Genomic DNA, 72,089 nt, shown 5'->3' on the forward strand with positions numbered 1-72,089 from the left:
TTTCTTTTTTTTTTTTAATTTTTTAAATTTTTTATTTATTTCTAGGAGAGAGAGAGAGAGAGAGAGAGAGAGACAGCGTGAGCAGGGAAGGGTCAGAGAAAGAGGGAGTCACAGACTCTGAAACAGGTTCCAGGCTCTGAGCTGGCAGTCAGCACAGAGCCCAACGCGGGGCTTGAACCCATGAACCGCGAGATCATGACATAAGCAAAAGTTGGACGCTTAACCTACTAAGCCACCCAGGCGCCCCAATGTTCAACATTTCTGGAAACATACGAGGGCACAATCTAGCAATAATCATGTTGCAAATTATTTTACTGCATTCAACAATTTTATATTAAATACAGTGTCTATCTGTGAAACACTGCTAGGTCTGTGATACCAGAGTAAGCAAAAACAAACAGTATATTTGCTTTCTGGAGATTACAGTCTGCTGGATGAGGTGGATAATCAAATACTTAGATGAGTAAGTGTGTGATAAACATAAGTTTTAAGAAAAAAAGAGAATTTTGTTTCAGAATGACATTTGGTCGAGACTCTGGGATTAGGGCAAGGCTTTCCTAAGAGACCCACCCTTGAACTGAGAACTGAAAAATGAGAAATTGATGTGGCTACAAAGAGGAAAAGAAAAGACTCTGAGTCGAGGCCCTTTAATGGGAGAAAATATGGTGTGTTGGGGCACATAAAGAAGCGAAAGAACCTGAAGCTCCGAGAAAAAAAGGAAGATCAAAAGTGTACGAAATTGGCACAGAACAGTAAGAAAAACAAAAATCAACCTTTATATGTTCTTTAAAAATCAGTACTTACCCAGCTTTTTTTTTTCCAGCATTTTAGATTTTTATTTTTCAAATAGACCAGTGGATTTTTATTTATTTATTTATTTATTTATTTATTTATTTTTACAAATAGTTTATTGTCAAATTGGTTTCCATATAACACCCAGTGCTCATCCCCACAAGTGCCGTCCTCCATGCCCATCTCCCCTCTCCCCCCCTCAGTCCTCAGTTTGTTCTCAGTATTCAAGAGTCTCTCATGGTTTGCCTCTCTCCCTTTCCCCCACCATTTCCCCCCTTCTTCTCCCCCATGGTCCTCAGCTAAGTTCCTCCTAGTCCTCCTATACGTGCAAACATGTGATATCTGTCCTTCTCTGCCTGACTTATTTCACTCAGCATAACACCCTCAAGGTCCATCCATGTTGCTACACATGGCCAGATTTCACTGTTTCTCATTGCCATGTAGTATTCCATGGTATAGATAAACCACATCTTCTTGATCCATTCTTCCGTTGATGGACACTTAGGCTCTTTCCATGTTTTAGCTATTGTTGAGAGTGCTGCTATGAACATTGGGGTACATGTGCTCCTATGCATCAGCATTTCTGTATCCCTTGACTTACCCAGCTTTTAATATGCAACAGGCACGCTTTTTGGTGACTTACGTAAATTACATCATTTACTCTTCACTACAACTCCTAGGAGTCAGTCTCATTTTGGAAAATGAGAGAACTGAGGCAGAGAGAGATCAGATATCATCCAAGGTCTATAGGTAGAAATTATAAGTGCCAGGAACTGAACCCAGGTGGTCTGAATCTGAAAGTATACTCTTACTTACTGTACTATACAAGCTCTTCATAATTAAATGTTAAAATAATTATAGTTTAGCTTGATTAGGTGTTATTACCAGATATCGTCCAAGTTCTTAAATGTATTAATATATTCACTTAATAAAAATTATCTAGCGACCCATTGTTCTAGGCTCTGGACATACAGCAGTGAACAGAATTGTGAAAAATCTCCACCCTCATGCAGCTACATTTCAAGGTAGAGTAGCAGGCAATTAAAATAGAAATAAATAAGTAAACATAGAACATTGCCACATGATGTCTAATGTAATGCATCGAAGGACAACAGAGGTACCAGTATGGAAGACAGCATATCTATTTCACATAGAGTTTTCAGAGAAGTCCTCAATAGCATGATGACATTTAAGAAGGGATCTGAAGACAGAGAAGAAGCAAGACATGTGGCTGAAAGGAGAAGGAATACTCACAGCAGAATATGCTTGGCATGTTTTATAAAAAGCAGGGACACATGGTGACTGGATATGAGTGGGTGAGAGGACACTAGTAAGATATGAAGCCAGAAAGCATTACACTGAATCATATAGATCCTAGAGGCTACCACAGGTCTTCAGCGACTTCTCTGAGACAGGAAGCCGCTGAAAAGGTTTGAGCAGAAGAATCACATAATGCAATGTATATTAATGAGATCATTTTGGAAGATATGAAGACAATACACTGTAAGGGACTAAGAGAAAACCACTAAGGTCAACTAAGAGGCTATTTTAATAAACTAGGCTAGAGATGATCACATGTTGGATCAGCATAGCTACAGTAAATACAGCTGGAGGTGGTTGGGTTCCTGATGTCTTCTGAGACTGGAGACAACTGGATTTGATAATGGATAAGATGCAAAATGGGGAAAAGGAAGGCATCAAGGATGAAAAGATGGAGTTGTAATATTCTAATATAGGAAAGACTTTGGAAAGACCAGCTTTGAAGAGAAAGATCAGGAATCTAGCTTCATATTTGTGTTTGAGATTCTACTAGATTTTCAAATGAAGATGTTGAAAAGAGAGTTGTCTCTCTGAGTCTGAAATTCACAGACATTTAGGTTAGATTAATTAATTTGACAGCCATGCTGTCACAGATGATATTTAAAGCCATGAGATTAGATGATAATTACTTTGTTAGTGACCGTACATAGAGAAAAGTACTAAGAGTTGAGCACTAGGAATCCAGAATATTTAAACACTCAGAAAAGAAGGATCGAACAAGGGACTAAGAAGAAGGGGTGATAAGCACAGAGAAGATCCATAGTATATATACCATGAGCTAAACTCTTCAAAAGATAAAATTGTATCAAATGGTGCTAAAATGTCAGGTTAGTGGGAATTGGGAATTGGCCACTGGATGTAGCAAAGTGCAGCTCATGAGTAGCATGGACAAGAAGTGTTTTTGGACAACAACAACAAGTTTGTTGACTGAAGGATACAAAGTCTGATTGAAGCAATTTCAAGAGCAAATGGGGTGAGAGGAACTGCAGATAAACTGTATACTCATTTTTCAAAAAGCTGTGCTATAACAGAAATCAAGGATGGGATAGTAGCTGGGTGGAGGGGAGACTGTTGTTAAAGGAGAAGTCCTTTTTAAAAAGATGGACAAAAATGACACCATGTTTGCAGATATACTAATTCAGATGAAAGAGAACAATTGCCTGAGTGATGACATTGGAGGGAGGAGAAGGAATGGAATCTAATATGTTAATGGTGGGTAGACCTTACAGGCATGGGCAGTCCATCCACAGAAACAGGAGACTACTAGTCTATACTGCAAACATCTTGATAGCAAGGTAGATGTGATAATAGGAGAAGGTGAGAATTCTTTTTTCTGGTGATTTCTTTGCTTCTCAGTGATCAGCTAAGAGTAAGTACAGAGAGATTTGAAATTTGATGAGAAAAGAGAAGATAGGAAATAATCAACTAAGAGAATTGGAGAGTGAAAATGGACTGTGGAATGGAAGATTGCTTTCAACACAGATTAATTTAATACTCATACTATCCTTATGAGACATGTGTTTATTATGCCCAGTGCCCATTTTATAGATGAGAAAACAGAAGTAATGCTTTATACTTTGCCCATAGCAACAGCATTAAAAAATGGTAGACAATTTACTTTTTGAGGTTTTAAAGCCAGATAAATCTTGATCCCAACACCAAAGATAAATTATTGAAGCAATTTTCAATAGGTATGTGACATGATCAGATTTGCATTTTGAAAAGATCACACTTGCTAGAATGTAGCCAAAGAGAGTCTGTAGGAAATTGGCCTAAGATGGAGGCAGAAAAGCTGCACAAAAGAGGATGGGATATTTTTTAGAAGCAAAATAAACATACCTAGTGATCGATTGATTATGAGAGAAATCAGTGATGGGTACCAGATTTCAGACTTGCAATGTGGAATGGATATTGACATCATTAACAAAGACAGAGAACAAGATTTGCACCTTCTGAGTTTGCAGGGGCTTCAAGCCCTCCTAATGGAGATGTTGAGTAGAAAGTTGACTGTAAAGATCTACCACTCAGGTGGCTAACTGTATAAATGTGAGGCATAGCAGAGAGATTATAATTAAGCCATAACTGATGATGAAATGATTTTGGAAGAGGCAGATAGTTAGAGGAAAAGAAGGTATGGGATAATACCTTGAGGAACTCCAAAATTTAAAGGTTGGGTAAAAAAAATATGCACCCGCAAGTGGCCAGAGAGATAGGAAAATGTTAAAAAGACTGTGTTGGGGGAATTAAATAGAGTATTTCAATAGGGAAGATATGGTCAACAGTGCCAAATGTTGTTAAGAGGGCAAGTAACATAAGGAACCAAAATATCCATTGGACTTAGAAATTGTGAAATCACAAGCAAGATTAGTCAGCTATATCAGCAGAATAATAAAGGCAGAGTGCAATGTGTTAGGAAGAGCTGGAGGGGAGAAAATTTCCAGAAGTAGAGATAAACTTTATAAAAGTTTAGCTGAAAAGGGAATGAAAAATAAGGTGGTGGTAAGGGCCTGTGGAATATAGGATTGAGGGTAGAATTTTTTGAAAGGAAGAGGCTTAAACTCTAATTTTAAAAGAAGGCTTCTATCTAGTTATCATAGATTGGCTCAATTTATATTTATATCAATTTATATCAATAATATAAATATATTTATATTAAAGGGATCATCAATAATATGAGGTGGGGGAGGAGATAGAATCCCAAACACCAGAATATTTTATTGGCAAAGGTATATCTCCTAATATAAGAAGAGATCATAGGCATATATATAGGCTTATCAGGTTCTTTGCACATTTGTCTATTAATGTCTTATTTTGTGTATTGATTTGAAAGAGTTCCATTTTAAGGATATTTGCTCTTACCTTTTATTATATATATATATAAACATTATATATATATATAATGTTTCATACATTTCTGGAGCTTTTGTCTTTTAATTTCAATTTATATGTGACTTATGGCATAAACATGTTTTTATAAATGAGTTTGGATAAAGGTGGTCAGAAGGTGCAAACTTCCGGTTATAAGAGAAATGTGTCCTAGAGACACAATGTAAAACATGATAACATAGCGAACACTGTTATATGGTGTATTTGAAAATTGTTAGAGTAGATACTAAGAGTTCTAATCATAAAGGAAAAGTCATTTTTTTCCTTTTTGTCTTTATCTGTAAGAGATGATAGATGTTAACTACACTTAGTGTGCTGGAACTTACCATCAAGTCAACTCATTATACCATGCACCTTAGACTTGCACAGTGTTGTATATTAGTTGTATCTTGATAAAGTTGGGGGTGAGAAAAGATCAAGTTATTTCCCCTCATTTTCTTTTCTTGCCTCAGGACTCTGGATTCTTTCATCAGAGTAGGAGTGGAAGCTGGGGGTGGAATATGAATTAATATTTTGTGTTTGGTGCAGCAGTAGAAAGGCCATCTACCCATGCCCCCGCATTTAATAGCTGAGGGGTGGTAGAAAGGTCTCAGTATTTCTCACTAGTTTTATCAAATCTTCCTTTACAATTTCTACACATGGCATTCTTCAGATGCACCTTCTTCAACCAAAGTTTATAAAAACATTCTTTAATATTTTTTCTAAGACACACATGGTTTTTTTTCACTTTCGGATTTTTGGTACCTCTAGAAGTTTATTTCTATCAGGCATGAAGCAGAGATCTCTGCCCAGTCTGCCTCCACCACAGCATGCCAGTAGTCCTTTTAATTAGTACATGATGTCCACCCTCTGGGTTTTAGCCTCAAGCACCTCACAAATGATGCAACACAAGCAAGGAACACTTCCTTGACCTGGATCAAAACTGCCTATCTATCTGTTGGGCACTTTGACCCCACTGGGGAGGCAAAGGCAGGGAGCTGTGCTCAACTTTTCCCAAGCACTCGTGTCTCCATCCACCAGAATCCTTCAGAATGTTCCCCAGGACTTGGCTTTTCATCATCATACTCATTTTTCAGGTTAAAGGTATGTCTTAATTTTTTTTATTAGGGTGTTCTTTCTAGGCTATGAAGTAATGTGTCTTTAGTCACAATATTTAAACTGTAAATGATAAAAACATGAATTCCCATCCATGATTTTGCTGAGAACAGAGTATAGGACTTGGGCCAGTTATAACAAATACTGAGATTCTATGATTCTATGAGATACCTTCTCAGTCTTACGTAGTCTGATTTACAGTGGGAAGGAGGAAGGAATGGACATTTCTGAATATCTCCAACAGAGCACACGTCGTGCTAGCCATTGGCCACTTTGTACATTAGCATGTGTTAAATTTGAAGTTGTTGTTTCCACTTTATAGATAAAGAAATTGAGAATAATATATACAGATCAGAAAGAATGGAAATAGGATTTATGGTCACACTGTTAATAAAGTGGTAAAACTTACTTGATTCAGGTAATAGCAGATTCTAAAATCCTATGGTCTTTCTGAACCCTGATGGCTCTTCAGTGAGGTTACTAGGGGCTCACCTCAGGATGACACCGGTTGGGTTGCGTTGACTATTAAGTTCAGCACTGATTCAACAGTACCTAAAACCTTTTCAGCAAGAGAAAGCCCTGTATTTAGCTAAGAGAGTTAAGATTTCAAATGCAAATGTGCCTGGGAGACAAAAATCAGTAATTTACACGAATGGTAATTTACAATTTACAACCCATCCCAGTGTAGGCTGGGGGGTTGTGGGGCAGAACCCAGAGGCAGGCATGAGATTTAAGTGGCAACTGCAGAACAAGGTAGAAAGAAGGAAGAAGGCAAAGGACCTAATTGTTTTCTGTCTACTTTCCACTGTTGCTTTCATTTTCCTAATTTGGAAATGCCAGTCTCAATTTCCTCACCTGCCATAGTGACGCTGTACCTGGCTGCTAATTGGGAGCAAGAGACCCCTGTGAGAATAATTGTTCTCCAGTCACTGTGGGCGAATGTTAATGCCAGATGTATTTTCCCCCTTATGCTTCCTTTTAGAAAAGGTGATCCGTGGAGCGCACGGCCAAGAACTGGTTTATCCTAAAAGGCTTCCTCTGATGCAGAAGAGAGATGTTTGGCACATCCATGATTATGACATACAGGTACATGTCTGGGTTGAATACGTATAACGTACTGCGTTCACAGGATATGTAGAAAGCAGCCTTGCGCTCGCGTCTGCACTGAACAAGAGAGGAGTCTTGATGTTTCTGCTGACTCCCACTCGGTTTACAGCGTGTGCTTGGTGGGGGCGAAGCCAGGCTTTGATGGATTAGGAAATAAGATGGAGTAAAATTTGGATTTCAGGGGGTGCCATTTAAAATCTTCACTAGGGGCGCCTGGGTGGCTTAGTCGGTTAAGCGTCCGACTTTCGCTTAGGTCATGATCTCGCGGTTCGTGGGTTCGAGCCCCGTGTCGGGCTCTGTGCTGACTGCCAGCTCAGAGCCTAGAGCCTGTTTCAGAGTCCGTGTCTCCCTCTCTCTCTGACCCTCCCCTGTTCGCGCTGTCTATCTCTCTCTCTCCTAGAAATAAATAAAAATTTAAAAAAAATTTTTTTTAAAGTAAAATAAAATCTTCCACTAACAGGATTCCCACTAACAGCCTTCTGGGCTGATTTAAGGCAACCTCATTTGTTCTGAGCTGGCACCTATGTAATGTAATCTCTGAACGTTTTCTCAGAGTTGTAATATGCAGGTTTGTATTTTTACAGCAGCTTTCTGTAGCAAAGTCAGACAACTTTCACAGGAACACATTTGGCCTGTTGCTGAGAATAGTGCGTATTCAGGTGTTAAAACAAACATTTAAAATTTTCTTTAAAAAAAACCCCAAATGTTTATGCAACCAATGTGTAATACATATAATAGGAAACACACTTCAAAATGAGGTAATTTTTCAATTCCCACTACTATGAAAGACATTCTGTGACTGTCCTTAGATATTTGTTACCAGACACTTGCTTACATTGTGAACCTTACATTTCTTACTTTGTCCATGGAGAATACGGACTGTCATTTTGCCCCAACAATTGTTGAGTGGGCTAACTTTTCCCAGTGAAATTGTTTCTCTTTTTTTTCTTAAAATTTTTTATGTTTATTTATTATTGAGACAGAGAAACAGAGCATGAGTGCGGGAGGGACAGAGAGAGAAGGAGACACAGAATCTGAAGCAGGCTCCATGCTCTGAGCTGTCAGCACAGAGCCTGATGCAGGGTTCAAAACCACAAACTGTAAGATCATGACCTGAGCTGAAGTCAGGCACTTAACTGACTGAGCGACCCAGATGCCCTGGCTTTTCTTCCCTTGAAGTGTAGAGAACCAGCCTTCCATGCCCTCATTTGTTAGGTTTGTCAGCCATAAGCAAGACACCTTTCAGCTTTCCAAACGATCCCACCTAAATGGCTCGAGAGCATGAAAATACAATTCTTTACCTGCTGCTGTCAGGAGATAATGTCTAACCATTTTTTCTCTAATAATCTCCTTGTAGATAGTGTTTTCTTTTGATCTCCAATTCCATTGTCACCTTCTTAAATGTTATATTACTATAACACTGCAGGTCAACAATCAAACAAAACAAAACTTTTATTAGTTGAAGTTTGGTACTCACCCAAGTGGGCAAAACCAGTCTTCTGCCACCATTCTGCAAATCAGGACTGATATTAAAAGTCCCATTATGGGGGCACCTGAGTGGTTCAGTCAGTTAGGCGTCCAAATCTTGATGTCTGTTCAGGTTATGGTCTCACGGTTCAGAAGACTGAGCCCCCCTTTTGTGCTGTTAGCGCAGAATCTGTTTAGATTCTCTCTCACCCTCTTTTTCTGGCCCTCCCCAACTTGTGCACAGGCTCTCTCCCCCTCTCTCTCAAAATAAACAAATAAACATTTTTTTAAAAAAGCTTGGAAAATCCCACTATGAATATATAAGATGAGCCTGGCCTGTGGCAGGAATTATAAAAGATGGGTTTGGAGCTTCTTATACTACCAGAAAGTAAAGAAGTTCTCAAACAAACAAATAATCCAAACTTGCATCAGTGGGAGTATGTCAAAAGAACACAGGAGCTAGATGAAAGAGCTCCCAGTAAGCAAAAGAAGGGACAATTTGAACAACAAAATTAAAAACATAGTTTTGGACCATAAAGAAGTATAAATGAATGTCCATGAACCCATATTTGTATAAATGAATAATTTAATAAAAACATAAATGGGGAGACTAGACAAATCTATTCATAAGAGTTAAAAGATTGATGTAGACATGACCCTTTCCAAGAGATGGACATAACTCACCATCTTTAAGCATGACCTGTGCATAGTGACCTCTGGAAGGGAAACACTGTTAGCTCACAGATGAAGAAAGGCTGACAAATGCTACCTCAGCCAGTTAATCAAGGTTAACATCATCTGTCATGACTCACACTGATAGTATGTACTTTTAATATGATGAGATGAAAGTGGTACTTTATTTTGTTGTTTTTCTCACAAATCTCCACAGTCTCGGTCCAGTAATGAGCTAGATTTCAGAAAAACCTAAATTGAGGGATAACCTATAAAATAGTTGATCGTTACTCTTCAGAACTGTCAACGTTGTCAAAAAAATAAGAAACGTCTGAGAAACTGTCATAGTCTAGAGGAGCTAAGGAGCCATGACTAAATGTAATATGGTGTCCTGGATGGGATCCTAAGACAGTAAAAGGATGTTAAACAAAACTAAGGAAACCTGTATAAATGTATACTTTAAATGATAATGTCAGTCTTGGTTCATAAGCCATGATGGGTACATAATAGTAATGTAAGATGTTAACAGTGTGGAAATCTGAGTTGTGGGGTACATGGGAATTCTCTGATTATCTTTCCAACTCTTCTCTAAGTCTAAAATGATTCTAAAATAAAAAGAAATTTAAAAATTAAATAAAATTCTAAATTAAATGTAAAATTACAAAATTCTATTTACGTAGAAACAATATGCAGGACAAGATTAACAGCAATGTCACATTTAACAATATTAACAATAGTGTCTGAATACTAGCTAATATACAATCCATACAGTTTATCATGTTGTAAATGGGATTCCACCCTTCCTATTTGAGAAAGCAGCTAGGTTCTTGCTGGCCCACTGTGAATTCTGTGTTTATAATAAAATCCTAATTTTATGTTACACTTGCAGTAAAAAATGCCCTAATGCACACCTCACGTTTAAGAAACACAAAACTCCCCTCTCCTTTCCTCAAAGCTGCCGTTCTTCAGAAGACCCTCATTTCAATAGCATAGTTTAAACAAACTAGAAACCTGAGGGAATTCTTCACTCCTCACTTTCGCCTCCCTCATCAAAGAATCACTGAGCTTAGGTAGATTCTAGCATGTAAATAAACATATCCTTTGAAATTATCTACTCTCCCTTATCATTGCTGCCACTCCCTTGCCCAAGTACCTATAATCCATCTACAGTCTTTAAATGTTTTTCCTGCCTACAGCTGTGATTTTTGCTGGTCCATTATCCATAAGAAGTAGACTGTCTATAATACCATACCTACTTCTGCATTTTTTTCTTCCCTTTGCTCTTAGGATTCCCAAATCTTCTTAAGTGACTAGTTGGTACATGATTCGGCACTTTCCTACGTTTGTATTTTTCACACTTATTCAATTTACATTTGATTTTCCAGGCATGTTGAACTTTTCTGGATTTCTCAAACATGTCAAGCTCTTTCTTACCTCAGAGCTTTTGCATGTGCTGTTCTCTGCCCCTGACTCTTCCTTTCAACATCCCTCACATAGTCACTTCATCTCTCCATTTATGACACTTATAATATTCAATTACATTTGATTGATTTTCTTCTTTGCCAAGCTGTAGCTTCCATAAGGGCAGTGACCTCTCTCCATCTTGTGCACCATTGTATTTTCCACATTATCAGTGTGCCTGAAATAACAGCTATTGAATACATGGGAGAACAATAAACTAAGGAAGGTGCTAGGTATATGACCTCTAACTGCAAATCCTGAAATTATAAATAATTCTTATGAATCATAAATAAATAAAACAACACAAAAGAAAATAGTTAAAGGATATAAATTAGAAATTCATATATAAATATACAAGTAACAACATATACGAAATGAACAGAAGAAAAATATCACTCCAATGGTCATCAAAGAAAACAATTTGTCACGGTAAGTTATCATCTCATTAATGTTAATATCTAAGGCAAGAAAACAAGAGCCATTGTAAATTTCCAGTGAAATTCTAATTTTGTGCTTCCTTTTTTCAGGTTATTTTGCAATATTTATCAAAAAACTGCATTTTTTCCACTTTGCCGATAAAGAAATTATGTCTAACTACAGTGAATACCTCAAATCAAACTTCTGATGTGAATATAGATTAAATAAGTTCACATTGTGCTTTTCAGCCATAAAATACATACTATAAATTTATTGGAAAAGGAAAATGGTCACGGTCATGATTTATTTTTATGTGAGACGGTAGACTATAAAGAGTATACCCAAAATTGTTAAAAATATAGAAACAAAAGATCTATGAGGAGAGAGTAAACATATTTTCATTTCATTTTATAACTAGAAAAAAATGCCCATCAAAAAATTTAACAAAAATATAACTTACAAGCAAAATCCTCCATATATATTGGCTTTCGTTATTTCAGCCTCATCCATATTGATCATTTTGCCTGGCCCTGACTGGTAGGTTGTCAGGTAGATTGATAAAGTCTAATTTCCCCCAGGACCCACCCTACTTCCCACCCCAACACACACTAAATGAGTACACATTTAAGCCACACAATGGATACTGTTTTGCAGGAAACTTATGAAGAAGAATTGTTGTATGAACTAAGGTTAACTAGAAAAACCTTAATACTTCACCTTTTGAGATCAAGGTAAGTTCTATTATAATTCAACACCTTATAGATGTATTAGTCTGTAGTATCTCAGTTTTTGTAAAAACTACCAGTGAAGTGAATTCCTCAAGTCACTGTTATCCGTATATATTCTGAATTCCTAGTCTTCTAATATAAACTCATCCTATTTCAACATCTTAACAATTACAGACACAGTGCTTTAGTTCCTGGGTTTCTGTTTGTTTGGAACTTGGGAGTCTTTTGTGAATCAGTGGAACAGAGGAAATTTGAAAAATGTGGTCTCTTAGAGTGGACTGCTGAAGTTATTTAAAATAGATATCAAACCAAGTTCTGTTGGAGAATAAAGTAAGAACTGAGAAGAATTTATTTCATCAAGTTATTTTGTGTTAGCTAGACAATTCAAAAGCCCTTGATTTCTTCCTTAGCTTTCTTTACAACTTCTGTGTTGTTATTGTTCAATTTCCATTGTTTTCCTTTGGGCCATTCTTATACACAATAGTTCTGTCTCTCAGCCCTAACATTAAAATCATGAAGAATTATCATATGCTAAGTGGAAGGATAACTCTATTGAAGGATTGGAGGATGCCTGGGTGGCTCAGGTGGTTGGTTGAGTGTCAGACTCTTGATTTTGGCTCAGGTCATGATTTGGTTCAGGTCATAATTGTCTGGTTCTTTGCTGAGTGTGGAGCCTGCTTGAGATTCTGTCTTTTTCTTCCTCTGCTACTTTCCCAATCACCTGTGCACACGCATGTTCTATCTCTTTCAAAAAAAAAAAAAAAAAAGAATTGAGACTCTAGCCTATTAGCTAAAAACAACAGCAACAAAAATATAAAATAAGGAGAAAAATCTTTCTTCCACTCTGGAGTTGTCCATTGGACAAATGTATAGAAATAGAATTAACCTAAGAACATAATTCTTTGATAATTTATTCAGACTCTGCATATATTCTCAGGTGGAAGAAGGCTAACATTTTACTTCAGTTTTACTGAAGAAGAATCATAGGTTCACTCAAGCAAAACTTCTCAGAGCTACAGTGCAGATGATGGTGCTGATTCTCTAACTTAGTTCTACCTGCTTTCAAAATTACCCCATGCTGCCTGTGCCTCAAGTAGCCAAATCTTATTATATTAGCTATTGTTTCATTCTGTTAATGAGCCTGGAGTGGTATGCTATAGATTTGTAGACATACAAAGTAGTTTAAGCTAATATTGATACCTCTGATGGGCAACATTACCTTTGTTCACTCCAAGAAGTAAGTGAATTTAGTGCATACTATGACCTTTCAAATCTGTGAATATTGCTTATTAGATATTTTCGTATCTTATGGTAACAAACAGAAACTCAATCTTATTAATTTAGATTTTTGTCATGTTTTCTGTAGCCACTTTTTCACGTATTTCTCCTATGAGTTTCATTTGACTTGGTTTTAAGCATACTGAATACTTATTTTATAAGCTGATATTGGGAAATAGAGGTTAATCTTCAGAGGCCAACCATGTCAGATCAGATTTTTATTCGTCCAGTGGAAACACTGATTGGGTCAACTGAACACCAAATGGGTAAACAATCATTTATGATTAAAAATTTCAGAAAATTAGGAATATAAGAGGATGTCTTTGACTTGATAAAGAGTATTTACAAAAGCCTAGAGCAAACCTCGTATTATTGGTGAAAAACTGAATGTTTTCCTCCTAAAATCTGGAACCTGGCAAATATGTGCACTGTTGCCACTGCTATTCAACATATTCCCAGAAGGTCTAGTCAGTGCTACTTGAAAAGGAAAGGAAAGGAAAGAAAAGGCATATAGATCAGAAAAGTAGAAGGAAAAAAGTCCTTACTTGCAGATGACATAATAGTGGTTTGCATAGAAAGTTCTACAAAACTTAACAAACAGGCTAACCAAACAGCAAACAAAAAACTTCTCCTAGAAGTAATAGGTGGGTCCAACAAATTCATAGAATATTTCATCATAAAAATATCAATTGTATTTTATATACTCACAATGAACATCAAGAAACTGAAGTTTACAATATAACACCGCTTGCAATTGTTCAAAAAGAAATAAAACAGTTACAAATCTGAGAAATGAATACAAAGCTGGTTCACTGAAAATTACAAAATTTGGAAGAAAATCATCAAAAAGATGTAAATAGATGGGGTCTTATTTGGTATTACTCTACTGGAAGACAGCATGATAAAGATGTCAATTCTCCAGTGGATATATATAGGGTTATCGCAATTCCCATTGAAATTACTATAAGACTTTTTATAAAATATAGACAAGATAATTCCAAAATTTATAGGGAAAGACAAAGGAACTAGAGTAGCTAAAATAAATCTGAAAAAATAATAAAACAGGAATAATCACTTCAAGAAATATTATATAGATACAGAGTCATACTGTTAGAATAGACACATAGATCAAGGAATCAAATAGAAAACTCAGAAATAGTTCCACACAAGTAGAGCCAATTCTTTTTTGACAAAGTTGGTAAAGCAAATCAATGGAGAGAGTATAATCTCTTCACCAAATCTCTCCACCAAAGTGCTGGAACTATTGTATATCCATAGCAAAACAAACAAACAAACAAACAAAAAAAAAACAAAAAAAAAATGAACTGCAACTTAAATCTCAAAGCTTATACCAAGTTTATGCCAAAATTAACTCAAAATAGATCATGGGTTTCAGTGTAGAATGCAAAACTATAATACATTCAGATAAAACAAGACAATATCTTAGGATCTAGGACTAAGGCAAAGAATTCTTAGACTTGATACCAGATCATTTGACATGACTAATAAAAGAGTTGACAAATTGGACTTCATTGAAATTGAAAGTGCTTAACTCCACAAAAGTCATTATCAGGTTGAAAAGACAAGCTGCATGACACATTTGGAAATGGACAGAGGACTAGCGTCTGGAAAAATAAAGAGTTCTCAGAACTCAACAATAATAAAGCAAGCAATTCAATTGGAAAATAGGCAAAAGATAGGAAGAGACATCTCACCAAAGAGAATATACAGATGACAAATAAGCACTTGAAAAAATGCATGGCATCATTAATCATTCAAGAAATGCAAATTAAACTACAATAGCATTTCATTCAATTAGAATGGCTCAAACTAAAACAATAATTATATCACCAGAAGCTGGCAAAGGATATAAAGAATCCTAGATCATTAATACATTGCTGATGGGAATATTAAATAATATTACTTTCTGGAAAACAATTTGGTAATTTTAAAAAAGAACAAACATGCAACCTCCCTGAGGCGAAGCAATTGTACTCCTGGGTATTTATCTCAGAAAAATAAAAACTTATGTTTACACAGAGAACTATACACAAATGTTTACAGTTTCATTCATAATACCCTTAAACTAGAAACAACTCAGATCTCCTTCAACAAGTCAATAGTTAAACAGAATCAATATCATGAAATATTACTTAGCAATAAAATGGAACAGCTTGGGCAGATCTCAGGATTCATGGGTTTGGGCCCCACACTGGGCACTGTGCTGACAGTGGGGAGCCCGTGTGGGATTCTTTTTCTCCCTCTCTCTCTGCCCCTCTCCACTTTCTCTCAAAACAAGCAAATAAACCTAAAACAAGAAGAATTACATGAAGATAATAGCAGTGGTTGTCTCCCCGTGGTGAAAGTTTCATTTATACTTGTCTGTGTTTTCTAAACTTATATTATGATTAATACATACTGCTTTTATCTAAATATGTAGCTGATGGGTTAAGATATATGCATTTTATGTATATATGATATATACATCAAATATATTTTGTATCCAATATATATATGACTTTACTTAGATAGCATTTTCTCTAACTTTTTTCTCAACTTGCTTTTAGAATCTGTTTCAATCTCTTTTAGTGATATACCAAACCATGAAATCTAGGTACTAAGCCTTTTCGTGTGAGTGTGGTTGATTTTGCTTATGTGTTTTTAGCATGAGAGGAATGTGCTGAGATTTGGAAGCAGCCTCACGGCTTCTCTTCCCCATAATTGGTTTTATCTGTTAACGTTGTAGAATGAGTAACTCTCACTACCTCTCTGCCTTCTTTTCCAGGGAGTTCCTATCCTCAAATTACAGTGAAACCCACTACTCCACAAAAGGAGAGGCCATCACCAGCTATCCCTCCACCACGGTACCTTATGGAACCTTCCTCTGTCTCTCTTCTGAAACTTTCTCATGGGATTTTGAAATGCAATCTAGCTTTACAGGCAGCCTCTGAAAATGTTATGTTAGAAATGAATCTTATGTTGAATACTGTCACTGAATCATTCTAGAATAGAAAACATGACCCTTCCAACTCTAAAGGGGGCTGACTACTGTCTAACAAGCAAATGGATGACTGTTAATGTATTTTTCTTTGCTAAACTGACTTCTATGTATGCCAAATGTGTTAAGTCTGGAGAAAGGGTAAAGCAGGATCCAAAGAAGTAGAAGACACCCTGATGAGATTGTCATCAAACTAAAGGGATAAAACCTAAAAACATGAAACTATTTTAAAACCTCCAACTAAGTGACCCTTATATGAGTCTTATTCCCTGGCCTGGGCCTTCTGATGCACCAGTGTTTTGGTCTCTTCTTCATTCTCCAAATAAATTTTTGTTCGTTTATCATTAATATTATTCCAGTGGATACAGGTTCTACTTTTACAGCCTTCCTTCCCTTTCCAGAACATGGCTTCTGTAACCTTCTAACCAAAGATGACATCATCCCCTTTCACCAAAAGTATACTTTCTAAAATGTATTTCCTCTGTCTAAGGCATGTGTCAATTGTGAAATATAAGTCATCATGCAATCTTTGTAAAATAGAAATGGAAGAAAACTGGGTAACATTTTTTTATGCAGAGGGTGGTTGTTGGCCTGTGAGAGTCTGGGATCACACGGGGAGTATCACACACGGACAGGAGTTGAATAGATGGACAAAATGGAGAAGGTGATTACCCAATGGAACCGTTATAGACAGAGCACCACATAGGGAGTGACAGGGATACCAACCTGAGGGAAGTGTAGCAGCAGGAGAAAAGGGCTTGAGGGGACCTGGCTGGAGAGTGAGACCGAATTTTAGCAATTTTAGCAAAATTTTAGCAAAAACACTGACATGGGGCACATGGGTGGCTCAGTCCGTTAAGTGTCCAACTCTTGATTTTGACTCAGGTCATGATCTCATTATTTGGTGAGTTCAAGCCCTGCATGGGTTCTGTGCTGACGGTGCAGAGCCTGCTTGAGATTCTCCCTCTTTCTCTACTCCTCCTCCACTCGCACTGTCTCTGTCTCTCTCAAAATAAATAAATAAGCTTAAAAATTTTTTTTAAATTGGCTTGATTTCACAGGCAACTAGGGAAAAATTATAATTTTTTTATGTTTATTCACTTTTGAGAGAGAGAAAGAGAGAGAGAGAGAGCACGAGCAGGGGAGGGGCAGAGAGAGAAGGAGACAAAAAATCCGAGGCAGGCTCCAGGCTCTGAGCTGTCAGCCCGATGCGGGCTCAAACCCACAAACTGCGAGATCATGACCTGAGCTGAAGTTGAAAGTTTAATTGAATGAGCCACCCAGGCACCCCAGGAGAAATTATAATAACACAAGAAGGGAAGTATGGTAGAAATTTTAGGGTGGATCAAAAGAGAAATATTTAGGGGCGACTGGGTGGCTCAGTTGGTTAAGCATCCGACTTCAGCTTAGATCATGATCTCACGGTTTGTGGGTTCGAGCCCCATGTCGGGCTCTGTGCTGACAGCTAGCTCAGAGCCTGGAGCCTGTTTCAGATTTCGTGTATCCGTCTCTCTCTGACCTTCTCCTGCTCATGCTGTCTCTCTTTCAGAAATAAATAAAACATTAAAAAAAATTTTTAAAAAAGCAGAAATATTTATAAGACAAAGTGTCCCATTTCTGAGGCTGGGTTCATCAACTAATATACTGCTAAATTTATGAGGAAAGAATCCAGATCCTGCTTTACACAAAGTGATGATGCAATTAAAATAAAAGGATTCTAAAGGAGTTCAAATTTTTCCAAATGACAGGGTGCAATGAGCAAAAAAATGAATGAGTGTGGGTGTAATTTGTGACAATGAAATGCTGATATATTGTGAACATAAAATACATATATATTAATATTTATATAATATGAATATATGTATTTATATCAATAATCTCTTCATCTATTGTAGGATCACTGTTTTTACCAAGGATCCATCATCCATGAATTTGATTCCGCTGCCAGTATCAGCACGTGTAATGGTCTGAGGTATCATACAGTATCTATTTTGTTCCTAAGTTTGCTTAAGGCATTTTCAGAGGCATTTGCTTTTCATCTTTCGAACAATTCTAGAAATAGAAAAATTAATGGGAAAAAGCTACTGTATATTTTCATCCCTTCTAGCCCTTCTAGCCCATCGCTGATGTCTATTTCTGACAAAAGGATGTCTCATGCACAGCCCTAAGCAAGACAAGATTTTCAGTACATGATCAAGGGATTCAGAGACTTCTGGAAATCATCTAGTCTGTCCTTTCTTGTTAGAGACACTGAAATTAGAGAATGTCAGAGACTCGGAGCATTCAATTTGCTGGTGGTAGAACTGTATGCAAAAACCTGGTCTCCTGACTTCTAGTCCTGTGAATTCACACCACCCCCAATACTTCACAGCTTTTTACTCTTCAGGAGTTTAGAGTCTTTAGAAATTAAAAAGTCAAAAATAAAGCCTGTATCAGTTTCTTATAGATCTTGGGCCTAAGGATAAAGGAGGAAATGTGGGGTAGCAGGGTAAGAGAACAAGAAATTTCTGCCTTCACTTACGAGTACTTTACTTAAGTAGATCCCAATATATTCAAAAATAAAGACCCCTTTAATGACAAAATTGCCATGTTATAGTATTTGTGCTTTCATATAGTTACTCTACAATTAGAGCATGATGGACACAAAACTTCACAAAATGTTTGCAAGAGCTCTGAGGTTTCAAAGTAGAGATTTGGCTGTGAAGCTTCTGAAAATCTAGAGGAGTTGATTCTTACACAAGTTATTAATTAAAAGGCCACACATCACCTTGCCTTTTTATCATTCAGAATGTGTGGCCACATGCTCATGAGGTCTTGGTCTTATAGCTTCCTTTCTTAACTAGGCAAAATCAATAAAATGGATCAGAGAAATATTGTGAGAAATAAATTAGTAAAATGGTATCAATCTTAAACATACATCATTTTTCCCATTTTCTGTAGGGGATTCTTCAGGGTATATGACCAAAGGTACCTCATTGAACCAGTGAAATATTCAGATGAGGGACAACATTTGGTGTTCAGATATAATCCAAAGGTTCAGTATGCTGCCAATTACTCTTGTACAGAACTCAATTTTACCAGGACAAATGGTCCGAAGGATGCTATTAAAATCACGGAAGACCGTAAAACAGAAGTAAGTGTCTTTTTGAAAAAAATCCTCTTAATTCCAGGACGAACGCCTCTTATTTCCTTTCTGATCTCAAAAGAGAAAGATGAGTACAACTAATGAAATATATATGCCACCTGAGTCTGACTCATTGTTTGAAATCTAAAATGTCAAACTTTTTTTTTTTTAATGTTTTATTTATTTCTAGGAGAGAGAGAGAGAGACAGCGCGAGCAGGGGAGGGTCAGAGAGAGAGGGAGTCACAGACTGAAACAGGCTCCAGGCTCTGAGCTGGCAGTCAGCACAGAGCCCGACGCGGGACTCGAACCCACGAACCGCGAGATCATGACCTAAGCGAAAGTCGGACGCTTAACCGACTAAGCCACCCAGGCGCCCCTAAAATGTCAAACTTTTTATCAACATAGAAAAATGTTCATTACCTACAGTAAATCTCAGTTTGTCCCATCAATTTTAAGGAAAGGGAATTTTTACAACCCTACATATGGATTTATAGCAGAAGGGCTATCCGTGGTTGGGAAGAATGAAATTTGCAATGTCTTGAAACCTCCACTAGATATTGTCTTCCCTTGTCTTCACTACCATTTTTTTGCTAGGGGGAGGGAGAGTTGCTAATGATAAGTCAGGGTGTCCCCCTTTCATCAGGCCAAATATTCTAATTATTAATTATTAAGAACATTTAAGAGTAATAGCAAGTTGAATTTCCGGTGAGACGATTGCACTATGAGAGTCCTATGTGTTTTAGGCTTTCTTGCATGACTAGTTCATATCAGCTCAAATCCTCAATAGGTGTTAGCCTTTAAGATCCATGAGTGCCCATCGTCTTCACATATCCGTGGTCCAGATTGTGTCCGAAAGGTATTAGATGCCTAACAGATGTTTTTGATTGGCTCAATGAATTAATAAATGATCCCTAAAAAAAAAGTGCACAAAAAATGACTTAGCTACATCTTTGAACATTAAGCTTCTACTTTATACTCGGAGAATATGCATGTACCTCAATGTACGACATTGAAAGCTGAAGACAGAATTTTCTGGTATTGTTGATTTCTAAAACAAAGGATCGATTATTAGCCACTTTTATACATTTCTTTAGAATTGAGAGTACCACAAAGTAGGAGATTGGGAGACAGGAGAGGAGTTGAAGGAATACAGTCCATCCTATTAGCCAGTCCTATGTTTGCTCTCCACTCTTGAGTTGAGTCCTTTTTATATGAGCTGTTTAGTAAGCATTTACTTTGTAAATGAAAAAATTAAATGTTAAAAACTGTATTGATTGTTCTTTGAAACTCTTCAATTTATTTCTTTAACTTGAGGATAGCTGGCAGACAATGTTACATTAGTCTCAGGTGTACAACCTAGTGACTCAACATCTCCATGCATCATGCAACGCTCACCACAGGTGTTGCTCCCATCTATCATCATGCGATACCACAATACCATTGACTCTATTCCCTATGCTGTGCCTTTTATTCCATGACTTATTCATTCCATAACTGGAATCCTGTGTCTCCCACGCTCCTTCACCTACTTTGCCCCCTAGACCCTCCCTTCCCTATGACAACCATCAGTTTGTTCTCTGTATTTATAGTCTGATTCTGGTTTGTTTGTTTATTCATTTGTTTTGAATTTTAGATCCCACACCTAAGTGAAATCATATATTATTTGTCTTCCTCAGGGTGACTTATTTCACTTAGCATCATACCCTGTAGATTGACTCACACTGTTGTAAATGCCAAACTTGTATCCTTTTTTATGGCTACATAATATCCATGTGTGTGTGTGTGTGTGTGTGTGTGTGTGTGTGTGTGTATGTGTGTGTGCATACCACATCTTCTTTATCCTTTCATCCACCAATAGACACTTAGGTTGCTTCCATATCTTGGCTACTGTAAATAATGCTGCAATAAATACAACTTATTTTACCTGAAAGATGAAACAAAGAAAGGATGGATATTCAAAAGTAAAATATGATTTCCAGTTTATTAAAATCTGATGTACAGGTCCACATGTTTTAATAATACATTGGGCTTTATCTAGATAAGTTCCTGGAATTATTAGTTGTACTCTTGTACCTTACCTTCCTGTATCAATAATATTAACATTTCTTACCATGAAAATTTTAACTTAAAATGAGAAACATTAACATTCATTAATTTTTTCATAAATTTCCAGAACAGCCAAAAAGAAAAGTATGTGGAACTATTCATTGTTGCTGATGATAATGTGGTAAGTTTTCAGATGAACATGTGCTCCTCATTCATGCTTATAAACCATAGTGATCCTAAAAAAGAGAGAGAGAGAGAGAAAATATATTTTAATCAGAATTCCATTTTGGGCTCAATGTTGTTTTTAGCTTCCCCAAACAGATTTATATAAGAGATGATAAAGTCCTTTGGGAGTACAGGAGACTAAGCTAAAATGGAATGCTCCTCCCTTTTATGAGCATATGGAAGCGATGAACAACATATAGAAAGATTGAAAAAATGTGCACAATCTATGATTGAGCTCAGAAGAAAACACAGGAAATTTCCAAGTCCTAAAAATGAGAAGAGAATCTCTTGTCAGAGTAGTAAGTAAAATTCAGAGGCTTGGTGACATATCATATATAGAATATATTGCATAATGCCCAGAGCCATGAAGAGCTGCCCCCTTTCTGAAAACAGAACTGGAAAATGTCTCCCCACTGAAGCTGCAAAAAGAAAAGGAATGTTCTGCTCATCTGTAGCCAACAGGAAGGGAATATTTTATGCATGGGAAAGCAAAAATGCTAAACTGTGTCATGTAATGATCTGGAGCATGATATATTTTTCTTTAGATACAGAAATGCCAAGCAAAGCTTTCAACATAAAACCTGTTTAGAAACTTGATAAACTACTAACGCTCAAGTTAAAAATGTCCTATGAAGACATTTTCATAATCTAACATAAAGCTAATCACATGAGGAAGAGTCAACCAACACAGTGGGAAGGAGAATAAGCTCTCCAGGAATTGTAAATTAGCCACTGATATTACAGATTATATACCTAACAATAGTTGAAAAAGATATGCAACCAAAAATAACAGAGTTATGGGTGGAGTGGGCTTTTTTTTAGGTCCCCTCTATCAGGAAATGTTAGGTCAAGTAGGAAAAGATAGAGAAGATCTGAGTCACATACAGTTCTGATCTAATCAACTGATAAAATCTCCAGCACCCATAAAAACGACAATCTATATTCTTCTCAAATGCAAATAAAATACTTCCAAAAGTTAAACTTGTATTTGGCCACAAAGGAAGTAAAAAGAAATAGAAAAGAATATATGTAAAATAAAGAACACCTTTTTGTTGTTAAACCACAACCAAATTGGGAGTTGTAACAAAAACTGTTACACTAAGCCACTAAATGATCATTGGTTTGGGAACTTAAGTAAAGTGCATTTCCAAATATTAACTGACTAAAGAAATCGAATTGGAAATTATGAGAAATTTATAACAGCAAAAAGAAAAGATGGGTATAGATAAAACTTTTTAGATGCAGGAGGCATAGCAGTGTTGAGAAGGATATTTGTAGACTTAAATCTTTCTAATAAAGAGAAAGAAAAATTTAAGGAGCTAAGAGTCTAACTAGAAATGTTATAAAATGAAACAGAATAAATCCAAAAAAAGAAAGAAGAAAAAAATTTAATAATGCATGAAATTAATAAAAGACCTGAGTCGAAAAGAAACAATTGGTAGATCAACAAAGCCAAATGCTCATTTCTTGAAGAGATTAGTGAGATAGAGAGATCTCTGAAAATAATTATTATGAAAAAATACAAGTACAAATAAAATTAGAAATAAAAATGAAGCATAACTATATAGTACAGGCCACACATTATTAAAAAATATATATACAACCTGCGCATATACAGTTATAAGCAGAAGCATGCAATAAAGTGTTACCAAGCTGACTTGGGAAGAAATAGTAAACCCCAAAAAGATTATAATGAATTTTAAAAATTAAATCAGTAGTCCATAATCTTTCAACAAATGAAGATACTAGGCTCACATGCATTTAAACACAAATTTTACCAAAATTTGCTGTAACAGATAATATCTTTAACAAATTGATTTGAAGAATAGTAAAGGGGGAAAATTCTTAAAAACATGTTATAAACTTATTATAACCTTCATATTCATAATCTACTGCTATGTAACAAACTAACCCAAACTAAATGTGAGTCTTTTATATAGCTGTAGTAATCTAATTTCATTGGGCTGGCTGACTGGTATAAAAATGGCTTCAGACACTTGTAGTATTCAAACTATGTAGTTTTGGGTTTCAGTTGGCCACATATGCAGTAGGCTAGCCTGTGCTTCTCACATCATAGCTAGAAATCAAAATACCAGGCTTCAATATATAAGAGCTTTCTAAGCTTTTGCTTGTACTACATTTATAAATGCCCCCTTAGCCAAACTACGCCATATAGCCAAGCCTAGAATCGAGGGTGTAGATGTCTGGAAGAGTGATTCCTTAAAGATCATTGCTGTAACAATCTATGATGACCTTGATAACAAATCCAGAAAAGAAAGCAAAATTATAAGTCAATTTCACTTACAAACACAACTGCAAAATCCTAAAAATATTTGCAAACCCAGTCCTGTACAAATCCAAAAAATGTTTACATGGCAATGGCTTATCCTAGTAATGCAATCATCTCAAATATTCCCGATAAAACTCTTAGCAAGTAAAAGATGGAAGAAAATAAAGAATATTTACCAAAATCATTCTATCCTGTATAAATATTAAACTTAATACTGAAATGTTGGAGGTTTTTCTTCCAAAAGTGAGAATAAAATAATTTGTTTTCACTGTCAATAATTTTCTTTTAACATATTTACTGAAATTTTTAGTCATCATAATAAAACAAAATAAATGGGATCTATGTTAATTTAAAAGAAAGACCAACATTGTTGCATACTTTTAAAAATGAGGAGAAACTACAATTATCAATTTTGTAAAAAGAGAAGTTGGTAAGTTTTGGGCACTAGATAGGCTTAGACTAACATGTTTATGAGAACATATTAACTCACTTTTAATAGAGTGTTAAAATAATTACTTTGCTCTTAATAATAAGTTCTTAGTAAAAAGTAAGAACAATTTATTAAATTTAATATTTTACCCCAGGTACCAGGTAAATATTTGCTTGATATAATTTAGGGGCATTAAACTGGGCTTAACTCTCACATATGCTGCCTTAATATTGTCTTTAAATATTTAATGGGTTTTTTTTAGAGAAGTTCCTATAGTAAATCATTCATTTTCATTGAACAAATAGTTAATGAACATCTAATATACTAGGTGCTGAGTATTAAATGTATATATTTATAATTATCTGAGTAATATATTCATACAAACATACATGTATATGTTAGCTGAGTATAAATGGCAATAGCAAGAACAATGTAGAGTTAGTGTATTCTGGTAAGATAAAATAGAAAAACAAGGCAACTTTTGGAAAACAGGTTGAGGAGTTTACATATCTTAAATACAGAGTGATGAATTTTAAGCAGCTGAGTAAAGATACAGATGTATACAACCAGACCTAGCAAGTTGAAAGAATAAGCAGAATACACGTGTCTAGATACTGGGGAAGACTAGCCATTTAATAAAGGCTTGGCAATAAGAATACAAAGATTCCTTACCCATATGTCTATCTTCCCCTCATTGGTGGAAATCACTGATTGATAAAGTTCCCTATCCCTATGATCTCGAAGATAGTCTCAGAATCTTCCTTTCTTGGGGCTCCTGGGTGACTTAGTTGGTTAAGTGTCTGACTCTTGGTTTGGGCTCAGGTTGTGATCTCATGGTTTGTGAGTTCAAGCTTCACATCCGGCTCTGTGCTGATAGTGTGGAGCATCCTTGGGATTCTGCCTCCCTCTCTCTCTGCTCCTCCTCCATTTGCTCTCTTTGCCACTCTCTCAAAATAAATAAATAAACATTAAAAAAGAGAAAGATTAAAAAAAATTTTTTAGTTTATTTATTGATTTTGAGAGCGAGCATGAGAGCATGAGCAGAGGATGGACAGATGGGTAGGGGGGGAGAGAGAGAGAGAGAGAGAGAGAGAGAGAATCCCAAGCAGACTTCACACTGTCAGTGCAGAGCCCGACTCAGGGCTCAATCTCATGAACCCTGAGATCATGACCTGAGCCAAAATCAAGAGTCTGAAACTTAGCCAGCTGAGCCACTCAGGCACCCCAGTCTCAGAATCTCTCAACTGTATTTTAGGCAAGCTCTACCAATTGTTCACCAAGAAGTCTGATGTGAAACAATATTTGCCATCCAGAACTTAAGGGGATGGTGGAAAAAAGGAACCTCTGCACAATTAAACACTAAGAGTGATAGAGTCTTTGAAACCAAGGTGATAAGAAATTTTGTGAAAGATAAAATGGTCCATATTAAAGGTAGACAAGATGGCTAGGAAGATGAGGAAAAGGTGTTCAATAGATTGGATAAACAGGAAGACATTTATGTGCCTGTCAAGAATAGTTTCAATGGAATAGTTGCAGTTAAACCAGTGAGTAGTGGGCTAAGGAAAGAATGGGAGATGAGAAGTGAAGACAGTCTAATGTTATATCTTGGAGGTATTTAGGTATGTGAGACAACAGGAGAGCAATGGAATAGTAAGTAGAGGACACTTGTAGGATTCAGAGAAGCCATATTTCTTTTTATTTGTATTATGAAACAAGCTTGATCATTTGCATTTGTCCCTACAGGATACTTTTCTGATTATAAAGTATATTTTATCAGGTCTAAATTGATAATACTAACAACAAGGTCCACAAATGGGGAATCCATTTGTTAGAAAGCAACAAAGGACAGAACAGGTTGGAGGAGGAAGGTCCACTTTGTTTACTCAGCCTTCCCCTGGAAAGAAGGGAAGCCACAACTTCTTGTTCCTCTTCATCACATCTCTGGCTCCAGGGTGGTCTTTGATTATATTCTGTAGTTTGTTGTTTGTGATGATCATGGACACAGAAGGGCTGGTAAATTTTCTGTGTTTTGTTTTTGTTTTTGTTTTTTTGTAATATAGGGTTTCTGTGACACTTTAGTAAGTTTTGCTTCATCAGCATGATAAATATAGACTCTAACAAACACTGATCAGTTGGTTTAATAAATCAGTGTAATGTAATATGTTGTGATACGAAAAGAGAACAAGGTTATGAAGAAAACCTTAAAAGTAGTGCTAAGCTGAAGCGTGTCTTTAGAAACTGCTGTATGTAGTGATTTCATATCAAAAATGTAATTCTGCATAAATTGTTCAGATTTTTAGCTGATCAGAAAGAATGCCAATAAGTTTTTGTGGGGTTTTTTCCTGGAAACATCTCATAGTAGGTGAAGTATTTCAGTGAGTTTATATTCATCTCTGATTATTAATGAATGCTGATCTGACGTTTTATTTCCAGTATCGCAGGAATAACCATCCTCACAGTAAAATGAGGAATCGAATTTGGGGAATGGTCAATTTTGTCAACATGGTAAGATCTGCTACAGTTTGAATCAATCTAAAAATATAAATGGAAAGTACCTTTTAGGATAGATATCTTCTGGATTTTGTGGTAATCTCAGTATTGGGACAGCCCCAAACACAAAAAAACTCACCGCATAGACTAATTAGCCAAAATCCATTGAAAAATTCACAGCAATCAAGGAAACACAGCTCTGACTTTTTGGTTTTCTAAGTAAATGACACTTAATATTTAAATATGTTTCAAAAGTTGGCTAGTAACCACAAAATTTATAAAACAATGGGTAAAGATTTGAATACCCGTCACACACAAATCAAACCCATTAATACCTTTAACATCACTGTTCTGTAACTTAGTATTGTTGGAGACCTTGTTCCTGCGTCACCCTCAGCTTCAGGCCTTTGTTCAGAGTCAGAGCTTATAGGTCTGCACTCACATTCTTATCTCTTCTTCAATAGTAATCTGTTCTTGCTTAGTAAGTCAGTGATTGCTAGCCTAGTTAGGGGACCCACAGTGTTTTCTTATCCTGATCTGTTCTGTCTTAGAAAACCTCTGCCTGTGGGTCTTTGGGTAGATTATTCTCACCATTTGTGTTCTTCCTTCATTGGTAGAATACCTTGAATGCCCTGACCTTAGGACAGCTTCTTGCCTCTCCTCCAGGGGCAGAAGTGTTTTGTTGTTGTCGTTTTGCTTTGTTTTCTTTTCTTTTCCCTTCTTTCAGTAACAATAGGTTTTCACTTGAGTTCTGGGAGAATAAAAAAAAATGCCTACCCTCAGCAATTGATATGTCATCCAGACAGATCACCAATAAACAGTGGATTTAAACAACACTACAGACTGAATGAAACCAACAGGCATATACAGAATATTCCACCCAGTAGCAACAGAATACACCATTTCTTTTCAAGAGCAGATGGGACATTACATGGTATATATTATATAGCAGGCCACAAAGCAAATCTCAACAAATTCAAGAAGATAGAAATTATATCAAGTATCTTTTCCTGCCACAGTGGTATGAAGCTAAAAGAGTACTGACAGCAAGATTAATGGAAAATTTTATAAATATGTAGAAATTAAAGTACATGTTCCTGATCAACAAATGGATCAAAAAATAAATGAAAGGTATAATAAAAAAACCTTGACACAAAAATGAAAACAAAACATATCAAAACTTATGAGATGAAGCAAAAGCAGCTCTAGGAGGAAAATTTATAGCTACAAATGCATACCTACATCAATGAAAAACAAAAATGTCAATAAACAACTAATATTCTACCTTAAAGAACTACCAAAAGAACAAACTAAGCCCGCAGTTAGCATGAGGAAAGAAGTAATAATGAGATAAGAATGGGAAAAAATTTTTCTGAAAGTCATACAGCAGCTTAACGCTTTTGTTTTTCTGGAGAACAAGAGCCTGGTAGGTTTAAAATGTTCCCAAATCAGCAGTTTCTCCCATCCTTTAAGCCTATATATACCACGAAAGGAGAGTGGCTCCAGTCTCCCATTCTGCCCTCTATGGTTTCATGGTCATGAAGAGGATGTCCATGGAGAAGATTCTGAGCATAGGTGTGAGATTCCTTGTGTCTGTGTCTCTCAGAGGATCCTATACTGTCATTCTATCACATACTTGCCCTTTAGCAATTCCTTAAAAATGTCTGATGAGTTCTACTTATGTCTTGCATGGCACTCAGCATCTTTTTTTCTCATGCTCTGCCACTGGGAGATATTCTAGCACCATTTCTGCAGTCTTTCCAGAGATTTCAGGCATCATCTGACTCGCCCTGTTACCTCAGCTAACTTATACGGTCTGATGCGATATGACTTTATAGATTCTCTGGCTTTTTCTTTTTGCCAGGGTAGAAGCAATATTATTTCCAATTTTGTGTGTCTCAGCCAGAAGTAGATATTCTCTGAGCTTTAAATCTATTTCTATGGAAATTAATAATTCTCCCCCTACCCCTATTTTCTAAAAAGGTGGGAACATTGTGGTGTGAAATAGTTATATCTCATAGTCACCTATTTTTTTCCTGTTTCTTTTTATTGATTGATTTTCTCCCTTTTCTCCACAGCCATACCAGTATTTGTTGTCTCTTGTCTTTTTGGTGATGGCCATTCTAACAAGCAGATCATACCTCATTGTGATTTTAATTTGCATTATCTTAATGACTAGTGATGTTGAACATCTTTTCATGTACTTGTTGGCCTTTCTTGCATCTTTTTTGAAAAAATGTCTATTTAGGTACTTAGTCCATTAAAAATTTTTTAAATGTTTATTTATTCTTGGGAGAGACACAGAGAGTGAGCAGGGGACGGTCAGAGAGTGAGAGAGACACAGAATCCCTATCAAGCTCCAGGCTCTGAGCTTTCAGCACAGAGCCCAACAGGGGTTTGGACACACGAACTGTGAGATCATGACCTGAGCTGAAGTCAGATGCTCAACTGACTGAGCCACCCAGGCACCCCTCTGCCCATTTTTGAATTAGGTTATTTGTTTTTTTTTTTGCTATTGAGTTGATGGATTGTTTATATATGTAGAAGCTTTTAGATGCAGTCCCATTTATTTATTTCTTATTTTATTGCTTGTGCTTTTAGGTGTCATATCCAAAAAATCATTACCAAGACCCATGTCAAGGAGCTTTATTTTTATGTGTTCTTCTAGGCTCTTCATAGTAAGATTCAACGTTTAAGTCTTTAATCCACTTTGAGTTCTTTTTGTGAGTGGCATAAGTTACGGGTCCACTTTCATTCGTTTACATGTGAATACCCAATTATTCCAACGCCATGTATTGAAGAGACTATATTTTGTCCACTGAGTGTTCCTGGCTTCCTCGTCAAATATTAGTTGACCATATATGCTTGGATATATTTCTGGGCTCTTGATTCTGTTCCACTGGACTATTTGTCTGTTTATATGCTAGTACCATACTGCTTTGATGACTTTAGATTTACAATAAAATTAAAAATCCGGAACTGTGATGTTCCTGCTTTGTCTCTCTCAGGATTTCTTTGGCTATTTGGAGTGTTTTGTGGCTCTATATAAACTTTAGGAGTGTTTTTTCTACTTCCATAAAAATGTCATTGGAATCTTAGTAGGGATTGCACTGAATATACAGATGGCTTTCATAAGTATTGGCATTTGAATAATATTAATTCTCCTACTCTATGAGCGGAGGATAATTTTGCATTTATTTGTGTCTTCTTTCAGTTATTTTATCAACTTAATAGTTTTCAGCATACATAACTTTCACCTCCTTTGTTAAATTTATTCCCAAGTATTTTATTATTTTTGACCTTCATGTATGTAGGATAAATCTTTTCATTTCTTTTTCAGAAAATTCCTTGTTATTGTCTAGAAAGGCTACCAAATGTCTGCATGCTAGTTTTGTTTTGTTTTTTGTTTTGTTTTTTTTTACAAATAGTTTATTGTCAAATTGTTTTCCATATAACACCCAGTGCTCATCTCCACAAGTGCCCTCCTCCTGCATGCTAGTTTTGTATCCTGAAGCTGTACTGAATTCATTGAGTAGATCTTAATAATTTTGGGTTGTCTTTGTATGTCTTCATACGTCTTTATATGTTGTTATGTATAAAATCATGGCTGCAAAGAAAGACGATTTTACTTTCCTTATCAATTCTGATATCTTTTGTTTCTTTTAATTGATTGCTCTAGCCAGGACTTTGAGTACTATGTTGAATAGGGTTGCTAAGAGTGGGTGCTGGTTTTGTTCCTGCTCTTAGAGGAAAAGCTTTTTCACCGTTGAGTGTGATGTTAGCTGTGAGTTTGTCATATATGGCTTTGATTATGTTGAGATGTGTTCCATCTATGCCTAATTTGTTAAGAGGTTTTTTATAATGAATGAAATGTTGAATTTTGTCAAGTTGAGATATGATTCTTATGATTCTTTTCTTTCATTTTATTAATGTAAAAATGTCACTTTCATTGATTTGTTTGTTTGAATGATCCTTGCATCCCAGGGATAAATTCCACTTGATCATGTGAATGATCCTTCTAATGTGCTGCTGAATTCAATTTGCTAGTATTTTATTGAGATTTTTTGCATTTATATTCATCAGGGATATTAGCCTGAAGTTTTCTTTTCTAGTAGTATCCTTTTCTGGTTTGGGCATCCGGGTAATGCTGGCCTTATAAAATGAGTTTGAGAGTATTTCCTCACCTCTGATTTTTTTTTTTTTTTTTTTTTGAAGAGATGGGACTTACTGGTATTAATTCTTTAAATGTTTGGTATCATTTACCAGTACACTATCTGGTCCTTGGCTTTTCTTCATTAGGATACTTTTGACCATTGTTTCAATCTCCTTACTGGTCATTGGCCTACTAGGAGTTTCTATTTCTATTGACTTGGTTTTGATAAGCTGTATGTTTCAATAAATTTTACTTTTCTTCTAGGTGTCATGTTTCTTGTCATATAGTTGTTCATAGCAACCCCTTGTGCTTTAAATTTCTGTGATATCAGTTGTAACTTTCCTTTATTCACTCATAATTTTGCTGGTTTAAGTCCTTTATGTTTCTTTTAGTCTAGCTAGCGAGGGTTTATCTATTTTCTTCATCTTTTTAAAGAACCAACTTGTAGTTTGGTTAATCTTTTCCAATGTTTTTCTGTTCTCTATTTCATTTATTTCTCCTACAATATTTATTATTTCCTTTCTTCAGCTAAGTTTAGGCTCAGTTTTTATTGTTGTTGTTGTTGTTGTTGTTTTTTAATATCTATAGTTCCTCAACGTGTAGTGTTAGGTTGTTTATCTGAGATCTTTCTTACTTCTTAATGTAGGCATTTATGGCTATGAACTTTCTTTTCTCTTAGAGCTGTTTTTGATGCATCCTATAAATTCTTCATATTGTGTTTCCATTTTCATTTGTTTCAAGAAATTCCTATTTCCCTTAAATTTCTTCTTTGACCCATTGATTGTTCAGGAGAGTGTGGCTTAATTTCCATGTTTTTGTGAATTTTCTAGTTTTCCTCTTGTTATTGGTTTCTAGTTCCATAACTTTATGTTCAAAAAAAGATACTTGGTATGATTTCTGCCTTCTTGAATTTGCTAAGACTTGTTTTAAAACCTAATATATAGTCTATCCCAAAAAATATTCTATGCGCATAAAAGAAGAATGTGTATTCTGCTGTTGTTGGATAGAATGTTCTATGTATGTCTGTTAGATCCATTAGGACTAAAGTATTGTTCTAATGCACTGTTGATTTATTGATTCTGTCTGAGGTATCCATTGTTCAGTGTGGGGTATTAAAGACCCCAACTATAATTGTTTTACTGTTTATTTCTCCTTTTATTTCTATTAGTTTTTCTTTGTATATTTAAGCTATCTTTTTTTACAGTTTTTTAAATGTTTATTTATATATTTTGAGAGAGAGGGAGAGAGAGGAGAGAGAGAGAGAGAGAGAGAGAGAGAGAATATGTACACACAAGCTGGTGCGGAGCAGAGAGACAGAGGGAGAGACAGAATCCCAAGCAGGCTCCACACCATCAGCACAAAGCCCAACATAGCGCTCAATCTCATAAACCATGAGATCATGACCTGAGCCAAAATCAGGAGTCAGGTACTTAACCAAGTGACCCACCAAGACATCCCATCTATTTTTCCAGTATTGGGCACATACTGGAAAACATCCCTCCCTCCCTTCCTTTCTTCCTTCCTTCCTTCCCTCCTTCCTTCCTTCCCAGTGATCACTTGCTTGAAATGTCTTTTTCATCCCTTCTGTCTCAGTCTGTGTGTCCTTTAGGGGCCAATGTGTCCTTTGTATGTTGTATATTATTGGATTTTGCTTTTTATCCATTCATCCACCCTATGTTTTTTGAGTTGGAGAATTTAATTTGTTTATATTTAAAGTAATAATTGATAGGTAGGAACTTAGTACTGCCATTCTGTTCATTGTTTTCTGGTTGTTTTGTAGATCGATTGTTCCCTATTTCTTATCCTTCTCTCCTTTTTTGTGTTTTGCTATCTTTGGCATCAATATGCTTTGACTCCTTTATTGTATTCCTTTGTATAATTACCAGAAAAATTTCCCTTAAGGTTATCATGAGATTTACATAAGATATCAAACTTATCACATCCTAATTTAAACTGATAACAGCTTAGAACTCATATGCTTTGCACTTCTTTTTATCCTTACATTTTACATTACTGCTGTTACAATTTACATGGTTTTTAAATATTTTGTAACAAATAACATTGTACATATGGTATTTATGGTTATTTTTGCTATGTTCATTTTTTTTAACTTTTAGAGTTAAAATTGCAGAATCTAACAATGACTATGTATTTACTGTTACAAATGGTAACCATTACAAATGTTGAGATTTATCAACAGAAACAATTTAGGCCAAGAGAGAATGTAATATCAAAATAACTGTCTACTGAGAATACTATGGCTGGTAAAATCTCTCCTTCAGAAATGGAGAGATAAAGACTTTCTTAAAGAAACAAAACCTGAAGAAGGGAGTTCATTATTATCAGAACTGCCTTACAAGAAATGCTAAAGGGATTTTTTTTTGAGTGAAGGAAAAGGAATGCTAATTAAGATCATAAAAACACATAAATGATAACATAAATCTCTTATGTAGTTAAGAGTCTCTTACAGTTTACCTCTCTCTCTCCTTTTTCCTTTCCTCAATGTTCATCTGTTTTGTTTCTTAAATTCCATATATGAGTAAAATCGTATGGTATTTGTCTTTCTCTGGCTGACTTACTTAACATAGCAAAATATACTCTAGCTCCATTCACGTCATTGCAAATGGAAGATTTCATTCTTTTTGATGGCTGAGTAATACTCCATTGTATACCATATCTTCTTTTATCCATGAATATCACCCTTATTAATAACTGATTGCATCCTCTACTAATACTGTGAGCTCTCCATTCCTGCTCTTAACTCAGTGTTCACAGTTTCTTATTCATTCTTTCTTTCAATCTACTTTGTACAGGCTATTATGAAATATAGAGCTGATATAACATATATTTTTTGTCTCAAAATTCTCATAATATTTACTTAAACTCTATCTCCTTTTGTGCTGACATCAAACTATCTGCCAGCTTAGAGCTGTATTCCCACACAAGCAAATGGGAATAGAAGAGAGAAAGTTTATGGGTTACAGCTATTTGTCCCTATTTTGAGTAATCTCCAGTAAGATTTCTCAGATTGCAAAGTAGTTCCAAAAATCAAACAAAATATGGCAGCTAAGCTATAGGTTTTTGAAAATCAATATCAACCTTCTAATCTGCCATAGAACCAACTAATGACTTAAATAGAGAGATAAATAAAGTACATTTATTCCTCTGTGTGTCACTGTTAGTAAATTCACATTTTAGGGTCAGTTATAATCTCAGAGCCTTAATAAATTATTTATTCTAGGCACATCTTGTGCCCAGTGTCAGTAAATTTATGATAGCTCAAAGGGAATCTGATTTTTAAAATTTTATTTTAATATTTATTTTTTGAGCGGAGGTGGGCAGAAAGACAGAGAGGGAGACACAGAATCTGAAGCAGGCTCCAGGCTCTGAGCTGTCAGCACAGAGGTCAACACGAGGCTCAAATCTATCACCTGTGAGGTAATGACCTGAGCTTATTGGATGTTTAACCAATTGAGCCACCCAGGGGAACCAAGGGAATCTGATTTTTTAGTCAAGTTTCTTTGTTGGTCATGATAATTAACCCAGAATTCTGGCCAATTTACATTCTATTTCAATATCACCATTTGTAAAAATAAGGCCTGTGCTTTTTACAACTGAGCCACTCAGGAACCTCTGTACCTCATAGGTTAAAATTACTTATTTTAATATAAAGGAATATAGCAATGATGAAGGATCCTTCTGTAACTTGATTCTGTGAAAACTTACTTTCCCTTTGAACAGATTTATAAAACCATGGACATTCATGTGACATTGGTTGGCCTTGAAATGTGGACAAATGGAGATAAAATAGACATAGATTCAAATATAGAAAATACCTTATTGCGTTTTTCAAGTTGGCAAGAAATATTCCTTAAAAAAAGGAGTAATTTTGATCACGTTCTGTTACTCAGGTATGTAAGTGCTCTATTTTCCTGCATATCTCAGGTGATTTATAAAAAAAAGAAAAGAAAATGAAAAAAATGAACAGCAACCAAATACTTTTTAAAACAATTGACTTTTGTATAGTACACAGTGACAAAATATTATGACTAGCTATACATAATATTTCTAAATGAACTTTCCAATAATCTTTCTAATATTGACTAATACTAGAAAATAAACATATGATATACGTACATTTCTGGGAAAGGTCGAAAATGTCATTAGGTAAGCAATGTACTTTTAGAATTGATATACTTGTTAGCATCCACCACTAACTCCCTTTAGCCTTCTGTGCTATGCCATTCCAACACTCCACCAAAACTTATCTTTATGGGAAAGTCCTTCATTCCCTGGACATTTCCCTCAACAAAGTGTCCCTATCCAATGACTAGCACTTCAAGAGCATCTCTTCTACTATTAAAGATGACAGATAACTAGTCTGCAACAGTGTCAATATTCCTAAGTAAAGGTTTGGATTTTTCTACAATATTACATCATTCTTTAAAAGGGGGGGGGGCATTCTTATCATGTTTTTGTAATTCAAAATACCTACCACACTACTCAGCCTGAAAGAAAATGATAAATAATTGTGGAGCTGAACTGACCTTAACCTTAGTCCTGTTGTCCTAATGAAATTATGAAAACAAAATTTTGGAGGAATGGAGTCATTTGGTAATTCTTCAACTGCCCTTAAGGCGACTATGTACATAACAATGGTACCCACTTGACCTACTTCATTTTCCTTTAATAGCAGTGTTTCTTGTAAGGTCTGCAGACACACCCTACAAGTGTGTTTCCTAGCATTATGTAAATGTTAACTTTCAGTTTGAACTCAGAACAGTGAACTTTCCAAAGCCTATAGTTGGAGTCCAGCTCTTTGACAGATTGATGAGAGTGAACTGCACCTCCAAAGTACTATCATTTCTGATTTGTATATCTGGAATGGCCCACAGCTCACATCTCCGGGGGGGGGTAGTTGGAACTGACTTGGACTCAGATATTCATGCACTAGTATGCCCTAAAATTATAGATGTTAATGTAAAATATCACTATGACCTTCGTTGTGGCCAAGATTAACCTCTTTGCTTATTTCTTGGATGTGTGTCTTAAAATAATAAGTTAGTCTAGAAATATTTACATGGCTGTAAGTGGAAAACTTTACTTTCATCAATGTCTCTTATTCTGAGCAGTAGCTTCTTACACCAATAGTACATCTGCAAATATGGAGATGAGAAAAGTGCTACTAAATGTCTAATTGGACATTATATTTGAGATTTCTTATATGTTGAGTTTCTTCTATGTCTTTTGCCTATATTCACATAGAGCTAGAAGGGATGAGACAATATCATGGCATTATCATGGTGTGAATTTTGTTTTTAAGTGACCTTGAGCAGAATCACATTGTGCTCACCCTGATGCTTCATCTCCATGGGTGGTGTTTTTCCAAGGTCTCCAGAGTCTAGGAAGACCAGAATTCTAAGTTCTTCCAAGATGTGTAGCCAAGCACTGAGACTAAAGTATACAACATTTCAATAGTAAAGAAAGAAATAGAGCATTTTTAAAAAATCTTCTTGATCAAGGAAGTTAAAGATTAATGGTGGTCATCTAGCCTGACCATCTTCCTTGTATTTGAATCTTCTTAATTAAATTCCAAGTGTCATCTTCCAGCTCATGATTGCTCTCTTTAAAATGGTCCAACTCTACATGTTCTTGAAAGCATATCAAATCTGGATTCCCTTAACGTACACAACTATACCTATCTTTTTAGGTAATCCAAGAATAGTTCACATGACAACTTTTTTAAATGTTTGATTATAGTCATCAAATCCTCTATGAATTTCGATGGTTGATTGAAATTTTCTAAAAATGTTCAACTACAGCTAATGAATTAAGCATGGTGTTGAGTCTACTCACTAGGTTGTATATTTCCCTCTGAACACTTTTTAACTAAATTATTTGGTCTTTTAAGTGGTTTTATCCAAAGCTGAGTGTAGAATAAGCCACGTAAAATTCGACTCTCACCTTATTATTTTTTTTAGAAAGTACTTTTTTTTAAAGATTTCAACCTTAGATTGTACTGACTTTTTCAATGCTTCTAATATACCATGGGTTTTAAATTAGCTTAATAACAACTAAGATCATCCTCACTTCTAGAACTCTAGAACAAAAGGCACTTTTATGAGCAAAGATACTAGCATTGCGAGGGTTCATAGCAAATCAGTATTTGTGTTAATTAAACTACTACCTCAGTCTGAAAAGTGTATTTACACCTTGTTTACAGTGGGAAGTGGCTCTACACAAATGCACAAGGAATTTCTTATCCAGGGGGTATATGCCTGCCCTATTACTCTTCCAGTGTCGTTAAGGTATGTTGTGTTTTATTGACGTTATGCTACTTAATCAAAAAGTTTGAATTAAATTTTTGTAAATTTTTTGTGCCCTACTGAAAAGGAAAACATATGCATTCTGTTCCGCCAATATATGTCATGACGAAGCTGTTGTGTTTCCTTTATTAAATCGGAAAATAATATTTTATAAAAACTACAGATGAACAATGAAGATAAACAAGCATGGTTCAGAGCTTAAAAGAACATCATATACACATTAACATACAACAACTAGAAAAGCTTTTTTGCATATTAAATATAATGTGTCCTTATTTATAAGGATGTGTGAAGTACACAAAACTTGATGGCTGAGTTAACAAGTGAGGATAATTGTTCTTGTGCTGAAAAAGGAGTTCATAAACTATTTAAAACACCATATCAAGACAACCATGCAATTCATTTTCAGGAAGAATAAGACCTTCAAACTGCTGACTCATCTATTTTATGTGGTATTTTTCCTACGTCACTAAGCTTCTAGTAAATACTGTCCAAGTAATTTTATCTCAGTCTTATTAAAGACCTTGAGATTAAAAACTAGTGCATGATCTATTTCTTAAATGGATCTGTTTATGACTATGCCTTTGATTATGGTATTTTAATAACACAGATTTTGCATAGTGGAGTCCGTCTAATCTAATACAAGCTGTCGCCACTCCTATTATGACATTACAACTTGTCCAGAACACATTTTAAGTTTCAAATGAGTACAATGTGGTAGCCAAATTAGAGGAATTTTACCTTTACAACAGCCTAATATCCCACCCCTTTCTGGAAATTAATTTTTAGTCATTAATACAGAGATCAAAACATGAAATAGAGCTACAAACACAGGTAACAATCAACCCTGCCTTGGGTTTCAAATCACTGGATTTCTGGTTTTCTTCCTAGCATAACTTTCTCCTCATGATCACATAGCATTTTTGTGCAGTGTAAAAGTATACTTTGAAGACATGAACCTCGCATATTTATTCTTACCCTCTTTGAATATCTAGTATATAAAAGGAAAATCAATAATGTTTGTTGTATTGTGTAGGAAATTAGATAATAAGTTTTAGTTATTGGTAAGAATGAGTTTATAGAAATTCAGCAATGACAATAACTGTGCCACAAAAAAAGAATTTCAAAATGTTAGAGTTAGAGACACTCAGAAGGTCATTTGTCCAACCTCATTATATAATTAAAGGAACTGAGGGCAGGACAGGGATGTAACTAAGTCCATGGCCTGTCAGATAAGTACTACTTCCAGAAGCTAAAAACTAGGTCTCAACCAATAGTTTAAAACACTGTGTACTAGAGTGCATTATCTTATAGAAATTTCTGATGCGTATCTTTTCTTGGCCTTAGGATCTTTTACCTGACCTAAATGTAGTTGCAAGCAGAATTGCACATCAGCTGGGCCATAACCTTGGGATGAAGCATAATAATTACCCGTGTACTTGTACTTTAGAGAGATGCGTGATGGATCATGGTGGAAGGTGAGGCTTAAACAATGCAGAGAAGACATTTAAATATTTTGAGACTGGCTCTTGATTACAACTCCATATTGTAGGGATATACTGTTATTATGTGAAAATTTTCCCAATATATTTCATAAGTGCTCTTCCAAAACCAGCCATGATAGGGGCGCCTGGGTGGCTTAGTCGGTTAAGTGTCCGACTTTAGCTTAAGTCACGATCTCGCGGTTCGTGGGTTCGAGCCCCACATCGGGCTCTGTGCTCTCAGCTAGCTCAGAGCCTGGAGCCTGTTTCAGATTCTGTGTCTCCCTCTCTCTCTGACCCTTCCCTGCTCACGCTATCTCTCTCTCCTAGAAATAAATAAAAAACATTGAAAAAAAATTAAAAAAAAAAAAAAAACCCAGCCATGATAGTCTTCCCTTTGGGGTCTAAAGCTTATCAATTAGTAGTCTGTCTTAGTGATATGCTGAGAGAAATTTTAAAACTCCGTCTGAGCATACTGCAAAAGTATACAATGATTAATTAGTAAATTACACTAAAATGCATAGGGGAGAAATACACTCTATGTGCTTTGTTTTATCATCTTTGTTATAAACACTAATTTCCTCCTTCAAATCTTTACTCACATGTTATTCTCAGCCAAGCCTTCCCCAGCCACTCGATCCCATTGTTCAATCCTGTCTCCTCATAATACCCTGGCATTGTCCACCCCCTCTTACTTTGCTTTTTCCCCCCATTCTTAGTATTAATCACTATTTAATATAGTCAATGTTTTATCATTTTATTTTTATATTTACATTATATCAATGTTTTATTATTTTATTTTTCTAGTAAAATATAAGCTTCATGAAGTCAGAGGGTTTTGCCTGCTTCATTCACTGTTTCATCACACTACCTAGAAAAGTCCCAGATATACTCTATACATAGTTACAGAATGAATGAATGCCCTATATCCCTCCATCGTGCTGTGAATTATGTGCAGCCAGATCCTAAATCTTCCAAGTCTTGGAACTCCTTCACAGAGGGGACACAGTGCATTGCATATAAGAAAGGTGTTTGCTGCTGCTGATCAGTGCTTCTATATATTGATTAAATGAACTAAAATAATGAAGCCCCAAATTACAGTGACTGGCACAGAATAAGAACTAAGTGACTGATAACAATTTTATATCATTAGCTACATAGTTGGTAGTATTTTCCAGGGTCCCACCATCCCGAAGTAACATATTTAAGACTCAAAAAGTACATCGGTGTCCAATTGTTGTGTCAATAATGGCAAAGGGATCAAAACAAAAGGAAGACTCAAGGGAAGTGAATATCAGTATTTTGAACCTTCAAACTTTTCAGAAGTTTACTGCATTCCTAGGATGTTTTGCGATGTTACTTAATGAACACTTTGTTTCAGCAAATATTTATAGAGAAGTACTCTGTATCAGGCAATGTGTTAAACTAGTCCTTATTTGAATAGAGGAAGAAGAAGAAGAAGAAGAAGAAGAAGAAGAAGAAGAAGAAGAAGAAGAAGAAGAAGAAGGAGAAGAAGGAGAAGAAGGAGAAGAAGGAGAAGAAGGAGAAGAGGAGGAGGAGGGGGGGGAGGAGGAGGAGGAGGAAGAAGAAGAAGAAGAGGAAGAAGAAGAGGAAGAGGGAGAAGAGGAAGAGGGAGAGGAAGAGGGAGAAGAAGAAGAAGAAGAAGAAGAAGAAGAAGAAGAAGAAGAAGAAGAAGAAAAGAAGAAAAGAAGGAAGAAGAAGAAAAGAAGGAAGAGGAGGAGGACAAGGACGAGGAGGAAGAGGAGGGGAAGAAGGAGGAGGAGGAAGAGATCTAGTCCCTGCTTTGAGAAGCTTGGAATCTTGCATGAATAATAAACAAATACATACAAATTATGTCAAGAGGAACAAATGAAAAGTGACATAGGAACAGCAAGGCCATTCAGTCTAAACTGTGGGCTTCAGAGAGGACTTTATGGAGGAAATATAGTCAGAGTATTTTCACTAGGATGGCACGTGTTGGCTGTTTCAATAAGACATTTTCTATAATAAAAGCCCAGTTGCTACTCTCCTATAACACTAAGGCAAGAGTAGGAGAAGTAAATGGATTTTTAGAGTTGATCATTTATATTTATTCTTTCTAAATCCTTCATAAAACTTTCATAGCTATTCCACCACTATGCATCAATAAAATTAATCTTTATTTTTAACTCATCTAAACTCTAGCATTCCTGCACTAAAATTCAGCAAATGCAACAGAATTCGCTACCTGCAACACATGAAGGATTACAATCCAACATGTCTGTTCAACATCCCATTTTCTGATAACCTAAGCGATTACCCGTTTTGTGGAAACAAGAAGTTGGATGAAGGAGAAGAGTGTGACTGTGGCCCTGTTGAGGTATTTGCAAATGATGTTGGATTTAAATTACAAAGTTTATGCTCAGCTAGGATGTAGGCAGGAAGGTAGCCTTTAATCAACCAATGTGTTTTTTGTTTCATTTTGAAATAAGTCATTGGCGTAGCCTCATTGCAAGGCATCTTACCAAGTCATAAATTAGGAATAATGATCTTACTGGAGACCCATAGTATCACATTTGCCTGGTTTATATATTAACTGGCTCTTCTTGTGAGCAAACCCCCTAGATGTTATTAAGTTTGATCTCATGAATGGTAGGAATCTGTTCTCCCCAGTCAGTCAATTGAGTTTTATTCAGGGCCTTAGGAGGCTAGTCTATATCCCAGTTGGACAGTTCAGGTTATTAGAAAACTCTGTATTAATGGAGCAGAAACCTTCTAACCTTCCACATATTTATGGCCTTGGTCTCTGGAACATTTGGAATAAGCTTTAAGACAAATTTTAGAGTGATTCTTTTTTATTTTCTTTTTTTTATGACAAATCAGAGACTCCATGGTCAGTGTAGGTAGTGACATGTCCAGAGATTGCAACACCTAGTTTCCAAATGTCTCACATTAAATGTGAAGAGGTTCTTAACTTTGGAAACTGATACTTTTGCCCATGAACATTCTTTAGAATAGTTCTACAGTTTCCTTCTAACATAGGAAGTGCCTTAAATGATAGGATGCAGACAATTTATTTTGCAATTTTAATTTTGTTTGAGGAGATAGGGCCTAAGTGTCCATTACTTTTTAATGAGGCATTAAAAACAACAAAATCCAGCCTGAAATTCTTAGCATATTGAGGAAAATGTAAAATTATGTCTTCAGAGGTTCTATTATTTCATATTAAACCTTCAGTATAAAGAAGTAGCAGGACAATTCCTTTCAAAGGATGGAAAGGAAAATGGAAGGTCAGAAACTTTGGACCTCATACACTTCCAGTGAAAATCCACTAAGCGTGGAGTGCTGAATGGCCAAATAGGAAAGAAACAAAGTAAAAGTCTCAAAGAACAATTACAAGCAGCAGTCCTCACATTACGTGTCATAGCCAAGGATCATTCATTTGCATTTAATTCGGAAAGACAAGTAATGATAAATTACACAGAACAGTTTATGAAACAAGAGCCTAACTACAAACCTATTTCTATCTTTAATTTTTCATTATTGCCAGGAGTGCACCAATCCTTGCTGTGATGCAAACAAATGTGTGTTGAAGCCGGGATATACTTGTGCAGAAGGAGAATGCTGTGAATCTTGTCAGGTAAGGACCTTTGCTAAGACTGAGTTCTGTGTTTTCAGTTTAGTAAGTATACATAGGACCACAGAATTGTCTGTCCGTTACTAGTTACATTACTAATCCCAGATTAGGGTTATGCTTGCTTGGCCCCAGTAAAGCTTCTTCTGGGATGTTCTGGCTTCTAAGCCCTGGCAGTGCTATGGTCTGGCGAGTAGAAAAACAGGAATCACATGGTCTTTTAGGAATAGAATTATATTATCAACATTATTTTTGTTCTTTATCAACCTTTACCAAATCATTACCAACCTATTTAACCTCAGCTTGGGTGTGGTGTTAGTGGGGAGGCGTAACATTCCAACAACAGTGAACTAGAAGGGAAAAGAATGATACTGGAATTTAAAAGTGGAGAATGATTGGGGCGCCTGGGTGGCTTAGTTGGTTAAGCGTCCGACTTTCGCTTGGGTCATGATCTTGCGGTTTGTGGGTTCGAGTCCCGCGTCGGGCTCTGTGCTGACTGCCAGCTCAGAGCCTGGAGCCTGTTTCAGTCTGTGACTCCCTCTCTCTCTGACCCTCCCTTGTTCGCGCTGTCTCTCTCTCTCTCTCCTAGAAATAAATAAAAATATTTTTAAAAAAAAAGTGGAGAATGACTAATACATGGAGAGCTATTCCTAGGAAAGGCAATCAGAAATCCAAACGACTCTGTCCAAAGGTTTAATGACACTTCTTTCACCCCACTATATTGTGAACCCACAAAGCAAAGGAAACATGTCCTCTTCACCTTCAAATCTTTCAAAAACTCATCCCAATTAGATGCATATTGAATGGCTGACTAAAAGAATATTTTTATACACTTTCCTCCATCAGTGAGTCAGGGTACTTTTCTAGTTCATGTGGAGAGGTCGGATTTCTTGGGAGTGAGATTCCACATTATAGATAAGCAGGAATTCCTGGTTATATGTGTGTGCTGGGCACTGGAAGTACTAGAGCAAGATGAACAGAACACTTGATCACATGTCCATTTTATGTCCTTTCTGACTCTACCCAATGCTGTTCTAACCATCCTGTCTCTCCTGAAATTACATAAAAACCAAGGCATTTACAAATGATAACAATTCTCAGTGGAATGGAGAAGGAAGTCATGATCTAACCTTCAAACTTTTTTGTTTGTTTAGATAAATTAAATGGGCCAGCCCCTCTACTTACTTAGCCTTAACCTACTTAAATGTGTCCAAGATTTAGTCTTTTTGATTTTTTTCAACAGATGAAAAAATCGGGGTCCATGTGCAGGACAGCAAAAGATGAATGTGACTTTCCTGAAGTGTGTACTGGCTACTCTTCTGCATGTCCTATGGATAAATTCCAAGTAAATGGGGTTCCTTGCAAGAATGCAAAAGGATACTGCTTCATGGGGAAATGTCCCACCCGGGATGATCAGTGCTCTGAAATCTTTGATAATGGTGAGACACAAATACAGTAAATGGCTGATAAAGATAATAACCATTATTTCTATTATTATCCTGTAAAAATTTATGGGCAAGATTGAAGATAATGCCATTTGTGGCATTCTTTCCAGATATTACCTAGAATCTCTCTGGATATTACCTTTAATGTTAGTTGATATTACCACTAATGTTAATTAACTGCCTCAGTATGTGGGTTAAGGTAGGTTTGTTACTTTTTTATATCCATACTCTGCTGTAAAATATCTTCCTGATGCAATAGGACAGTTTTAAAGTGATTCATTTATCCCATTCCGACTCACTGCACCATGACACTAAAATTTCAATTAGATTAGAAAAATAACATATTTTATGATTTATAACATTCATGTTTTTTTATTGTGTTACTTCAATCATACTATTTTGGGTCCTAGAGGTGAAAGACAGTTCTGATCTCTGCTATGAGATGAATAAAAAAGGAAATCGATTTGGATACTGCAAAAATAAGGAAAACAGATTAATTCCCTGTGAAGAGAAGTAAGTACCATGAAAAGAAAAGTGTCTTCTAAGAGTGTTTTTGCAAAATCAGAACCAGAACAACTTGTCCTGACAGATGCTCACCTCTTTTGATTGAGATTAAGAGAGGGGGTGAGGCAGCAAGCACACAACCCTGACAGTGTAACTGACATCTATGTACTATAGTTATGAGCTGAAGGTCATGCAATATAAAGAGGAAAGATGAGCAAGAGTTAAAATTCTTAGGAAAGAAAGGGAAGAAGAGAAGTTGCAAACAATAGGAAAGAGCAAACAAGAAGAGGAGGAAAGTGAAAAGGGATGGTAAGAAGCAGAAATAAGGAAATAAGTGAAGCCATATCAAGTGAAGAAAAGTCAAACTTGAAATTGGAAGGAAGGGGAGAAGTGGAAGATCTGATTTAAAAATGCATGAACTGTGTCATTCTTCCAGATTTGTTACACGCAGAAAGGCTTTTTTTATATGCCACAAGAGGGATATGGACTGAAAACAATAAAAGGCTTAGGTCAAGTTTGACTTTGCTCCTAAATATACTAGGTGAACCTGAGCAATCACTTCACTTCCTCTTACTTCCAATTGTTACCGAATCTATAAAACGGGTGTTATGATAATAGCAAACTCATGAGAATTAACTGAGTGCTCTGTGCAAGAAAGAAATTTTAATGTCTTGATTAAAGTTACGCTAATTCAAATGACTAATAGGAAATATTCTTCTGTAAACTTGAGCTAATATTGATTTGTGAGAATCACAGAGATATAAAGAAATAGAATCATTCCACATCACAGTTCCCGGAGTCAAGACTGCGGCTGGCCAACCTTCCCTCCCTGCCTCTCTCGGTAGTTCTGCAGCCCACTGGTAAGACTGGGTGTAGAGAAAAGTGATCAGGCCACTCCACTGCCGGACTCGTCTCTATGAAGTCCTTTTTTCCTGCCCCCAAGTCTGAGAATATTCTCCCTTTCCTTCAGAGATGTCAAATGCGGGAAGATACACTGCAGTAGAGGGCAGCACTCGCCTCTCCACGGAGAAGAAAAGATCAATCACCTTAAGACGGTTTCAAAGAAGAACGTCACTATGGAGTGCAAAACTTTTATTTTATACCATAGTTCTAAAGATTTGGGCCTGGTTGCTTCTGGAACCAAATGTGGAGACAAAATGGTAAGATGAAAGCCCTTTGTTTTAGTACAACTTCTTGGTTCAGCCACTTTAAAACATTGCTTTCTGTAATTGGTTCCTCAGGGCCTATATCTGGGAAAGCAGAAACAAATGGGCAACTTTTTTTAATTTTTTATGGAGCAAAGTTGTAATAATACTATAATAAATATTCATTTTTGCCTAATCTCTGTGATACAAAATGATAGGTAAATGTTATAAGTGTGCTTAATTAGTATCTTAGAGTAGACATCTAGTGAAATTATAGACATCATTTTTAAAATTAATTTGACTATGAAGTAGCCATATGTTCTTCATTTGTGTTATTCATTCAGCCATATTTATTGGGTAAATAAATATGCCAGTGACCATGATGTACACAGATGATATAAAGATGAGTGTACTTGAGAAATTCATAGATTAAATTACATATATTAAAGTCAAGCTCAAGTGCTTTTATAGCGTTGTGACCAATATACATTAGAGTCCAAAGAAAGACACGATTGACTTTGCTTGTAGAACACAAATGACATCTTATGACGCCATTAAATGAGAGACGTTTCAGCTTTGATGTGATGAGCATTTTTCAATGCTGACAAAATGAGAAAAGACTTTTTAGAAAGAAAAACCAACATAATATGCCAAGGTACAAAGTGTATGGCATAGTAAGATAACTGGAAATTTTAGTGTGACAGGAGTTTTGGGTGAAATGTCAGAAAATAAAATTGAGCAGCTAGCATAAGGCCAGATTACAAAGGGTATATTATTCCAAGATGGAAACCTGAGAATGCATTCTAAAAATAATGGCCAACTCATCAAGGTTTATAAACACAAGAATATATGGAAACCATAACACTTTCAAAAAATCAGTTATTTTAAAATAGTATGGTTTCTTTCTGTCATACACCTTCTTTCCTCCTATACCTCTTATACCACTCCCTAACATTACAGTGTCATGCATATAATGTGATAGAAAAATGAATTGAAAAACAAAATTCAGAATTTAAAAAAGTGAACTAGGATTTTAATAATTTAATGGAGCCCTATATTTCAAATCCATATTCTTAACTACTACAGTTTCCCATTATAATAACTAAATATAAAAATGATGAGGAATGGGGGCGCCTGGGTGGCTTAGACGGTTAAGCGTCAGACTTTCGCTTGGGTCATGATCTCGCGGTTCATGGGTTCGAGCCCCGCGGCGGGCTCTGTGCTGACTGCCAGCTCAGAGCCTGGAGCCTGTTTCAGAGTCTGTGATTCCCTCTCTCTCTGACCCTCCCCTGCTCACGCTGTCTCTCTCTCTCCTAGAAATAAATAAAAAAACATTTTTAAAAAAATAGTGAGGAATGTATATTTGTGAAGTTTTATGTATGTGTACCCACCACATGATAGAAAGTTCAAGGATTTAGAGTGGTAGAGTATATGAGGCATCACATTAAAGAAAATATCAAATAATTTCTTATTCACTCCAGATAAGAAAAGTTATCCAAAATACCAACAAAATTGTTTTGTTTTTTAAAAGAGAAACAGAATTGAGAAGCTTTACATAGCCTGACCAAGAAACAAAGGGGAGAGCTTTCAAATAATAAAATTATAAATGACAGAGGAGACATCACAACTGATATCACAGAAATAGAAAGTATCATAAAAGAATACTATGGATGATTCTACAAATTGAATATTTAAAAGAAATGGATAAATTCTGAAAAACATACAACCTACCAAGATTAAGTAATGAATAAATAGAACATCTGAATAAACCAATAGAGATAAAATTAATAATTAATAATCTCCCAACAAAGAAAAGCCCAAGATGGCTTCACATATGAATTCTATTAAATACTTAAATAATTAATGTGATGCCTTCTCATCATCTCAAAAAATCAAACAGGAGGGGACACTTACAAACTCACTTTATGTGGCCAGCATTATCCTCTATCAACGCCAGAAGAAGAAACTATAAGAAAGGAAAATTATAGGTGAATATGGTTGATGAACATAGATGCAAAAGTCCTAGCAAAAATATTAGTAAGTGGAATTCAGTAGCCATAATCAAGTGGGATTTATTAATGGGATGCAAGGATGCATCTACTTACACAAATTAATGAAAGAAATACCTCATTAAAAGAATGAAGTACAAAAATCATATGATCAGGGCACCTGGGTGGCTCAGTCGGTTAAGTATCCAACTTCGGCTCAGGTCATGACCTCACGGTTCGTGGGTTCAAGCCCCACATCAGGCTCTGTGCTGACAGCTAGCTCAAAGCCTGGAGACTGTTTCAGATTCTGTATCTCCCTCTCTGTCTGAACCTCCCCTGCTCATGCTGTCTCTCTCTCTCTCTCTCTTTCTCTCAGAAATAAATAAAACATTAAAAAAATTTTTTAAAAAATCATATGATCATCTGAATAAATGCAGTAAAAGTATTTGGCAAAATTTTAAATCTTTTTATGATAAAAACTCTCAACAAATTCTGTATAGAAGGAATGTACTCAATATAATAAAAGCCATATATGGTAAACCCACAACTAACGTCATAACTTCAATAGTGAAAAGCTGAAAGATTTTCCTTTAAGATCAGGAACAAAAAAAGTGTACCCACTCTCCCCACTTCTAGTGAACATAGTACTGGAATTACCAGCCAACCCAATTAGGCAAGAAAAAAATAACAGGCATTCAATTCAGAAAGAAGAAGTTAAATTTTCTGTTTGCAGGTGATATGATCTTATATATAGGAAACACTAGGGAATCCTAGGTGGCCTAGTCGGTGAAGCATCCAACTCTTTGTTTCAGCTCAGGTCATGATCTTAGTTTCATGAATTCAATCCCTGCATTGGGCTCTGTGCTGGCAGTCCAAAGCCTGTTTGGGATTCTCTCTCTCTGTCCCTCCCCTACTCACACTATCTCTGTCTCTCTCAAAATAAATAAATAAACTTAAAAAAGAGAGAAAACCCTGAAGGCTCCATCAAAAAACTATTAGAACTAATAAATGAATTCAGTAAAGTTGCATGATAAAGAACAACATACAAAAATCAGTTGCATTTCTATACACTAAAAAAAACCTATCACTAAAAAGAAATTAAAAAAAACATTTATAATAGTATCAAAAACAATTAAAATGTGTAGGAATAAATTTAACCAAGCAGTGAAAAATCTGTACACTGAAAATTATTAAAGACGATCCTAAAATGTGTAGGAACCACCAAAGATCTTAAGTCACCAAAGCAATCTTGAGCAAAAAGAACAAAACTGGAGGCCTCACCCTTCATTATATCAAACAATATTACAAAGCTGCAGTAATAAAAACAGCACGGAACAGACATTTAAAACATGGAGATATAGACCAATGGAACCGAATAGAGAGACCAGAAACTAATTTATGTGTATATGGTCATCTAATCATTGACAAAGCACCAAGAATACACAACAGGGAAAGGATAATCTTTTGAATAAACAGTTCTGGGAATAGTAAACAGACAAAACAATGAAACTGGATTCTTACACCGTGAACAAAAATTAACTCAACATCATTTAAGACTTAAATGTAAGTTATGAGACAGTATAGCACCCAGAAGAAAACATAAGAGAAAATCTCCTTGTCATTGCTCTTTGCAATGGTTTTTTGTTTTGATTTTGCAAAAATCAAAAATAAGTAAGGGGGACTATATCAAAGTAAAACATTTCTTCAGCAAAGGACATGATCAAGAAAATGAAAAGGCAACCAATGGAATGGAAGAAAATGTCTGCAATCCATATACCTGTTAAAGAGTTAATACACAAAAGTTTCAAGTAATTCATTCAGCTGAAGGGCAAAAATTCCCAACAGTCCAATTCAAAAAAAAAAAAAAAAAAGAAAGCCAAAGGACTTAAATGGACATTTTTCCCAAGAAGATATACAAATGACCAACAAGGAAATGAAAAGGAGTTCAACATCATTCATCTTCAAGGAAATGTAAATCAAAGCCATAAGAGATATCACCCCACACCTATTAGGGTGGCTATTATCAAAAACACAAAAAATAAAAACTATTGGTGAGGATGTGGAAAAAAGGGAACCCTTGTGCTCTGTTGGTGGGAAAGCAGACTGGTGCAGCCATTATAGAAATAGTATAAAAATTAAAAATAGAACTACACTGTGATCCAGCACCCTCACTTTTGGGCACATAACCAAAGAAACTGAAATCAGGATCTGGAAGAGATATCTGCACTCCAATTTTCACTGCACCATTATTTACAGTAGCCAAGATATGGAAACAATTTAAATGTCCTTTGCCAGGTAAATGGATAGTGAAAATGTGATATATATATATACATATAAAATATCACAATAATATATAATATGTAATAATGAAATATATAATAGAATATTATTTAGCTTTTAAAAAGAAGGAAATTCTGTCAGTTTCAAACACGTGGATGAACTTGGAGGAAATTTCGTGTATACTAAGCAAAATAAAGTCTGACACAGAGAGATGAATACTGTATGATTTCACTTGTATGTGGAAGTTAAAAAAAAGTCAAAGTCACAAAAGCAGAGATGGTTGCCAGGTGGGGAAAATGGGGAGATGTTGGTCAAAGTATACAAACTTTCTGTAATCAGTAAATTCTGAAGGTTTAATGTTGATCTGGGTGGCTATAGTTAATGATACTGTAATGTATACTTAAAATTTTCTAAGAGGGTAAATTTTAAGTGTTATCAACACACACACAAAAGTAACTATTTGCGGTGAAGGATGTGTTCATTGTTTGTGGTAATCATTTCACATTGTACACAGTGTATATCAAATCATCAAAATATGCACTTTAAATATATACAATTTTTATTTGTCATTATACCTCAAGAGAGTTGGAAAGACATTTCCTGATTCATGTTTTTTAAAAGAAATAGGTAAAAATTGGGGTAACTAGGTAGCTCAATCAATTCTGTGTCTGACTCTTAATTTTGGCTCAGGTCATGATCTCATGGTTTGTGGGATTGAGCCCTGAATTTGGCTCTGTATTGACAGCATGGAGCCTCCTTGAGATTCTCTCTGTCTCTCTCTCTCTGTCTCTCTCTCTGCACCCCCTTCTCACATACTCTCTCTTTCTCTCTCCCTCTCTCAAAATAAATAAATAAGCATTAAAAAATAAAAGTAAATGAAATAGGTAAATATAAAAATAACAGTTAAAATTAAATAAATGGGCTAAGATAAGCCAGGCAATAATTATAAGCAACAAAACAACAATAATTTGGTTATAAAATGTGAAAAAATAACAAGCAAAATTGAAAACAAAGTTAATAGCCATAAATAAGAAGATTAATTGATATTAAGACTAACCAAATGCCCAATTGACAACTGTAGTATAGCAAGTATGGATCTTATTAAATCAAAAGAAAACTTGTTTGATGGAGGAACAAGGGGGAGAAGAAGGGGGGAAATGGTGGGGGAAAGGGAGAGAGGCAAACCATGAGAGACTCTTGAATGCTGACAAGAACTGAGGACTGATGGATGTGGGGGGGAGGGGGGATGGGCATGGAGGAGGGCACTTTTGGGGAAGAGCACTGGGTGTTATGTGGAAACTAATTTGACAATAAACTATTTGTAAAAAAATAAAAAAAAAAATAAAACAGACATTTAAAAAAAAAAAGAAAGAAAACTTGTGGGGCGCCTGGGTGGCTATGTCGGTTCAACATCTGAATCTCTTTTTTCTTAATGTTTAGTGTTTATTTATTTTTGAGAGAGAGAGCAAGCAGGGGAGGACAGGGAGAGAAGGAAAGAGAATCTGAAGCAGGCTGTCAGCACAGAGCCCAACAAGGGGCTAGAACTCACAAACCACGAGATCATGACCTGAGCTGAAGTTGGATGCTTAACCAACTGAGCCACCCAGGTATCGCTAGCATCTGACTCTTGAATTTGGCTCAGGTCATGATCTTGCAGTCGTGGAATCAAGCCCCAAGTCCAGGTCCATGCTGAGCATGGGGCCTGCTTGGGATTCTCTCTCTCTCTCTCTCTCTCTCTCTCTCTCTCTCTGTGTGTCTGCTTCTCTCTCTGTCACTCACTCAAAATAAATAAAAAGAAAAAATAAACTTTAAAAAAATAAAGAAAACTTGATGGAAATAAAATAAATTGTCGCACTCACAACTGTAGAATCTTTGATAGATTAACATTTGAAGAATTAGTAAGGATATAGGTATTTTAATAATGAGTTTGTATATAACAATATTTGTATACTACATTAATTTCAAATCTCTATCAGACATTTATGGAGGATTTCTTCTTCAGAAGATTCTACATGTGATGTTTTTATAATAGAAAAAAATCATGTAAATTCTAAGAGTAAGTCATTAATTCATATTGGTAACTTCATTTCCAGGTGTGCAACAATGGTGAATGTGTGAACCTTGAAAAGGCCTACAATTCAACCAATTGCTCTTCTCTGTGTAATGAAAATGCTGTAAGAATTGACTCCTTTTTAAATTAATATCTTGCCATTCATTTATTTACATAGAACTTCATTCCTGTGTATGTGTGTGTATGTGTGTGTGTTGATTTTTAAATAAAATACACATTTGGGGTCCATTTTTTCATGTATGATCCATAATATTAATCTAAATATCCAAACTAGGTATTACTCATAGATATTGTCAATATTACAAGTATATGTATTACAAGTATATATTTTATCATTGTACCAATAATCCTGAAACCTAGTAAGTTATGAACATATGAAGTGTAAACCTAAAGTTTAAAGTTGGGTCTATCATAATATCACTTATAGTTAATTTATAGCAATGTCAACATTAATGTAAAGCTTTTGACAAAATAACAAAAAATTATACATATATTTTATATATATTATATACATAATTACTCAATTAACACCGCATGATACTAGCAGTACCTAGCAGTTTGCATTTTGGGTAACATCTTTTCCTTAGCAAAATTAATCAGTGACACTTATATAAAGTTGTATATGTATCAGGTATTGTTTCAAGTACTTCACATGTATTAAATTTTAAAGGCTTCATAACAACCTTGAAAGTGAGCACTATTCCTATGCCCAATATTATAGGTGGAGAATAAGTCACATGATATGTTAAAGGAAAAGCTGAAATTTATATACAGAAAGAGTGCATATCCTGAATCATTACACAATGGTCTTTGATGAACTAAACATTGTGCCACCTCTTTTTCTCATATTAATATTATCTTATTACTACTAAGGCTAATTAGAGCCAGTTGCGTGGCTATGATTTGTCTAACTCTAACAGGGCTGTTTCTTTAATAAGATTGATACTTTCTAGAAAGATAAGTAAAGCCATCTAGTGCATCTGGTTTTGAATTGTTAGAATCATTCTCATGTATGAAGGTCACCTTAAAAAGCTGTTTCTTCTCGTAATTTTGTTTACTTATTTTTTCCAATGTTGATTTAGTTGATGCCGTTTAGTTAATTAATCAGTAAAAGTGTGTGCATGTGCGTGTGTGTGTGTGTGTGTGTGTGTGTGTGTGTGCTGTAGAACCAGCACTAAGCTAAGTGAGGTACAAAAATTCACATATAACCTGATAAAATTATATGATTAACCATTCTTCCAGGTGGATGGCCATGAACTTCAGTGCCAGTGTGAGGAAGAACAGGAACATGTGGACTGGGAACAAAACTTAAATGTTACCAGTGAGCATCCTAGAATATAATACCTTGCATACATCAAAAGCCTAGACAATGAAAAAGCTTTTTTCCTTATTTCCCAAGTCTAATATATATATGTTGTGTTTCCATGGGGATTTGTATGGTCTTTTTACTATTTTGCATTTTTAAACACCCACATTTGAATTTACTATAATTGCTTTTTAGAATTAATATATCTTCTTCTAGTTATATTTGGATAGGATCTGCTAAGAAACTGTAACACAACAAGGCCTTTTTATAGTCAATTAATAACTAACTGTCAAAATATTTCCTGCTAATTGTGGTTCTTAAACATAATGGACTCTCAGGTTGAGTGTCAATTGTTAATACGCATGATAATTTGCATGTTTTGGTCTTTTACTTTATATTTTTAAAAATGGAGGAAGAGGGAATTAAAGTCCTTTAAGTAAAGGAGAAGCTGGATTGTAATAGCTCAGCTAATACTTCCTTGTCCTAAGGTTGATGTCCTGGCTAAAGCTTACGTTTTTTAATATTGCAGACATATCCATTCTGGGTGTTGTGCTTGTCCTGGTTATTATTGGTGTAGGCGTTGTTGCATTATTAATCCATTACCAAAAATGTATTAAGTTGAAGCAAATTCAGAGGTATGTATTTTCTATCTGTTGAAATGGGACCATTACTGACAATATATAAGCTCTGTCACTATAGACAATATTTCATGGGGGAGATGTCTAAGCCTCTTACTGAGGACAAAGTAAGAGTAACAGTAAATCAAGCCATTATGTATTTATGTTCTCATCTCCAAACGCTTATCCCAATGGTTCCCAAACTTTGCTACACATTGGAATCATAGAGATTTTTTAAAAGGATGCTAATTTTAGTTTCTCCCTCTGATTAAATTGTTATAGTGTATAATCTGAGGGTTAATCTTTTGGAAATCTCCTAGATGATTAACTATTAACCACAGACTTATCCCATAACTTATGTCAATATTCCGTTTCCTTCTTGACAGTCCGCCTAGAGAGACACTGGGAGTGGAGAATAAAGGATACGTTGGTGATGAGCAGCAGACAAGGACTGAGCCAATCTTCCCTGATATTCATCCCCTCCATGTAAGAAAACATCATTTGCAACAGATGACTGATTTAAAAAGTAGTTGCATGTGTGTTTGAAGGAGAACTAGCCCTAAGCTAAGTGACATGGGAGGTACAAACGAACACTTTAACGTGATTCCACACCAATGAAGCCTTCAATCTACATGCGGGGAAGGAAAGGGTGGCAGAAAGGAAAGGGGCAGGAAAAGATAAGCAAATCAAGACACTATGTCAGAGCAGAATACATAAGTTAAATAAAATATCAATATGTGCACTATTGGAAAAATTTACAAACAAACTATATTTGGGGGCATAAAATAAGTCTTAGTAAATTTAAAAGAGTTGGAGTTATAATATATGTTATCAAAATAAAATGTTTAAAAATCAGTAACAGAAAACTATTGGGAAAATCTCCAAATGAAAAGAAGATACTAAATTTTAAAGAACACCTGGGTCAAATAAAAAAATCAATAGGGAAAATAGAAAAAACTTTAAAGGAAAATGAAATAATACATATCAAAATTGGTGGGAAGTAGTGAAATCAGTAATTAAATGAATGTATAGCACTAAATACTCATGTTAGAAAAGAAGAAAGGTATCAGATCAGTGACATCAGCTTTCATTTTAGGAAACTGAAAAAAGAAAAGCAAATAAAACTCCATGCAAGTAGAGGACAGGAAAACAATAAATGTTGGTCACCAATGAAACTGAAAACAAAAATCCTGTAGGAAAACAAAGCAAAAGCTGTTGTTCAAAAATTAATAAATCTTATAAACTTCCATTCACACTGAACAGAAAAAAGTAAGAGAGTCAAAATGACTATCTGGAATCATAAAGGTGACAACCCAGGAGAGTAATGTCCCTTATTAAATTGACAATATTTTGAATATGGAGCATAATTTGAAAAAGTATTATTTTAATATATATATATTGGACAGTGTGATTAAATAGCAAACTTTTTGAAAGTTTCAAACCACCAAAGCTTACTCATGAAGAAATCGATTATCTAAATATCTCTGTATTTAACAGAGAAATTGAATTTATAGTACAGAACTTCTGCATATGATAATAATAATGGTGAATTCTATCAAACATATAATAATGAAATAATACCAATTCTACATAAACTTTTCCAAAAAATGAGAGAGAATAAATACTTCCCAACTCTTTTAATAAGGACAGTATTTTTCTGTAATCCACCTGAAGAAAAGCATTACAAAAAGAAAACTGTTTGTCAATATTTCTAATAAATATAAGTGCTTAAATATTAAATTTTAGCCAGTCAAATTTCACAATGCATAAAAAAGATAAGATATTGTGACCAAATGAGGGTTATCCTAGGAATGTAAGGAAATTTAACATTAAAAAAATCAATCAGGCTAATCCACAGCATTATTTGGCAAAAAGTAAAATTATGTGACCATCTCAATAGCTGCAGGAAAGCATTTGGAAAAGATGTAATCTGTGTTCCTGATAAAACTCAATAAACTAGGAACATGAGGAGCTTTTTGAACCTGATGAAGGTGTCTACCAAAAAAACATAGAGCTAATATATTTATGGTTAAAAAACTGAATATCTTTTCTATAATAACAGGAACAAAGCAATGATGTCCACTCCCACCACTTCTATTGAACATTTTACTTGATATTATAGCCATTATAATAAGGCAGAAAAAAATTTAGAAAGAAAAAGGTGAACCTTTTTGATTTGCTGAAGACACAATCATCTATAAAAAAAAAAAATCCTATACTAGGGGTGCCTGGGTGGCTCAGTTGGTTAAGTGCCTGACTCTTGATTTCAGATCAGGTCATGATCTCACAGTTGATGAGATAGAGCCCCGTGATAGAGCTTATGATTCTCTCTCTCCCTGTCTCTCTCTGTCCCTCCCCCACTAGTACTCTAAATAAATAAATAAATAAATAAATAAATCCTATAGTAAATAAAAGTGAATTTAGTAAGATTTTAGGCTATGAATTTGTATACAAAACCCTATTGTGTTTCCATATACAAACAAGAATACAGCTGGTTATGGAATTTCAGACATTCGGAAATTGGATTTAGATTTGGAGGCTAAAAGACCTGCCTTGGGCAATTCTTATTATATACATAAAGAAACCCCCACTTCTCTCTAATGTAAGTTTGTTTTAGAAGTTCTTAGCCTCCTTCATCATAAGAGAATAGCTGAGGGAAGAATATTTTCTCATGTGTTTTGATATTTGTACATTTACTAGGTGTTTTCTAGAGATAGCTAGAAAATTTATTTTGTGGGCTTATAAAATGGCCATACCTGCTAGAATACTGACTGCAGGTTAATAGTATCTCTTTTTTACTAGCAAAGAAATGCAGAGTCCTTGGGGACGCTTCCAGACAGTTTTTCAAGTCCACACTACATCGCACTGGTATGGCCCCTTACCCCCTTTTGTTGATTGTGGCCATTTCAATAATAATTTGGTGTCACTTAACTATTTGCTGGTTCCTTGAAAAAGCCCAATAATATAACAAAGCTCTGAAATCACCCAGATTTTCATCTATTTTTCAAAGGAACAATTCTCATAGACTTTCTATATTACTGGCTAAAGGGGTGTGATTAAGATAGCTTTCAGTCTGCTTCCAGAGAATCCTCCTTTCATGCCAAAGGAACTCAGATTGTGCCACATAGTGGGGAGGGGGCTGAATGAGCATTTACTCCCATACCCCACTCATCCAGGAGAATCCATTGTGATAAATTGTTTTTACTGGTATTTCAACAGAGGTGTTTTCTCAACTGAAATTCTAGCACTTGAAAAATGTTTGGTAATCTCTTACCAAATACACTGTTGGAGAGATCCACCCAAAGGTTTACAAGGAAAAAATGGCTTCCGATAATGACTTCCCTAACTATCTCCCCATAACCAGAACTATCTCCTTATCCTCTCACACAGCAATTTACAAGCCTTCTTAGATTTTTCATGGATCAAGAAGGGACGGTCTGCATGGGGTGTTTTTGTGTGTATGTGTGTCTATATGTGATATCTGGTACAGTTTCTGATGCAACAAAATTTTGTAATTACAGAAATCTGCAAATAAAGATCCAAGAGGAATTGCAGACCCCAATCAAAGTGCCAAAGTGGTAGGTTCCTGTGACAGATGGCAACCCACCCCACCCCCACTACCTATTCATTGAGTGGGGATACCCTATGTCCTTATCAGAAGAATAAGATGCTTGGGATTGCTTTTTCTTGCATGTTAAAATTTCTAATGGACAATTCTGCAGAGTATGTAGCAGTCTGAGAGTTTCCAACCTGACTAGGGAGCAAGCTAGGATCTGACAGTGTCAGAGTCTCAAGGTATTAGACACAGCAAAAACAAAACTTCTTTCTCAAACTATTTTTCCCAGAGTGTACTCACTTATGGTTTCTCATGAAGAATTTTAAAGGACATAATAGCACTGGTAATTACAGAGAAGGTATCACTCCTAATAGAACAGCTAGCTATTCATGTTTGCTTTATCAAAGTTTCACTTACCAAATCAATAAATGACTCTATCAGAGAGATGATTTCACTTTTTAATTGCAATGTCTATGTTAGAAAGTTTATCAAAAAATTTTTATTTTTGTCCAAGGGAGACAAAATGAGCATTGTGTGGCTACATTTCAGAGTTTCTGTTCTCATTCCTTCATTCATCCATTCATTGATTTCTGTTGAGTTTCTACAATGCACTGGGTTAATATGAAGCTTTCCCCCACAAAACATTCTTGTTCTATCTTATTTTTCATTTTAGAGAGAGGTAGAAAAGGGAGCGGGGAGGGAGAGAGAGAACCTTAAACTTGTTTCACACTTAGCACAGAGCCCTACGTGAGACTCAATCCCAATCCTGGGATCATGACCTGAGCCAAATCAAGAGTCAGCCACTCACCTGACTGAGACACCCAGGCACCTGCCCCACAAAAACATTCCTAACAAGAAATCTTGCCCAATACACTTTCTGTGTTGGATTGGGAAGGAAGGACAATTCTAATGGTCCTTCCACTCCTTAATGATGGACTTGTCTCATACTGAAGAATGGAGAGATACGCTCCTTAGTGCAAGCACACTGTTTGGCCTCCTGTAATGAAAAACAAAATGATTTTCTTTCTTTTGTGATAGCCTTGCTCATTTCATAATGACTGCTTAATTAGACATGGCTAAGGAGATCTGGAGAAAACGTGAATAAGTACAACAGAATCCAGAAATGCTACTGTAATTAGTAGATAAAAATGAGTAACTGAAATATAATGTGCTATAGATGTTAGAGAAGATAACTTCTTTTTACCCATTTGTTTCTATTTAGAGCTTGAAACTGGATATCCAAAATGGCTGTGCATGGCTAGGTTGAGGACTCTGGATGAACAATCTTCACAACCTTCCCTAGATATTTGCTACACAAATTTCTGGTCATTTTTCAAAGACTCTTTATCAAGACAGAAAATGTTGATGAGAAACAACTTCTTTCTATAATATTTACCTGTAGAATTTACAACCTGTAGTGTAGACATATGTTACAAAAAGATTCTTAGCATTTCTCTGATGACCAATACAACACAACACAATACAATACAATACAAAACAATACAATAACAAAACTAATACAATAGACTAATACAAAATAGTTCCATTACTCTAGTATTTTCCTAAACAATGTCCATCTGGTTACTATAAAAAGACTTTCAACCTTGAAGCTATTAAATTACACCCCTGAGTCTAAGAAGCAAAACCTTGCTTATAAAAGTTTATTTCTTTGGAATCAAATACTTAACCTTAATTGGAATATGATATGATTACCACTAATTCTGGTTTAAATGGAATTCTCTCCTGCAGAAAATGCCAAGAAATTCAGTGCAGGAAGTCATCTGACTCCACTACATAATTAAAAGGTAGATGACTGTCCAGCTCATGTCTTATCAGTGAAAGAGACAGAAGAATAGTCATATTCGCTACAGAATAATTCTTAAAATTGTGGCAGCAAAGAAGGACATAGATGCTCCTGGTTAAATTCCTAGAATCTAATCTTAAATTCCTAAATTTCTAGAATTCCTTATAAACCAGACAGAGAAGTCAGAGTGTTATAAAAATTTCAGAAAATTAACTCCAGCAGGGAAGAAATACTCACAGTTCCCCACAAAGTGCTTGTGAGATCTTTATAGTACACAGATTTGTGCAATGACTGGGCAATTTCTGTTCCATCTCTACTCCTCCCTGACTCTTGGGTGTGGGGCTGTCCCAGGAGTAATGTCAGCTATTTCTTGTGCCCACATTTCTCAGCATGTTGTCTTGTATTCTTTATTTTCTTTTTGTGAACTGTTAAAGCTATATGCAATTGTTTCTTTTTTTACTAAAATGAAGTTTTCAAGTGCTAAATGAGAATTTTCTGATTCAACAAATAAATGAAGTCTGCAAATCAAGGAAGAGGTTGTTCTTGGTGAGATTCCTCTTGCTTTGCTGACTAGTTGATGTGAGGACAAAGTGAGATCAGCAACGGACAGTAGGAACTCAACACTTCATACCTAAGCTTTCCATAAGGATTTGTTTTTCTGATTAAAACCATCTGTTTAAGAAAGAATATTGACTATTGCATCCTGAAAGCAAAAGACTTTATGTTTTATGACTTTAAAAAAGTTTTTAATCTTTATTTATTTTTGAGAGTGAGACAGTGGGAAAGGGGCAGAGAGAGAGGGAGACACAGAATCCAAAGCAGGCTCCAGGCTCCGAGCTATCAGTACAGAGCCCGACATGGGGCTTGATCTCATGAACCGTGAGGTCATGACCTGAGCTGAAGTCGGACGCCTAACTGACTGAGTCACTCAGGTGCCCCAAAAGTTTTATCATTCTTTAGGATAGAGAACAAAGTGAGGATTGCTGGAGGTGAGGTGGGTGGGAGATAAGGCTAGATGGGTGATAGGCATTAAGGAAGGCACTTGTGAGGAACACTGAGTGTTGTATATAAGTGATAAATCACTGAATGGTACTCCTGAAACCAATATTACACTACATACTAACTGACTAAAATTTAAATAAGAACTTGAACATTTTTTTAAAAAATAAATGTTTTAGGGAAACTTGTGAAAAAAAGAAATTCTGAGTCATATATACTCATTAAAGCAAACAATAGTCTTCTGATGTCCAATATGAAGGGACAGTCACATACTTGTATTTGCTTAAAGAATACATAGGTTGCTGAACAATATATATTTTGGTGGGATATTATTCTCCCTATAAAAGGATCACCTTCTTGATTCACTATGTTTCTTATTGCTCTCTTATTTCTTCCAAAAGACTCTCCATCATCTCTGCCTTGCATTGCACATTCAGCCAACTACTAATCTCCAGTGATTTTTTTTTTTTTTTGCAAATTTCTTCTTTCTCTCCAATTATAAATATGCCTGGTACCACCTGAGTCCTCCAGCTTCATTGCTTCATGTCTAGATAATCACTCTGAATTCCAATCTGCTCTCCCATTCCTCAAATAACTTCAACAACCCTCTGCCAGTTAACCTTCCTTTTTATGTTAGGGAGTATTTTCCATGCTTTTCCCTAGTACTTATCCGAGTCCCTAGAGGCTTGACCTACACTTCTTTCAGATGCTCTCACCATGTGCAGTGTTTGTTAGGGATCTTCTTCCAATACTGTCCACAGATTAGGAAGCATCTTCATAGCTTCTCACTACCAGTGGTTTGCTTGGAGGCCCAGTGCTGTCCCTGGTTACAGAGCCAGATACGATTTATAGCCCTAGTATTTCTGGCTCTTATCACCTGTGACAGTTTGAGTCTTTCCCTTTAAACCAACAATTGCCTACAGAACTCCTGTTGTGAATGGACAGAGCTGCTGGACTTACAGGCTAACCAACTCTGTCTTCCTCCTCAGCCTGCGTTCCCACCCCATACACAGATAGAGAACCTTCCTGATGCTGGAACTTGCCTAAATTAAGACTGAGCTCATTACAGCTCTGAGATGTTGTGTTTTTGGGGTACTGCGTTACTCTCTGCAGCTGGGTCACTGTACCCTCTCCCCTAGACAGAAGGTGGATTTATCCAGAATTTAATGAAGCTTGAGCTTCAGGGTCTATCACATGTATTGCTCCTTCCAAGACACTTTATCTAATTTTGTATTTACATTTTTTAATGATAGTGGGCTGGTTTGGGTTGGGAAGTAAGAACTCAAATGCTGTATCAGCAATAGTGCCTATACCTAAGGAGCAAATAGAACAAAGATGCCCCTGTGTTAGGCTGACATACCTAACATGCCCCTGTGTTAGGTGGCCCCAGAGAGGGTAAGAAGACAGCAGCCAGAAATGGGATGGAGGAACCTGGGAAGGAGAACAGCATGGCAGGTGCGAGGAGCTGTCCACAAACCCATGGCCAACAGGGGGGAAGGCTTGTGTGGGGGTGAGTTCCCTGATGGCACCACAGAGAGGAAAATCCAAGAGAGGAGTGGAAATGGATTGAACTTTGACTATGCTTCCCAATCCTGGCCGAGGGCCAAGGCTTTACCAGCTTACAGACTTTGAGCAAAACCTCTGCCCAAATCATTGACCACTGAGTGATACAGACACCCATAGAAAACAATATAAAATACAAAAATAAGAATTAAAACCTAAGCATACCTATCAGCAGCTGTACATCACAGAGGACAGAGGGTGGGTGATCCATTCTGCAGTTTAAATTTGGGCAAGTGCATTAAAAAAAAAACACTCAGAAAAGCACATCAGAATTCATGTTTGTTGCAGTATATTATTTAAATACTACGGTGCAAAGGAATCTCAAGTATACGTTCATACCAGTTCTGCCAGAAATGCAGTGATAGAGATTCCAAACCAAACAAAACCAAATCAGCCTTCCCAATACAGCATCCACTATTCTAAATGCCAACGAGCTCCACACAACCACGTTGCCATTCTCATAAAGCATCTGTGCTGCCAAATGGTTAGGGAATTTAAAAACATGCCTGAGGGGGCGAAAGTGGGGGGAAGTGGGTGATGGGTATTGAGGAGGGCACTTGTTGGGATGAGCACTGTGTGTTGTATGGAAGTCAATTTGACAATAAATTATTAAAAATAAATAAATAATAATAAATAAAATAAAATAAAAACACGCTTGGGGTTTGCTAAAATCGGGAGGTCATATCCTAAAAGAACAGTAATCACTTCCTGATCAAGGACCCGTGGCAGTCAGCACGGCACAACGCGTCGTTGAAGTTTCTACAATGACCACTAGGTGGCAACCTAACAAACTAAATCGATGATACCGAAACCCGCTCAAGGATTTCACACAACACTAGGCCTGCAAAATCCTGACTTGAAATAAACTTACTAAGAAGTTTGTTTAAACGCCGTCCCTGGTTATTAAGGATGTAACTCTGGGGGGATTTTGCCATACACCCCTTTTTTCTCTGCCAGCGTTGTGGGTTGAGGTAGAAAAACAGAGACGGAGCCCCTGTGCAAAGGGGAGTTGAATGGACAGCCTGAAAACTTTGAATTGAAAAAAATGTTTTTAACCTTTACCATTTATTTTTGAGAGAAAGGGAGACAGAGTGCGAGCGTGGGAGGAGCAGAGAGGGAGGAAGACACAGAATCTGAAGCTGTGAGCTTCTTCACGCTGAGAGTTGTGAGCACAGAGCCCAAAGGGGTGAGGGACAGGGGGCCGGGGAGGGCTCAAACTCACCAACCAGGAGATTATGACCTGAGCTGAAGTCTACGCTTAACGGACTGAGCCACCCAGGCGACCCAAGCTTGCAAACTATGCATGAGGATTTTAAATTCTGAAGATAAATCCTATTTGCTCTCAGTCTTGAAATCCAGCCATCTTGAAGTTAGCATGTCAATAGCCCCCAAATAACCGAATCTCCTGAAAACTACTTGGGCGGGTGGGCGGGTGTCTACTTTTGCTTTTGCTTTTTAATGCGATACGATCTGTTTATTTATTTTAGTTTTTTGAAGGCCTGCAAATTACCCAATGCTACCGTGGAAGCCTGAAGAGCTCTCCCATTCCCCCAGGATCTGTGATGGATAGTAAATACCAGGAAGAGGGGCAGCCTGTGTGAATTCTATGACTTTGGGGAGACATTCGTGACAATTGATGGCCTCCTACTAACCACCACCAAGGAGTGAGAAATATCGATTAGACTCCTGAGCTTATTGGAAGCTTCCTGATCACTTTATAACGGAAGCTCAGGCTTTTAGGAAAGTCAAGAACCATTATGTAAGGGAAGTGGCTGTCTCCTAGCCTTGACAGAATCCATTAATATCTTTCTCCAGGAAAAGCTGTAATTGTGAACCTTGTGTAATGGATATTGATTGCTAAGAAAAGAAGATACACATAACCTTAAACCTCAGGGGTCTCCAGGAACAAAAGATATGTAAAAGGGGGCCTTCATAGGATCATAGAAGTGCTAGCTGGAAAACAGCTGTACAGAGCTGCTTTAGAGCTTAGGTAAGTCAATTCAAAAGCCAACAGCTGCTGGTTCAAGAGTCAGTGATTTGCAGCAAGGAGAGCAAATAGAGCATTGACTAAGTATGTACTATTTGTCAGGCATTTTTCTAAGCACTTCATAGGTATTATTTCATTTGACTTAAAATAACTCTATGAGTTAACTACTATTATTATCATCATCTTACACTTTGGGAAAATCAAGGTCAAAGTAAAATAGTTTGCCAAAAGAGAGAGAGTTGATGAAAGAGCATAGCCAGCGTATGAACCCAGGAATTCTACCTCTAGAGTTTGCTTCTAATCCCTACCATGCTATTTGGTGTAAATATAATTTTGACAGGGAAAAAGCACAGGTCCTTCCAACAGTCACAGTTGTGCAAGGGAAATTAATATATCTCACTTCCATTCACATTTCCCATCCACCAGCTTCCCAGTCTTTGCAGCCACAGCCCCGGTGATGCATAGATTTACGCAGCAAGGCAAGCCCGGCGGTGGCCACTTCCCAATTTAGCCGGACCCTGACTGCACTGTCATTGTCTGTGGTAGAACTGCATTTAGGGATGCCCCTGAGACTTTAACACCTTTAATTCTTCTCCCAGCCACTCCCAAGGGGGTGCTTGTGATCTTGGAATCTTTTCTGTGTTTTACTACTTCTGGTTCTGGAAGATCTTTCTCCATAGAAAAGGGCTCTGCCTGGGTAATGCTTTAGTTCATTTTAGCATGCCTGGGAAAGATGTCTGTTGCTGCCTTCACTGTTCGTGTGCAAGGAAAGAAAACTAACAGAATTATTGACACTTGGCAGCAGCTGGTGGACCGGGGGATGGCAAGAGTCAAAAAAGAGGCAAGCCCCTATTACGAAGGCTTCTTCTTTGTTTTAATCAAATGAAGAATGCACCCGATAAGTGGTAACCCTTAACATGGGGAGAAAGAGAGAGTATCTGTGCTGCACCTTTCAGACTCCATGCACCTGCTAGACCTCTCCATATTTCTCAGTTGATGCCTACTGCAAAGCTCTGTAAGAGTATTCTTTTACAGACAAGGAAGGTAAGGATAAGAGGTGTCCAGATATAAAACTGTCAATGGTGAAACAGAAATCTGAACATAATCCTCAGACCAAAGCCACGATCCGAACCCACTCCAGTTTCTAAACTGACCTATTATACACCAATGTGACAGTGATATCACAGGCGGCCACTGAATGAATGACCCAGGAGCTTATTTCTGGGAAAGGCAACTTTGATCTAGAAAGGGGCTGGCCAACAAAATGCAGTGGGTGGGCCTAGGTTTTTGTCATAAAGAACACGTTGTCAGTTTCATTTTCCTATCTTCTCCAGGCTTTCAAAGTGATGATAAGAGGGAAGAAAATGTCCAAAGGTCTACCATCATTCCAACAGGATTCAAAAGAGGATTCACCAGATAGAAAAATACAAAAGCTTTTAGATAAATCCTCCGGCGCTTCAAGTCATTCTCATCCCATATTTAAACTAGTCCTTTTCTCTCACATTATCAACATCAGCCTCTGGACATAAAAGTCGATCGATGTTCATTACCCAGAGATGGCAAAATTTTAAAAACAAAAACAAAAGCCCCCAGAAACCTAAAGATCTGACTCAAGGGCGAGCCTCTTCAGGTCTACCAGGGAAAGTAGCCAGATAATAATTTGATGTTCTTAGAAATGTGTTTGATGCTCTCTCTGAAGAAGGACGTAGTTTAAAATATCATTATCTACTGCAGTCTTTAGGCTGGCAGAGGGAAGGAAGAAATGATCTCCCAAGTAGCACACTGAGCAAATTTGATACCTCAATATTGAGGCACTGCCAACCAATCCAGAAGAGAAATAAATCAATTCATTCCATCTTGTTCCTGCTGCTTGGCACCTTAACAGGTTTCAATGCTGAAAATAGCACCAGCTGAACACTGTGGCACTCAATATCCCACCTTCAGAAATGAGTAATCAGACACAAGCCCACTCCAGCACCACTGCTCCCTCAGTTCCCCTGAGTTTTCTAGTGAGAGAACACTCTGAAAGAAGCAGGATAAAATAGCAGATGACACAACATCATTTCCAGCCAAAGCTGTAATCTTCTTCGTGAGGACCCTTCAGTGACCCTGTAAAAGCCAACAAACAAACACTAAAAACAGAGGACAATAGTACTTTTAGATTTCAAAGGGGGAAAATGGCATAACAATAATAAAATGAATAACAAATATGGATTGATACAATTTAGGCTCCGTTTGTTTAATTATTCATCTACTCCATCGTTCAATATGTGCTCGCTGCACATTTGCTGTATTCAAAGTATCATTCTAAGTACACGAACATAGATGATGGAGATGGCTCTGTCCAAGGGAACACAAGCCTCACGGGAAAGCACACAGGCTTCTAAGTGGATGATCCCAAAATAACGTGATGAAGGGGACAGATGAAGGTGGTACATGTGACGACAGGAGAAGAAAGAGGAGGAGAGACAAAGAATAGTATTTGGTACTATTTGAAGAATCTTTCCCAAAGGCATATTTTTTATCAAGAACTTAACAAATGTACAAAGTATGGCCAAGCAGAGAATGAGCATTCCAAGGAGACTCAGCAAGTCTATGCACACCAGAGTTTGATGGGTTCATTCGTGGTGAGGAGTTAGTGTAGCTGAATGTAGCTGAATGTGTGCAGTAATGTGTGCTTTGAGGGCAAGTTAAAGGTAGGCTGTATAGGATATACTCTGCTGAGTTAATCTTAAAGGTAGTAGGAATTATTTAAGGGATTTATTTTTTTAACATTTTTATTTATTTTTGAGAGACAGAGCATGAGTGGGGAAGGGGCAGAGAGCAAGGGAGACACAAAATCCAAAGCAGGCTCCAGGCTCTGAGCTGTCAGCACAGAGCTCTACACAGGGCTTGAACTCACAAACTGTGAAATCATGGCCTGAGCTGAAGTGAGATGCTTAACCGACCGAGCCACACAGGCACCCCTATGTAAGGGATTTAAGTGAGAGTGACATGATCACATTTGTACTTGAGGGGGAAAAAGACAGTCATAATTATGAAAGGTGGATTCGGGAGAAGCTAGGTGTCCAGATTAGAAGACCCCAAAATCCACAGACACCTGAGATGGTAGAAAACAGAGCAAAAAGGAGGGCTTCACATAGCTTCTTTCTTACTGATGAGGGGCCTGGGATGAGGTAGATGGAAAAGAGTAGATACTAGCTTGTTGATTTCTGTTTCATGTAGATGAAGCTCCGTCTGTTCCTTTGCCAGGAAAGAATATAAGGAGTAGAACCAAGTTACCGTGGAGGTGGTACTGGGTTAAATGTGAGACATTTTAACTTCCTCTTATGTAAATACGTAGAGTGGATTCATACGACAATAAGAGCAAAGGGGAATAATTACTCAGAAAAGTTTTCCTTTAAAAAAAGTGATTTAAAAAATTAAAAGAAAGTGATTTACTCAACTATTGTGCTAGAAGCTACTGCCTACAGCAGCACCCAGGACCAGGAGCACTTGGTAGAATATAAAATGTGCTCATCAAATACTGACTGATTTAGGTTTAAAAGAAATGCGTTACATTTTTTAGGCAATGAAAAGGAAGTACAGTGAAGTTAGGTAACTAGTAGAAAATAATACAGATCGTGGTAATTCTGAGAGTCAGACTCCTGATTCTGCTAGCTGCTCATGCAACACCTGTTCCCCACCTATCCTCAGATGCATTGGTGGATCTGAGGTGCTCTCCCCCAAAGTCCACAGATTCTGAACTCTCCCTGCTAAGCTCAAGACACAACTTATTTCCTCCGAGCCCCAATAAAATTTCTTCAAGGGACAAAAGCAAAGGACAAGAAGTATTCTCTTTGAAGAACACTTTTTATTTTTAATATTTTCAACATTTATGTATTTATTTGGGGAGAGAGCACAAGCAAGGAAGGGGTAGAGAGAGAGGGAGAGAGAATCCCAAGCAGGCTCTGCACCACCATTTCAGAGCCCAGTGCAGGGCTTGAATTCATGAACCATGAGATCATGACCTGAGCTGAAACCAAGAGTCAGACACTTACCTGACTGAGCCACCCAGGTGTCCAAACTGTGAAGGACACTTTAAACCAATTCTATCCAACAAAATTGTCCTTGTCTCTCTGATTTGAAACAGTGTAAACATCTAATACCTTTTGTATATTCTATGTCTCCAATCAAATCTTAATCATTACATTTTAATGTTTATTTATTTTTGAGAGAGAGAGATACAGAGCATGAGCAAGGGAGGGGCAGAGAAAGAAGGAGACATCAAATCTGAAGCAGGCTCCAGGCTCTGAGCTGTCAGCACAGAGCCCGACGTGGGGTTCGATCCCACAAACCGTGAGATCATGACCTGAGCCGAAGTCAGACGCTTACCAGACTGAGTACCCAAGTGCCCCATGAAAATTTGGAAAATTCTGAGCCTAGCTATATTGCAAACTAAGAAAGTATATTCTGGAGAGAATGTCAGGAGTATGACTACACAATAATTTGCTAAAAGATTACTGATGTATGATTTATGGATGCAATCAGCCATCTCAGCAGAAGCCAGGGGTGGGCATTGGGGGTATGCCTTTAGAAACACTTCAGGGTTGGGACAAAATGAAACAAGGCTGTTGGACTTCTGAGATTCTATAGGAAGGGCTACTAGAGCTATCCTAATATATCATGCTATCCTTCAGGAAAAGGCAAGAATGGCCCTCAAGGTGGTTCAGACACTGGCAGGAATGGCAATTCTACCAAGAACCAGAAGTCCAAGGCCTGAGGGGTCGGGATCACTATTCTCAGTCAAAAGAACAGAGCCACTACTTTTGGACTGGTGGGTCTAAAAAGGCAGGGCCACTAACTAAGTGGGAGCAGAAGATAGAGCATGGAGCCAAAAAAAGATTCTTCCTGCACCTTAAAATCTCAGGGAATTTTCTCTGCTAAGTTTCAGATGTGCGCAGAACCAATCAACCTTTTCTTCTTTCTGCTTTCTCCCTTTTAGAATTGGAATGTCTATCCTATGCCTGTCCTACCGTTGTATTTGGGAAGCAGTTAACTTTTCTAGTTGCACAGATTCATAGTTGGAGAGGGATTTTTGTCCCAGAATGAATCATACCTTGAGTCTCACCTACACCAGCTTTAGATGACATTTAGAATAAAATTTGAATGTAGAGTATATGCTGGAATGAGTTAAGGTATTTGAGGCTGTTGGGATGGAGAGAATGTATTCTGTATGAAAGAAGAACATGAGGGGCACCTGGGTGGTTCTGTCAGTTAAGCATCCAACTCTGGATCTCAGCTCCAGTCTTGATCTCAGGTCATGAGTTCAAGCCTTGCATTAGGCTCCACACTGGGCATGAAGCCTATTGAAGATGAAGATGAAGAAGAAGAAGAAGGAGGAGGAGGAGGAGGAGAAAAGAAAGAAGAACATGAATTTTAGGAGGGCAGAAGGTGGAGTGTTATAGGGTGAATCCCCCTAAAATTCATACATTGAATTCCTAACTGACAATACCATGGAATTTGACTGTATTTGGAGACAGGGCTTCTACAGTAGCAGTTAAGTCATTAGGTTGGGTTCTAATCCGCCACAATGGGAAAAGAGATTAGGACACAGTACGGAGAGAAGACCAAGTGAAGAGATCAGAAGAAGGCTGTCATCTATATGACAAGGAGAGAGCCCTCAGAGGAAACTAATCCTGAAGACACCTTAATCTTGGACTTCCAGTCTCCAGACCTGTGGGAAAGTATATTTCTGGCTTTGAAGCCATTCAGTTTGTGGCATTTAGCCCAAAAACCTAATACAACTTGCTTCTTTCTGCAACCTTAGGCAGCTTCCTGTCCCATATATGTGCTGACCTGTTAAATACCCTGGGGAAATTTGAGATCAGCAGGGTCCCATTTCTGTGCAACTCTCTCATTTCTGGTACTTTCTTCTACCTGGTGGCCTGCTCTAATTCCATTTCCTCCACTCTGCCCGGCTCTCCTTCCTTAGCCTGGAAACTCTCAAGGCAGGGAGATTGGAAACCATGTAGTTTGTTTCCAGTTTCTCACCCGTCCTTCATTGTTTGACATCTTGTATCTTGAAAACCGTTGCTTCATTCACCTTCTGCTTTATGTTTTAGTGAATGTTCCAGGTGTGAGGGTGAATCTGGCCCTTACTACTCCCATTAATCCCTGGTTGGATATGAAAGAAGACTGAAGTAAAATTGAAGCTTTGCTTTCTGGCAATATGGTGAACTTGAAAGGTAAAGAAATATACCTGCTACAGAATCCCAAAAGGTTTTGGAAACCTATGTTTTCCTGATTCATTGCTGCATTGATAAGAAAGCAAAGGAAAATTTCAGAGCCCAGAAACACTGACAAATGTGAATTCAGATATGTAAGCTAAACAAAAGCCACTTTAATGACAAACTCAATTTTTATCTGACGTCAGGGTCCAATGAACAGGATATAACATTTTATAAAATTATGAAGCAGAATTGGAATTAAGTCATTGAGAACAAGAACCCATAGGAAAAAAATATCCAGAAGATTAAAATTTCCAAATATAATCAATGTTGGAATTAACAGATTGAAAATAGAAAACAGGTACATATATTTAAAGAGTTAAAGGACCAGAAAACAACAGAAATAAGAAACGAACCTGTAGATTTAAATATATACATAAAATAATTAAAATTAAAAATATGATGGTTGTGTTCAGCAGCATATTGGATATAACTGAGGAGAAAATTAGTGAGATTTATGACAGTTCTAAAGAAATTATCCGTAAGGCAGCATAATGAGATAGGGTTGGAGGAAAAAAATGAAAGAATAGTTTAAAGATATAGCAGAGAGTGAAAAGATTTAACCTATATCTAGCTGTCATCCCAAAGTAGACACTTGAGAGAACAGAGGACATTATTCATAAAATTATGGCTGAATATTTTCCAGTATTGGGAGAAAGAAGGAGATGGTGAGGAAAAAAGAAAAAAAATCAGCACTAAAACATGTAACTTCTCAGATGTGAAGTACCCATCTTAAAATTTATAGTGAAATTTCAAATCATCAGGTTTAAAGGAAGAACTCAAAATCTTCAGAGGGAAAATACAGGTTATAAAATGAAAGACTGAAAGAATCAAAGAGGCCATTATGTTTTCAATGCAGTGCAGAAGGTTAGGGGAAAGATTATCGATATCTTCAAATGTTGAGTGGAAATGTGTTCCAAACCTAGAAGTCTAAACATGGGCAGACTTAATAATCAAGATGGACATAAAATAGACATTGACACCATACAATTTATCAAAATTTTACCTGTTGTTCACTGACAGGAAGGTATCAGAGAATGTGTTTCAACATTTTGGAGGATAAAAGAATAAAGGAGACAAAAGATTTGGCGAACTGATGATTCAGCATAGTGGAAAGCAAAGGAGTTTCCCGAAGGCCGGTGATGGGAAGTTCCAGAATGACTGCTGTGCTAGGGGGCCCAGGGGAGCACCTCTCAGATCACGGCAGGGCCATGTACAGCTCCAGAAGACATGTGCTCCAGAAGAAGAGGAAATCAGCAACAGAGGACCTGGTTGAGAACAAGGTGTCTTTATGATTCTGAGCCGTGGTTTCTAGTTCTTCTGGAGGAATGGTTCTCAATGAGAGTGATTTTTTTTCCCCCTTAGAAGACATTTGACAATGTCTGGAGACATTTTGGGTTGTTGCAAGGAGATGCGGGTGCTGCTGGTATCAGGTAGGAGAAGGCCAGGGATGTGCCTTCTACAATGCACAAGACAGTGTCCTGCCTGTTAGCATCCCATCAAAGAATTCTAGGGCCAAAATGTCAGAAGTTCCAAAGTCAAAAAACCTGTCCTGCAGAGTTTAAGACAAAATTTTAAATTCTAAATGAAAAATAATGGTCAAGGAAAGAACGATAATCCCATGTAGTACATTGTTCTACTATGAGCAATATTTAAAACAGTTGTACTATAACTATTTTAGAAAGATTAGGACACAGAAATGGTGTGAGAAAGGAGGTAAAAGAGAGATGAATCTTTATCTCTCTTATTTAGCAGACATAGATAATTCCTAAAACTGACATAGGTACTAACAGAAATCAAAGTAACTTATTTAGAAACTGCGGAGGTAGCTAGTAGTGGAAATAAATAGTACTGAATGTTAGGACATGGTGAATAGAAACCAAGAATGAGGAAGTATGGGGCAGACGCTCCTGTCTTTCATTATAAATCTTTAAGTATCATTTGATATTTGAAACTATATTTTAATGAAAAAAATATTAAAGCAGATACAGCAATCATGAGATTCAAAAATCTAATTAAGAAATTAGAGCTCTGGTTCATATAAATGAGTTACTTGATCAAACTTTAATATCCTTATTTTCTGATTGATATGTCAAGAAATGCAATTTTTCTGACCTTCACAGTAATCTTTCCTCATTATTTCAAGTTGGTTTCC

The 72,089-nt window shown here is 36.5% G+C and overlaps 1 protein-coding gene across 1 annotated transcript; it reads left to right on the forward strand.

The window, feature by feature from the left end:
- The first annotated feature begins 6,029 nt into the window (after positions 1-6,029).
- ADAM7 (ADAM metallopeptidase domain 7) lies at positions 6,030-58,579 on the forward strand. The gene is made up of 23 exons (XM_039218171.1): positions 6,030-6,081; positions 7,076-7,179; positions 11,872-11,948; positions 16,009-16,087; positions 18,117-18,193; positions 19,162-19,354; positions 21,520-21,573; positions 26,771-26,842; positions 34,722-34,891; positions 37,204-37,288; positions 38,654-38,784; positions 40,972-41,146; positions 42,317-42,406; positions 43,644-43,839; positions 44,256-44,358; positions 45,320-45,509; positions 51,856-51,936; positions 53,076-53,154; positions 53,669-53,774; positions 54,143-54,242; positions 56,559-56,624; positions 57,278-57,334; positions 58,535-58,579. Exons 1-23 carry the CDS (start codon positions 6,030-6,032, stop codon positions 58,577-58,579), a joined length of 2,382 nt encoding a protein of 793 aa, XP_039074102.1.
- The last annotated feature ends 13,510 nt before the right edge of the window (positions 58,580-72,089 follow it).

The sequence above is a fragment of the Hyaena hyaena genome, unplaced genomic scaffold, assembly GCF_003009895.1.
Source record: "Hyaena hyaena isolate Hyena2069 unplaced genomic scaffold, ASM300989v1 scaffold_741, whole genome shotgun sequence".
Taxonomy (NCBI): Eukaryota; Metazoa; Chordata; class Mammalia; order Carnivora; family Hyaenidae; genus Hyaena; species Hyaena hyaena.

Bases quoted from the DNA above. Each gene is read 5' to 3' on its own strand.
- ADAM7 (XM_039218171.1), top strand. From the start codon at position 6,030: ATGTTCCCCAGGACTTGGCTTTTCATCATCATACTCATTTTTCAGGTT. The intron at 44,359-45,319 runs GTAAGTACCATG...CCTTTCCTTCAG, and splicing joins TTAATTCCCTGTGAAGAGAA to AGATGTCAAATGCGGGAAGA. The intron at 51,937-53,075 runs GTAAGAATTGAC...CCATTCTTCCAG, and splicing joins CTCTGTGTAATGAAAATGCT to GTGGATGGCCATGAACTTCA.